At 45.8% G+C, this 70,991-nt stretch overlaps 2 protein-coding genes across 2 annotated transcripts; one reads left to right on the top strand and one right to left on the bottom strand.

Annotated features, from left to right (window-relative positions):
• Positions 1-2,608: 2,608 nt before the first annotated feature.
• ARHGAP40 (Rho GTPase activating protein 40) lies at positions 2,609-17,453 on the bottom strand. Its single transcript, XM_021535479.2, has 14 exons — positions 17,267-17,453; positions 11,592-11,812; positions 10,515-10,590; positions 9,593-9,744; positions 8,854-9,019; positions 8,440-8,531; positions 8,247-8,324; positions 7,830-7,989; positions 7,017-7,099; positions 6,083-6,289; positions 5,677-5,817; positions 4,642-4,802; positions 3,786-3,841; positions 2,609-3,419 (listed from the first exon to the last, which is right to left on the bottom strand). The coding sequence occupies exons 1-14, from the start codon at positions 17,445-17,447 to the stop codon at positions 3,313-3,315; spliced, it is 1,881 nt and encodes a 626-aa protein (XP_021391154.2). The 5' UTR covers positions 17,448-17,453; the 3' UTR covers positions 2,609-3,312.
• A 29,891-nt stretch (positions 17,454-47,344) lies between these two features.
• ACTR5 (actin related protein 5) lies at positions 47,345-57,139 on the top strand. Its single transcript, XM_021535481.2, has 9 exons — positions 47,345-47,728; positions 48,459-48,688; positions 49,555-49,724; positions 51,006-51,223; positions 51,557-51,739; positions 53,671-53,793; positions 54,321-54,460; positions 55,289-55,421; positions 56,252-57,139. The coding sequence occupies exons 1-9, from the start codon at positions 47,345-47,347 to the stop codon at positions 56,495-56,497; spliced, it is 1,827 nt and encodes a 608-aa protein (XP_021391156.1). The 3' UTR covers positions 56,498-57,139.
• Positions 57,140-70,991: the final 13,852 nt, after the last annotated feature.

Raw genomic sequence — 70,991 nt, 5'->3', positions numbered from 1 at the left:
GCTGAAGCTTCGCCTGTTCCTGTGAAGACTCTATATTTTTTGCAAATACTTTTTCCTAAGGCAAGCTACTTTTTAAAAAAATCATTATTATTATTTTGATATTTAAGTTCCACTTCATCCACAACTACATTTAACCAGCATTTGCAAGATTCTTTTATGCTCTGTCCCTTATCTCAGCACAACATACAGTTGCATTCAGAATAAATCCTGTTCTGAGCAGGGGAGAACTGTGTAATGATCAATCACAAAAGCCCTCGGGGATGGGAGAGATTAGCACTTTGATACTGCTGAAGATGAATGGGTGGAATGAGTTTGATAAACTGGTGTTTTCCTCAGATAATTGCTCAGGAAGATTTTTGAAGCTGCTTGGATCCTCGTCCTCCTTTCTTTCTGTGTCTGGGTAGGAGAGCAAGCCCTGCTTCTCCAGCAGCACTGCTGGACAGGCTGCTGCACTGCTTTTAAACACTTCACAGTGATTCATGCTACATCTCATCACCACTGAACACTATTAGTTGTGATGGAACCAAAGATCCAGGCTGGATTCCTGCTATTCTTGGCTGGGCCAGGGACATGGACACATTTCCTCAAGCTGAAATCTTGAACAACTGCTCCTCTTCCTTTGGAAGTCACTAATCCTTGGTGCTCACCTTCTGCTCCCATCCACCTTTCTCTGGGCTTTTTATACCCAACACAACCTCCTCTTCCTCCTCCTGGAGCATCCTTCTGCAGCAACCCCACAGGATCAGCCAAAGGGGAACTGCTCCAGGAACACAAAACTCATCCTCTTCATCCCTCGTCAGGCACCAGGCAAATCCTGCTGCATTCACAGATGGGGTGCCATTTAACTTGTTCTCAAACACTAATGAAAATGGAGCCAAGGGATTTTACTGTATTTTTATTGTTTCACTGAATAAAAGGAATTTAAATACAGAATTAAAAACTCGTAAAAAAAAGGTATTAAAAGCCATCCTTCAGGAATGACTGAAATCACTGACTGAAAAATTTACACTTACTTTTTGATACAAAGATAGGAAAAAGAATTTTAAAAGCATATCCATACTCTGGAAAGAGCTGTTTTGTTTTATTTATTTATTTATTTATTACATTTCCTTTCATATTTAAACCTGATAGTTGTCTCATGAGAGTCTCCCATTAACCTTATTTTTCACAGCACTGATTCACATTGTTTGGTGTTCAAAAAACCCCACTCATTTGTAGTTCACAGCAGCAGTGATGCAGTCATGACCCCTCAATACACATGGACAGAATATTTAATATACCAGCATATGAGGGGCAGAAAAAATGCAGCATTGTGTGATTTGCAGAGTGCAATTCAGCTTGCAAAGGAACTTTGAGCTCACAGTGATACCTTTATGATTTGGGTTCTTCTCAGGGTATCACATCTCTGGCATTTCCTCTTTGCCATCTTTGCTCCATCACTGCCACAAGGAATTCCTGAAGTGATGCTGAATAGGTACCTTTGGTTTTTGAAGCCACAGTTTGAAGCAGCTTGATCTTTCCACAGACATAAATCACCCATTCTCAAGGAAAAGAATCAGGCTCTTTCAGGCACTCTTTAAGCCCTATGAAAGAGGCATCTCAAGAATTGTTGACACCTGAGTGAGGGTTGGGAGGTTCTATTACAGGTTCTTAAGAAGACATCTATGAAGGTGATCCAGCCAGTCAATGCATCTGCATCATCTCAATCAAAAAGAATAGACAGACTCTCTAATATATGAATAATTTCAAGGTATCTGCACCACTCACACAGAAGTCACAAGAAGCTGGAAAGAATATGGACTGTGGCTCACCTGTTCCTCAAGGATCTTAACCAAGAGGATTGAACCACACAGACAACAATCACAGAGTGAAGCACATTTACAACAGAATCTAGGAGCTTGAGATAATGAATAAGGAATGCTACACTTCATCCTGGGGAAAAAAATGAGAAGAGGAAAAATTCAGATTGCATTGGAAACAAACACCTCTAACACAAGAAGTAATACTGGAGATTGTCACTAGTGCAGCTGGGATTTGGCAAATGAAATACTTTGAGTATACACTTGCAGCGCAGCCCTGCTTCTGCCACATGAATAAATATCCAAATGTATTTAAAAACAGTATTTAGAGAAAAGAGTCCATATTTCCTGCCAGGCTGAGTGTTTCACCCCTCACACTGCGCTGTGGGGTTCTTCACATGAGGAATTTCAGCATCACCACAAAGGGAAGCAACACTTCTGCACTCCTCCTCACAGGCACGGTGCTCTTGGAGCCAAGGTTGGATGATGATGAGGATGAGGATGCAGCAGCAAGGTGTGTGCTCTGCTCCACCCTCACCTGTCCAGCCCACAGCTGTGCTGAGTGCAATGGAAATGTGCAGCCAGAGCAGTGAGGGCTCAGCTCAGCCCAGCCCCCTCTCATCTCAGGGGAGGTTTGTTGATTTTGGACAAACACATTCACACAGAATCTTCCACAAAGAAGTTCAGTTCCTGTGGCCAGGTCAGATTACCAGCCTCACATTAGCTTCAGGATATTTCCTGTGTTGTCTGTTGATATATAGGTTGTTCATCAAAATAAATGCAAGTTTGACTCTCATCAGTGGCAATTTGGGTGTGCATTACCAGCATGGGACAGGCACCTTTCTGTCACACTGGACATCTGAAAGGCTGCTGTATTTTCCATAGCTTTTTCCAAGGAAAGTTATTTTCTTGCGTTGCATATATGTATTTAACTGCAGTCATGAAACTCACAATGTGCTGATGTCACATCCCATCTGGCCTTTTTGGAAACATCCTTTCTTGTTCTTCAAAGAACAGAACAGGAGCTTAATAGTGAAGCCCAGGATCATAAACTCTCCTGGTGACATGCCACAGGCAACCATGGACCCTACCCAAGGGATGTCCTTAGTACCACTGCAGCATTTGACTGTCTCTCCTCCAAAAGAAAAAAGCAAATCCAGGATACACAAATGCCTTCCACCATATTCAAAATAATCTTTCTCTTCTTCTGTCCCATCTTTGCTGTACAACCACTGCAGCTGTGCCTTCAGGGTTTGTTTTGGGGGATATTTTGTTTAGGAACAGCCATTCCCCCTGCAAACTCTGCTACACAATAATTGCTGTTGGTTTCCAGCACCCCTGTTAGCACAGAGGCTGTGCTGCTCTCACTGCCAGCTGCCATGGAAGCAGATAATAAAGGTGCTTTTCCTTCCAAGAAACAAGCAGTGTCTGCTCTGACACTACAACAGGAAAGTCTCTATTTCCACACCTTCCAAAAGCTGCAACCAAGTGCTTTGTTTTGCTTGTGTTTTCCTTAGAACATCCGAGGATAAGATGGGTTTTGCTTAATTATCCACTCAGCATGAGGGTTGATGTGGTACAAGTCCAAGAGGTAAGTGTCTGGGTCCAGGCAATGTTCACCTGTTAAAACAAGACATTCAGAAAAAAACCACATTTTTAAATATCCTTAGTCCTTTAGCTGCTAGATTTGTTTTTTGTTTGCTTTTGCCCCCACCTAAAAACTAGGATTTGTTCATTCACATTCGTTTCCATATTGCAACTTTCAGAAGCATTTTCACAAATCTAAAGCAATGGCTTTGGGAAGAAAGAGGGAAGATGTACATTGGATATTAGGAAGAAATTCTTGAGTGTTGGGGTGGTGAAGCAATGTCACAACTGTCCAGAGAAGTTTTTTAAATACCTCCTAAAAGAAGCTAAGCATAAAAACTGGATACCAGAGTCCTTATTTACCATTACTTACAAATGGTAAGTACCATTTGTACTTACCAATATTGCCTCCCACTTCATACAGGAGCAAATTTGTGCACTCTGTGGAGTTGTTACTGCAGAAAGAAAATCACACTGAAGGTTAAATCTCTGCAAAAACAGGTTGGGTAATTTAGTAATATTCCTTCAACAGGAAGATGGTTCAGCAATGATCAGAAGCCATGGGACAGAGACCTTGCTGATCCTCTTGCACAGAGCAGGACACCCAAAACTGGCAGAAAAGAAAACAAGGCAAGCTGATGGTGAGGCAGCAGCTGACCCATATCCAGCCAGCTTCCCCTCACCCTCCTTGTCTGGACACCTCCTGGGACACAGAGAGGCACTGCCACCTTACCTGCCAAATTCAGCCTGCAGGAGCTGGGACAGAGGGGGCAGGAGCTCCTCTGCTCCTTTTTTGGGTTAGTTCAGCAATTCACCACAGGAGCACAGGAGGGAATTGCAGAGTTTATTTTAGGAAATCCTGACATTAACATAAGCACGCTGGAATTACTACTCCAGGCAATGCCACAGGTGATGTTTTCTGCAAGAGGGATGGAGGGAGTTTGCTTGTCAGGGTCAATGTTGCTGCCTTTTCCCTTCCCTTCAGCAAAGATTCTTGAGTTCACTTGGTGTCCAGCAGCACAGAGGGCACCACTGACCTCCTGACAGCCTGAGCCCTGGGTGGAATCACTCAGAATAAAATTTGCCTTCCCCACCCAGCACCATTTCCTAACTTTAGAACAGAGGAGCAGAGAAAAATCTCTCTTCATGACTTGCTGTGCTTCCACCTCACCTCTACCCCAAGACAGAAAACAGCAGCTAGACCACTTAGTGTTTTTTTTATTTAGTTTTTTTAAGCAGAGAAAAAGCCATTTACCACTTGAGGAGGTTGACAGTGTTAACAATATTCCAGCCATTCTGGCACAGGTTCTTCTGAAACTGCCTCAAGACATCAGCAACCCTGGTTGCATTGTTCAAGTGCACCTCCAGAGAGTCCTTCAGGAGGAGTGATGCGTGGACCTTCACAACCTTGGAAGGCTGAACAAAGCAGGCAAAAAGAAAAAAGTGCTTAAAGAAAGACTCTTACAAGTCAAAACATTAATTTTCAAAATAAAATGGAGAATGTGATGAATTAAACCTGTCCAGCCAGGTGTTCAGAGAGTTTAGGCTTGTTCCTTACAGTACAGGTTGAAAGCTTATGGAAGCACCAAGGTGAGCATTATAAATATCATCAGTAAATCATCAATGGTTCAGTGCTGAGGCCACGAGAGGAGCCCTGTGCTCTCCATCAGCGTGTGCTGCTGCTCTCTGCTGTTCAAACACAGCACTGACACAAGCTGGGATCAAAACAGCATTTGTCAGAAGAAATTCTGACAAACTGTTTTGCGCAAATGTGAAAGACTCCTCTGAAATTAATTTAAATTTCCAGGAAAGGAATTTAGAGGTTAGGTTGCAGGCTACTGAATTCCAGAAAGGTCCTTTCCAAAGAAAGGAAGCCCCAAGGGATGTGCCATCTTAACAGACATTATGGAACAAAAACAAAATTAGGCAATTTTCTGAATTTATGCTCTAAAAAATGAAAATAAGTCTGCCTTTATCCCAGCACCAACACATGAGACACTCAGAGCCCTAAGAACTCTGCTCTTCATGTGGGGAAAACCAAAATTTCTGCTCCAGATCTCATCCTTGCTCTTAACCAAGTGTTTTGCAGCCTGAAATGTATTTAGTGCTTTTGCTGTTGAGATCAGTTTTTGCCACAATCTGGCCAAAAGTATCTGGGAAACTGTTCCTCATTATTCTGCTTTTTTTGTCCCTCTGGCTCTTTTCAAAGGTACCACCCCTTTCATCTTTCTGAGTTCTCAGGAAAACATTTGACTCTGGCACAAAGGGGTTTGGGTTTTTTCTAACTCACCTCTCCCTGGTTCTTTTCCACCTTGTCTTTATCAGCGTGAATCTTCCGCAGCAGATTTTTAATCCTCTTGTCACAGAACTGGTACCTTTTGCTGTTGCTCTCGTTCAGCTTTCTCACCTGAGCCACCAGAAAAGAGGAGACCTGGGCAGGGGAAAAGGGTGAAAACAGGGATTAAATCAAGCAGAGATAAGGATGTCATTTAGGAACCCAATCATCACTTTAGCTCCTTAAATAGACAAAAAAAACCCTGTGTACCTTGAGGACAGGTAACCTTGGAATTCAGCCAGACATTTTGCTCACAGCTGTATAATTCCTCTGAAATTTCCAAGGCTATCCTTTCCCTATTCCAGTTCTAAGAAGACCAAGACACTGCTACACCATACCACATAATTCCTGTGGAACTCACTGTCCAGAGCAGATCCTGGTAATGGATCATCATCCGCACCACGTCAGCCGCCCCCTCCGCCAGCTGCTTCTCCTTCCCCTCAGGGATCTTGTTTGGCAGCCCCTTGTGCATGAAGAGGTTTGGGGCCATGACTGTGGAAACGTTCCAGAGGTTCATTTTGTTGTTTTTTTCCCTGGCAACCACCTTGCTGAGAAACTCAAGCAGGGCCTGAGAAGAGGGAAAGAGATGTAAGCCATCCATTACTAGTAATGCTCAAAAAATACCATGGAAATTGCTGGAGAGATCATTAATTAGCACTTTTTCTTGATATAGATCGGCAAATCCCACCTCTCCAGCCATGAAGTGGAGTGAACAATTTCTAATACTAGGATAGCAGCAAATAACCACACCAAGAGAAGTTTATCCAATCAGGAAAAGCAGTCTGTGTGGGAAACAGATGAATTTTTACTCCTTGGCAGGTGGTAATTTACAAAGTCTAGCAGTAAATTTTCTGAATACAAAGATAAATCCTCCCTTTCCTTCAGTGTCCCCTCGAAGCCATTCCCAGATGTGGAAAAACAAACCCTTTTGGATTATCTCTTTCAACCTCACACCTCCACCAGAGCCATGACAGATCACGTTTGACTGAATTATATATTCCAGTGCTCCAAATGAAGTGTGCAGGGTGCTAAGCGAGCCTTACCTTTAATATCTGGGAGAAGAACTACTGAGGAGGAAAAGAAAAAAGGCAGCAACAACCACCACAGCTCTTATAAAGCACAGAAAGGCAGAGGTGGTGTCTATTTAAAAGCCACGTCGCTGGGGATATGGCTTAGTCGTTGCCTTGGAGGTGCTGGGGGAATGGCTGGACTCTGATTTTAAGAAGATTTTTTTTTCAGTCTAAACAATTCTGTGATTCTATGTTTTACCAGCTAAATCAAAAGCAAGCAAATACCTTCAGAGTGTTTCTGTTGGACTCTGGCAGAATCAGGATCAGGAGGTTCAGAGCTTGCAATCTTTGCTTCAGGTCTGGAATATCTAGAAGGAGAGTAACAACAGGACAGAGGATTCAGGTTTCTGACCCTTCTTATTGAGCACAGGAATCCTCCAAGGAATGAGACAATTACTTATTGAATGGCTGGCCATCTAGAATTTGAGACCTTGTTTCACAGAAGTAATTCAAACTCATACTGTCTTTAAGAAGGGAACTACCCATGTTTTTGAAGACTGACTCATTTCCTTTAGAGTACACAATCAACCAGAAACCCTTATGCCCTAGAAGGGCAGCAAAAGAACCCATATTTCCCCATTTTTTGAACAAAGAACTTGTGCACTCAAGCAGTCAGATTAACACATCCAAACTCCTAGTCTGCCCTTCAGGATCTTAATCTCTAAGGGAAACACACAGAGGTTCAGCAAGTTATCTCTATTACCCCACTAGTGAGCAAAGAAACATGCTTGCAGAGCAGCACGTTACCTGCAGGCTGTGTGCCCTGGCCAGCTCCCACAGCTCAGTCTGTGTGTCATTATTGATCAGTTTGTCCTGACAAATGGCAGCAGCCTTGCAGGCTCAAGTGACACATAACTGAAGACACCAGGACAGTGCTGCTGCAGAAATGCACATTCAGCCAAGCACAGTGACTGCAGCCCTCAGCTGTGCTGCATTCCCATCGCATCCACGGGCTCCCAACACACCTGACAGGACAGCCCAGGGCCAGGGGAGCTTTGCACAGACCAGACTGGTGCTAGGCAGGAGAGCAGCACTCACTCTGGACAGCAGCAAAGGCAGGCAGGTACTCTGCTGTCAGCAGCGGGGCCGGCAGCTCGCGGATGAATCTCTTCAGCAGCCCCGACACGTCGTTCTGGTGGACATCATCCCAGCGGAACAGGCCGCTGTAGAAGTCCCTTTCCAGCTTCTGCTCCAGGCTCTGTCAGAAAGATGGAATTTATCACGTGCTTTAATAAGCAAATATAAGAGAAATTGTATAGCTGAGCACTGGGAGGGTGAGACATCGAGGCAAAACGGTGCAGAGAGCCTCAGCACACACCCCAGTATTTCCCAGCAATGGCTGTCTCTGGTTCTGCTGGGAAGGGGACAAGATAATAAAGGTCATTCAAACACTTCCTTTAGCAAATGCTTCCTGATCACCCCTGACACTTCCAAACAATGCTAAAGGGCTCATACCTTAATTCTGGTCTGGGACCCAGAAACTCTCAGGATGCCCTCTGTCTCAAGTCCCCTCTTCTCCAGGCAGGACAGCAGCTGTTAAAGGGGGAAACAGAAATCTCTCAGGCACAGAGGAGGAGTCAGCCTGTCCTTATCACAGACTCCTGACTCTGAGAAACAGAGGTGGGAATGAAACCAGCCGAGAACTTACTGCCTGGAGTAGCAGAGGGACCTTGGTGTTGGGCAGCAGCTTTTGGTCATTTTCCAACAGGGTGTTGAGTGGAACTCCAAAGAGTCTTTTCTCTACAACAAAAACATTTCCAAGTCTGTATCATTTCTAATAGAGGTGTAAGGGATAAATCCCCCATTGCAGACTAAGATGGTATTTTTGTAAACACAGATACTGGAGAAAGAGAGTTAAACAGGACAATTGCAGCCAGACATAAATGTGCTAGTAGGTCTTGAAGTCATGATCCACTGACTTCCAGAAGAAATCCAAAGAGAACACACCTGTCACAAGGTTTCTTATCAAAGACCACCTATTCTAACATTTGAAACACACGTGATGAGTGTATTATGAGAAGATGAGTGGGGGAAAAAAGGCATAAAAAAGATTACAACTAACCTGTTGTTTTCAGTTTTGCTGCTTTGTTTCTCTTCAGCTCAAAGCCCAGGATATCACAGAGAGCTGTAAGTTCAATGAGGGCCAGTGTGGGGATCTTCTTCATGTCCTGAGCTGACAGATCTCCAATCCTGGTCACTCCTAGTCTGCCCTTCGGGATCTTAAATCTCTAAGGGAAACACACACAAAAGGTTCAGCTCAAGTTATCTTTATTAATCCCACTAGTGAACAACTTTTGCTGTAGTCTTATTTTTTTTTATCATAACCAGGCATCTGTTCTTCCTGCCGTGTTCAAGACCAGACATATGCCCAAAACTACTCCCACTCAACCATAGCTGAATAAATATTTTCCCTTTTCAATATTGCTCTTTAATCATACTAGAGATGCCAGTTTTTTTAAGTTAAAGGCAGCCTGATACCCACCCCAATGTATTTGAACTTTGGAAGAAGCCCAGCTCATTTGCAGAGAGGAGAAAACTTTAGAATTATGAGTAAGAAAGTACAGTTAGTTACTCTCCTCTTTTCAGAGGAAACAACAAGATGTGTGTCAAAAGAGGGAGTTTCAGATAAAAGTCTTATTCCTTTTGATCCTCCTCTACATAATGTCTATCCTTGCCCAATATTGCAAAGATAACAGCACAACACAGCCCAAAATACCACCAGACACAGACCCATTGCCTTGTACCACCTTGACAAGCCAAGACTGATAAATTCTAACAAGAAAAATTCCTCCAGTGCTTACTGTTAGGGCATTTCCATCCTTTAACTTCCTGGATTCAGACAGGAAGGATCCCTTGAGCAGGACAGCTGCTTGCTCTGAGTAGGCAACATCCATGTTGAACACCTCCTCTTTCCCAGGGTTTCGAACTGTGCAGGAATAATCCTGGGCTTCTGCTGCAGAGGAGAAATTGTCTTGAATTTCTGCAAGCCAGGAGAGTGAAGCTTAGAAAGTAAATGTGCTAAAAATGCAGTTTGAGATAGGTTTGGAGCCATTGCTTTTAAAAACCTTGCAGTAACACATGAGAAGAATGTCCCCATAGCACAGAGTGATCAGTAGGGTAAGAGTCTTTCCTGAAAGTGTGCTCAGGCATTGGAACATGGGAACAGGCTGCCAAGGGAAGTGGTGGAGTTACCATCCCTGGAAGGGTTCAAAAATTGTGCAGATGTGGCACCTTGGATCATGGTTTAGTGGTGAACACACTGATGCTGAGTTAGTGGTTGGACTTGTGATTTTAGAGATATTTTCCAAGTTTAATGAGTCTGTGACCAGTGTGAAATCACATTATGGCTAAAATTACCAAGACACTGGGAAGACAAGACCACAGCCTTAAATTAAAGGACACACCTATGGCTAACATCTCTTTACACAACTGCTGGTGGCATTTATAATGTTGCACTGTGTGATCTTTACTAGACTGATTTTATTTTTATCATTCAGTTGCTTTATCAAGAACTTCCAATGATCAGCTTAAGTGACAATTCTAACACTGGAGCCTGGAAAAGTTTATTAATCCACAGGCATGAATAATCACATAAAGAAATCCACACCCCAACACAAAGAAGGTCAATGTTTCAGAACCTGTATATATTTAAATATGTGTGGCTTTCCTTCAGTTCCAGCCCTACTTCAGATGCTACTCTGCATTTAAAAACTTCCCCCTTACTTCTCTGAGTGTTTGAAGTCCGTAGATTGTGCCACAGTGGGTCTGGGCTGGACTCCTCTTTCTCTGGTGCTGTGTCCTGAAGAATAAGAAAGAAATTGTTTTGGCCACAACCGAAAGAGCAGTACCACAGGAAAACAGCTGAAAAGATGGTGGTTATGAATTCTTTATCAAGGAAAAAAAAATCCAAATAAACCAGCCAACTTCCCTGCTAAAAAAAGCAGCATTAGTTGTTCTCCAGGATTTCCACATCTACAAGGTCAGCTTATCTGAACTGAATTTGGGAAGTGCTCTTGTTTTGTTTAACAGTGATTTAACACTTCACTGGAACAAAGGCAACACAAGAGGGCTCCAAACGATGCCAGTGCTCCACGAGGCACTATATAGCAGGATGTTCCTCCAGCCTGGGAAGGCTGTGCATCTATCTGTAGGCTTTCAGTAACTCCTCGTCCTGGGTTATAATATTGGGGTGTATTCCATTACCACCTCGAGCTGCAATCCCTTTCCTTCCTTATCTCGTGACTCAGAGATCAGTCCCTCCAGGAGGACCTGTTCTTTTAGCCACAGGACTGATAAGATCACAGCGTTCTATTGTGAGATGCTCCACCCAGAGGGAGGAGCCAAACGATGCCATCAAGGATGTAAGCAGGGTTGTGCAGACAGCAAGGAGATCCCCTCTTCCAAGAGGAACAGCTGAGACCTTCTCTACACTGGACCTCCAGAGGGAAACTACATCAGTCTACAGGAGCACTGCTGGGACAGAACCATATCTGCTACCACCACCACAGCCAGCAAATGTCAGGCTGTATCTCTAACTCTGTCAGTGGTTTTTCTTTTGTGCTATTGTATGTATTTGGTTCTTTGTTCCCTTTTTCCTAATTGTATTTCTGACTTAGAGCCTCTCACTGGTTTTGCTTTTCAAACCAGGACACTCCTCAACACTGCAACCAGCATTTCTCCAGTCTCAATCTCTTGAACTGAAAGGAAGCCAGGACACACCAGGAGCCCTAGACCCAGAGAGCCAAGTCTTACCCCACGAGGCAAGAAGCTCTTTTAGGAGATGCCAACAAACCAACCAACCTGGGAGCTGCCCACGGCGAAGACGTCGCGCACGTCGCGCACGGGGTGCTTGTTCCTCCTGCGGCGCGAGCGGGAGTAGGTGTCCAGCCGGCGCTGCACGGCCGCCGCCTGCGTCCTGGTCAGCGTGGACAGCAGCACCAGGTTGTCCTTGTCCACCTCCGGGTCCCCGAGGAGCTCGGCCAGCCCCGCGTCCTGCAGCCACTCGGCCTCGGCCTCTCCCTCTGCCAAGCGGGGGAAGGCAGAGTGAGCAGAGAGCAGCAGGATGGGCCATTCCCTGGCTGGGGTGGCAGTGGGACATGGCTGTGTTCTGAAGGAGGGAGCCACAGCCGTGTTCTGAAGGCTGTTCTCAAAATCTCAGCCCTAATCCCAAGTGCCCAGCTGGGCATGGGGTGACACCGGAGGACACACGGCCCTTTGGGCGGGTGTAGCTGCTCACACAGTTCTTATTGCTCATTCCAGGTGAGGAATTCCACCGGGCAGCAACTGGCAGAACAAGAGGACACAGTCTCAAGCTACGTCAGGGAAGGCTTAGGTTGGATATTAGGAAAAAATTTTTCACTGAAAGAATAATAAAATACTGGAATTGTCTTCCTAGGGAGGTGGTGGAATCACTATCTCTGGATATGTTTAAAAAAAGACTGGACTTGGCACTTGGCGCTATGGTCTAGTTGTGGTGTTAGGGCATAGGTTGGACTTGATGATCTTAGAGGTCTCTTCCAACCTCATTATTCTGTGGTTCTGTGAAAAAGGAGAAGAAAGAACTGTGGGGGTAGAGATACTCCCAGGAGCACAGCTCGCAGAGGAGCTGGGCAGGAGAGGGCACAAGTGTGACTCTGGGTGGTATTTAGACAAGGACTGTGACAGGATATGGGAGTGAGGTCAGGTGGACCTGACAAATCTGCCTTTCCATGGACTGCCTGTGCAAAGGAGAGCTCTGTCAGCAGCACACAGCCACCCCAGAAGGAATAGCAGGCCTTCCCTGAATTCCACCTGATCTTTGAACAGCTTTGAGAATGGACAAAAGGTCTGTGAGAAGCCACAGCACACAACACCACATATTTGACTTATTATTTTTCCAAATGACTTGGTTGCTTCTTTTACTTTTTTTTTTTTTTTTAATCTATATGCATACCTAGGTATCAACAATTTTTTTTAAAACTATATCCAGATCTTGATCTGGTAGGTTCAAATGTGTTTTACTTAATATACTTGCTGAACTATTTGTGTGCATCATCCCTACTCTCTAATTTTTTAAGTGGATTGGTATCCATATACCCAGCTAAAGCAAAAATGTTATTTTTACTCTGTGCATTCATTTTATGCCTGGGCCTATTCAAAATATCACTAAAATTAAAGATCATTCAGGAAAAGTCAGAAGCCCGGAGACCGTACAGCAGCATTACTCAAACAAGCTTAATTCCACTTCATTCTTCAATACATATAAAGTCGCACTTCAAACACAGAAGGCTTTTCTTTTTTTCTTATGGGACACACTCATAAGGAAGTGCAAGTGAGAAGTGCCCTGAGCAAGGCAGCTACTTGAAATTCAAAGATGAAAGAAACAATTTAGCAGGTGACTTCAACTTTAACACAGCAAACACCACAAAGCCTTTATCTTTCCAATTCCATCTACCACATTCATTCACTGCAGGCAGCTCCAGCACAGCCCTACCAAAGGTTATACTGGGAAAAAGAGAAATCACAACTGAACTGACTGGCACAGAGCAGCTCATTCCCACTCTCCCTGTCCTATGCAAACTTCCACCTCCTCAGTTACCACAGCAGCTCGGGCCAAGTTTTTTTTATTGCTGCATAAATAAATAAAAAGCCGCCATGCAGCTCCTTGAGAGATGAAATAATTTTATTTTTCTGGAGAAACCTCATGTTGATGCAGCTTGCAAACACATGTTGTGACACAAATAAAACTCAGCCTTCAGAGCATGGTCTTTGTGATTTTTTGTGTCATAATGAAACAGAACTTTTTTCATCATCACAACACAATAAATAGAGCTGAACTTGAAATCAAGTATTTCACGAAGTGAATCTTCTAGCAAATTGTCTGGTTTTCCTCCATGGGCCTAAATTTTGGTATTTTCCCTGTCTGGTTTACAGAAGTTCAGTGGTAACAACATCCCTTGGGCACAGCCAGTTTTGGTCCCACTCACAGCTCCTCACCAAACATCTTCCTGTTCTACATCCATGGTTTCACAGCAGAACAACACACAAAAAGCCTCTGGTTTATTTTGCCTTTGGGAACTAGAGGAAGTGAAGTGTATTGCTTGCAAATATTGAAAATAGCCAATTCCAGTCATAACAGGAAACTGATCCTGCACACAATCCCACACAGCAGCCCCTCCATCGGACATCCGTGTGAGCCTGCTGCCCCATCTGCTGCCAAAGCACCAGATTGTAATTCCTCTATTTACTATTTTGGCCCAGTTATATTTGCCAGTAACACAAAAGGAAACCAGCAAAATGGGCTATTTCTGGGGAAAAGGGAAAAATTGGAGAGAAACAGGTCAGAGCAGAGAGATCCACAGAATATGAGCTGCATGTTTAAGCCTGGAGAGCTGCTAAGATTTGCTTTGTGAGTTCCAGGCAAGCAGCATTTCAGGAAGGCACAATTAGGAATGATTTTGCAAAAGTAAAGAACACCAGTTCCACAAATTTACTTGAAACATAGCCTAGTCAAAAAATAGCATTCATAATAAAGTATTCACTCTCCAAATATTTAAAGGACAGCTAGAACATCCTACATTTTCAGACTAAACATTAAGCACAACTTCCTATCTAATTTTTGAAGATGAAGAATCCCCCTTTGCAGACAGTTCTCAGCCATGGTTACATGCTGTAAGGTCACAAACAGGTATTTTAGTGGCAGAGTGCCTGTGTCCTCAGCTGACTCTGCTGTCAGGCCCTGGACAGAGCTGGGCAAACGGTGACAGCAAGGACAGCACCACGCTGCATGTCAGGAAAAGCTGCTTCCTGCTCCCACCAACTGTTAGCAGGGCCACAAGTTCCCTCAGCACCTTTCAGCTGCCCCAGACCTGCAGTTACACCCTGGCCCCTCACTGCCACCAGGTACAGCAGCTCCCCAGGACACCCCTCCTCAGCCAGGGCTTGCACAGGAGTGTTCCCAGCAGGGGTGTGGGAATCCAGGGCTTCCCTCTGGCTGCCCTGGGACCCTGGCAGGGGTCAGGAACCCCCCTGGACAGAGCCCCCAGAGACACTGTCTGTGATCTCTGCCCACGGAAAAGAGTTTGCAATCTTACAGGATGAATTACCAGCTCTGAGTGTTTGATATCAGTAATAATTAAGTGTGAAACGGGTGCAAAAGTAAAATTTTAGGATTCTAGATTAGGGGTCCAAAGGGGACAAGATGGAGGAAATTGGGTGTGCCTTGTCCTTTTTCTCCTTCTTCATGCCCTCCATGTTTCACTGTGGTGTTGGCATTTTTCTGTTGGTTCAGGCTGGGGACACACTGTCCAACGTAGGTGACAGATATTGGCACGTTATTGTAAATGCAGCCCAGGGAGTTTCTGGTATTTAATGTTTGTAACATCCCACTGAGGGCAGAGCCCCACACGCTGCCCTGCAGGACAGAGCTGGGCAGGGCAGCAGAACATGTGAGAGATCAACAGAATAAACAACCTTGAAACCAGCACAGACCAATTATGGCTTCTGCTTTGGCAGGGGGGCTGAAAGACAGAGACTTTCTCCAGTCTCGGAATCATCAATAGCTCAGATTCCAACACTGGGCCAGCATGTTTGCAGTGCCTTATCTGCACAGCCTCCCACTGTCCCTGTGCCGTGGTTATCACCAGCCATCTCCCAGGCTGAGCTGTGCTGTCTCCAGAAAGAGCTGCCCAAACCTCAGCTCCCCAGATTTATGCAAAAAGTGACCGTGCCTCTGGCTCCGAGGAGCCCCACAGCCTCCATGCCCTAAGCAGGAGCTGAGAGATGTCAAAGCCAAGCCCTGCACCCTGCACACCATCTGAAGTTTCCCCGCTCCCAGCACAGTGTTTATTTGCCTAAGCTCCTTCAGAGAAGGCATCAGGAACCTGAACCTGCCCCACCTCCTTCCCCAGGCTGCTGGGAAGGCTTTGCTACTTGGAGCATCATTTCAAGCCTGTCTGGTTTCAATGGCCAATTAAGCACTCAGCTCTTGCCTGCTAGATTAATCTACAGCATTAAAAGACTTTTCCTCATATCCCTGCTTATACACAGTAATCAAAGTGCCTTCAGCATATCAGTCTTTAGGATATCCCAGACAGTCTTTCATCTCATGGGATGGTCTCTTTTCCAGTCTCCTTCCTGGTGCACTCATTTTCTGAACCACTTTGCATCTCTTCCAGTTCTAAAAACCAAACTTGTGTCCTTTATAAAGGGACATGAACAGGAGAGCTTCACATGTGCTATGTCCTGCCAATGATGGCAGACAGGGACAATGATATTCCCCCCTGCTCTCCAGAGCCTCTCTATGTCCCCATGAGAGCAGCTAGCCCTTCCCAAGCAGAGCAGCACACTGGGACTGTCACACAAACATTTCCCCAGGACACAGATCATTCTCAGTATCAGGCAGCACAACAGCTGTGCAGGCAGCAAACCTGTGCTCAGGGGATGTACAGACAACTACCTCAATTTCTTCAAAATGGACCCAGAAAGGTGTGATCCCCACCTGTGGGATCTCTGGGTGTTTATCTCCACTTATCACCCCTCCAGCACCCCAGGGTGTTGTACTTCCCATGGGACTGCTCATCAGGAACTGTAGTGACTAGACAAGGAGTAATGGGTTCACACTGAAAGAGGGGAATTTGTGTTGGGTATTTGGAGGAAATTCTTCCCTGTGAGAGTGGAGAGGCCCTGGCACAGGTGCCCAGAGCAGATGTGGCTGCCCCTGGATCCCTGGCAGTGCCCAAGGCCAGGCTGGACAGGGATTGGAGCAACCTGGGATAGTGGAAGGTGTCCATGGCAGGGGTGGCACTGGAGGAAGTTTACAGTCCCTTCCAACCCATATGATTCTATGATTCTGTAGAAGGAAAACATATCATAAAAGTTTTGGAATAACTGGCCCAGGTTCCAATTATTCCAAAGCACTGGATAGCATCAGTGCTCCAGAAAGAGCATTAGAAACAACCCATATGCATTTCTTCCAAAGAAAGAAAAAAAAGGATATGCACACAAACCTTGTGTGGACAGACTCAAGGCTTTCTGGGTGTTTATTGTGGTTTCTTGAACAGGGAATTAGAGAGGGAACAGTCTGCCTTCCACAGAAGCAGCTCCCATAAAAGCCACTATGATGAATCTCAGAACCATGCACACAAACAAGGCTTCCAAAACAGCCCCAGCTCTCACAGAGTGTTTACTATACACCACCTGAACTGGAACTGAGAGCCCCCACCCTTGGTGGGGCTGCTTGAAAAACCTGGTACATGTTCCTGGGACTGACCTTTGGAGTTAGCTTTGCTCCAGAAGCCGAAACCAGGCCAGGCCAACCCTCCCCTTCTGCAGGGCATCATCCACCACCCAATTAAAATAATATCTCCATCCCTGATTGACTGATAATATTCTAACCATACTCCAACATGCTTCTGAGTCGTTCAGGTGCATAGGCAAATCTTCAGTTTCAGATGTTCACATTCCTCTCCTCACCCCCAACATTTTTGGCAACCTACCCTCCTGTGTTTTGACATCTGCAAGGCTGCATTCCTCCTGCTCGGCTTCGGCGCTCTGTTTAATGTTCTCCACTTCCAGCCAAAAACTGTCCATTGACAAGTTGTCCAAAGCCTCTACCCTGGAATTCGTGCTCTCTGACACCGGGGATGCCACAGCACTCTTCAGGGGAAGCTGGTTCATTTTCCAAGGGCAATGGCTGGTGCTGAGAGAGGAAGAGATAAGGGGAGAGAGATTAAGCTCCACGTATCACACACGGTATTCAGCCTCCACTGACTAATGACTGCAGCAGAGCCAAACAGAGGTAAGTGCTGAACTTCCTTTGCTTGGTGTTTAGCAATACAGACAAGGCTGGGACTAAATCCCCCGGAGAATGGGGAAAACTGCTGTCCAAACATGTGAGAGGACACAGGATCAACAGAGTCTTTTCAGTGCTGTCCCTCCTGTGACCTCCAACACACCACCTACAGCCCCACACTCGTTCCAAGACCTCCCTGCAAGTTTGCACAGGCACCCTCAGCATCCACAGCCACCCAGGATGTCCCAAACTGAGTTCATGTGTGCTCCAGGAGCTGGCACTGAGAGGAGCCTGGCAGCTCCCACTGCAGCAGCCCAAACCCAGCAGGTTTGTGCTCCCTACGCAAAAACCAGCACAGCTCCATCCCCTGCACTTCAGCTCACACAACAAACAGCTCACAGGGCTGAGGCCCCCTTTTCCTGCCTAGACCAGATTTTTCAGCTGTGAAACAACACGAGGTGTCCTGGGAAGCCCAACATATGGAATTTTCTTACCACCCTGCTGATTCATTCATGTGCAGCTGAAGTCCCAGACTGGCCTCATTCAGCTTTCAGCCCCTGTGCTCTGAGCTTCTCATCACTTCATAAAACAGTGCCTCTCCTGAAATGAGCTATAATTGTCTTCAAAGAGTTCCAAGCCATTTAAACCCTGCTATTTTTCAAAGACTTACAAAAAAATGGGGTAAGTGGAACATACTTATGAGAACACCTCAATGGTTCCACTGATGAATACAAAAATTAAAGAGATGGAACACTAACTGTGGGTGGTTCAAGAAACACCCATGAGCAGCCACCACTACCAATCACAGGCCAAAATTCCTTTATAGTTTCATTAAAAAAAAAAGAAAAAAATTCAAGTCTAAGTCTTACACCTTGAAAACCATGACAACAAAACACCCACAAAATGATATTTAGCCTCCTAGCTCTAGAAGCCAAAAGTTATAGATGGCAAAATATCTGGAAAGTTTTAGCCCCTTTCATTCCAGAAAGCAATTATTAGCAGTTCTGGCACTAACTTGCTTCAGCTGAGGAGCATTTCAAATTTTAAACAGCTAATTTGAAGATCTAATAACTAAGAGAGAAATGTTGTAGGCCATTCTGCACTTGTATTTACACACCTGTGTGCACATCACACTCACACCTCAGTCTAACACACACAGGCAGCTCTGCTCTTCTGGAGGTCAGAGCCACAGCAAAAGCATCATTCCAGGAACATCTGGAGACAGCCATAGTGTTTAGAACAAGAGTTAAAGGGGTTTGCTTGATTGTTTTACAGGAAGACAAAAGTGAAATACTGACTTGAGCTATTCTGCCACCCAGCAGGCAGGAACAGAGGCAATCTGCTTTCCTATTTCTGGATACCCAAGTAACGCTCAAGACACCAATTTATAGCCTGGTGGAGCACTTAAATAGTCAATCTAAGATTTATTTTTTACCTGCACAGCTCATGTCCAACTCTCTCAGTTCCATTGTAGCTACTAACACAATTTCTTTTTTCTCTTTTTAACTTTTACTTCTATCTTTACCCATTAAGAGTTAAAAAGTTAGATTGCATCCCTCACCTTGCCTCTTTATCTTTACTACTCCTCTCAATTTTCTCACATTTGCTAACAATCATCTCATAATATTAGATTCAAACAAAGACACCTTGCTAGCATCAAAAAAGACTGTTCAAGACTTTGCTAGGATTCTATTATGAATCAGTCAACAGAACTCATCACTTACAACATGCAACTTAGTGGAAGGATGAATTCAGATTATTTTGAGGGAGTTGGCTTTGGCCATATGAGGAACACTAGAAGACAAACTTGCACTGAAGAAGTCTCCCAGCACAACACTCAGGAACCATCTTACAGGTTCTTCTAATTGCTCTGCTGCAGGCTCTCAACAGGCCCAAAACAACTCTTTTTGCCTTAAGTTACTGCCCTATACTCCTGTGGGATCTAGATTATACAGATTAAAGTAGCTCCAAAATACACCTTTCAGCTTGGTTTGGAGCTGGCTCATAACACCCCAAAAATCTCCAGGGATCAACACCAAAACAGAATTTGGGTTTGCAGCTCCAGCAGAACCTGCCCCAGACCTGACCAGCAGCTTGCACCCAGCAGATGTGCACTGTGACAAGCCTGTGTCACACATAGCTGTGACAATTCCTTCCCCACACCTGCCTGGAAAAAAACAACACTATTTTAAGCCAACATAAATAAAATCTTCAGCTCTTTCCAAAGGGTGGCTCTTGACTTAGAGCTTCTGCATGACTTACCCTGACACCAGGCTCTGAATGCCAGTTTCAGCCCAGGAGATGTTACTCCAAGGGGAGCATTATTTATGTGAGGCATTAGGGCATATTCCTGGAGCACACCTGAGAAGGGTCACAAATTCCACAGAGCCCAGGCTATGCCCTTGCCAGCAGCTGGTTTTGGTCTACCTTCAGTCCATATCACAGAGTTCTGGTGCAAGGACAGAGCTCTGCCAGACAACAGGGAACTGCTGCACCCCATCCCACCCTCTGCTTCCACACCATCCACAGTTACTTTGCTTCCTTCCACAGCTGGAAATACAGATGTTCTGGGACTGCTTGCACCAAAAGCCCATCAGTCCCGTTATAAACCTACTCTAGGAAAGCCACAGCTGAGCTACTTGTGTGTCTAACAAAAGTCATCCTAACATTTTCCCCTCAGCTGGCCTGTTTACTGATGCACTTAAGCTTGGTTTCAGTGAGCTGCAGGATGCTGATCTCACACATCACCTCTACAAAGGGGCAGCAGGACCCAAAGCCCAGCTCTACTATTGTTAAACTAGAGCTCTTGCTCCTGTCTCACAGCACAACATAAAAATCAGGCCTTAATATTTAGAAAACTTTTTATTTTCTGGTCTAAATGCCTTTTTTTTTTTTTTCCTTGAACTCAGTGCACAGTGCTTTGCAAATCCAGCTGCCCAGGTGGAAGGCTAATTTTAGATTAAGTGCACCTAAAAGATTGTTCTTCCTCATTGCATACCCGAGTCAACTGGAGGGCAGCCTGTGCTGTGCAAGCACAGCAACAGCTGAGATTGAAAGCAGAGATTGTTGGCTTAAAATGTTAATGGCTCAGTGCAACTGGGCAAAGAGGAGGTGGAATAATCAAGCTCACTCCATTGCACTGTCAACCTAGCAAAAAGCATCAGATTATGAAGCTTTAAAAATTAACCCAACAAAAAAGAGACTGGCAGCAAGATCTTGTTAAGAACAGCCATTCAGGAAGGGCTCTGTGGAAAGACTGAGCATCTTAATCCAATAATTCTCCTCTTGTTAAGAGCACAGCAAGTTTTAACAAGGCTCGAGATTCACCTGGCACCTTCAGCCTGAGCCTGACTTCACAGCATTAATAACACAGCTGTGAGACATGAGGCTGGCACAGACAGCACAGTTCATTCTCTTGCTGCTCCCTCTCCCTGTCCCCTCCACGAGGATCCCTGGAAGCCCTGCATGCCTGGCTCCGTGCTGGGGGCTCACTGACCCTGGGCTGCAAAACGCAGCCCCAGAGGAGTTTTTGATCTGTTCCTAGATACTGTCAACACACTGCAAATATGTTGCAAACACTCATGTAATTCTTCACCCTCTTGAATACCAAAATACAATAAACACTGTTGCTATGTTCACTCCAGGCTTGAATCACTCCCATGAGAGAGCTTCTCAAAGGACCGGGAGCTGCTTGGGCTTCTTTTCTGCTTGCTCAACATCCCTCCCTCATTGAAATACCTCTCTAGCAGATGAATAAATATAAAGGTTCCTTCTCAACCATTTCAAACAGATCAGGAGGCAACAAGTGCAAGCCAAGAAAACAGAATTCCTTTAAGTTTCTGCTTCCAGAAAACGAAGATGAGAAAAAGGCAAAAAGAACAGAAGAATTCAGGCAGACAAGGCAGTCCTGCCACACAAGCAGCACCCAGTCTTTAAAGACATTTCCAAAGGTCTGGAGCAAGCACAAAGGCACACATGGAACAAAGAAACAGACAGAAAGTCTGAATGAGCCTCAAGAGCAGCTTTGGAGCAGCACACCAAGTCACAGCATCATTCACAACAACCCAGACTGTGAGCATGGAACACAAGCATCTTGCAAGGAAAAAAAAAAAAAAAAAAAGGCAGAGATTAGTCTATCAGTTGGTTACAGTATTTTGACAGATAGAGACCCTTAGAGAACAAAACTGCATTAATGTCACACCACACACGTCTTACCTGCTTTCAATTTACTTCAAGGTCAAAAACAACTCATGAGCACAAAAGCAAAAAAATTGAAAGAATCAACCAAAAAATCCATGCAGGTTCTCCTCACATTGCTTCCAGGTTCTTACCCTAAGCAAGCAGATTCAACCTAAAGAATGAAACGTGTAGTTGATTCTGAAGAGCAAAAAGTCACCTAAAGATCAGCACATCACAGTTCACAATATACTAGGATTTCTTGTTTAAAATAATGTAGGGGGATAAAGGCACCCAGGAATAACAGACAAGAGTATCTGAAAAACTGAGAAAATCCTGAAGTAGTAACTCGCATATATGCCTTTTTTTTAAACATAGATATAGCTGTAGCTATTTTGCTTATTGGAGGTTTAAACCTCAGCCTATCAAAATTATCAATGCAAATATAAAAACAGTTTCCTGTATGGAAGAAGTCAACCTACTCATCAAAACTTTACATGAAATACACACGATCACTAATTCATTCAGACACACAAAACTACACAAAGCTCTATTCCTACCACAGAGAGCAATTTTATGCAGGAGATGCCTCATGAACAAAAATTCCACAACTTTTCTACTAAAGGTCTAAGCCAGAAAAAAAGCCGTACTGCAAATCTTCAATGTCTGGCTTAGTCACTCTCAAAATACCCCAGATTTTGTACATGAACACCACCACCAATTCCTCCCTTCTCCCCAGTTTGAAGAAAAGAACTATTAAGGCTTACTCTTAGGAGAAAATGGAAAGCACATGGCCGGTTCAGATTCCTCAGACTAGGCCATAAAAGCAAAGAGAGGCTAATTATCAAATTACTGCGGTGGCAATGAACAGTGACCTACCCAACAGACTCTCACCATGCTTTCCTTTCCCTGGCTTAACTCAACCAAAGCAGCTAGAGCCAGAATTAAAGCAATTTTAGCAGTAGTCTGCCACTGCTGAGGCACATTTGCACACCTCTGACCAGACATTTGCTCACATATTTAGTATTTTCACGCACAACATCCCCTGTGAGAAGTCACAGTGCCTTTAGCCCAGGCTATTTTATCCAGCACTGCTGCCAACCCCCACTTCTGTCCCCATTAAGGCATTTTATCAAGGACTTTGCACACGTGGGATAGCACTGTTGAAGGTCTGTCTCTACAGCACCAGCAAGAATAACTAAGATGTCAGTGCCACAATTTGCTAATAAGATTACAGCTTGTTTTCAGTAACACAGCAATCAGCTCATCAAGATCTTCCATTATGCAAGCAGCTCAGGGAGCAGCGTCATTTCAGGTTGTTTTGAAGAAGCCTGTTCTGCAAGTGATAAAGAGGACGTGCCAGATCGTGCTCTGTGTGTGCAGCAATTCCCACCAGCTGCAGCTTTGCCCCAGTATAACAACGAGGAGGCACAACCTCACCTCCTGCCCCAGCATTCTCAGAAACGCCAGAAAAAGCAAACAGGACTCCTTTGCCCAGGGCTGTGTGGAGTGAAAGATGTGAATCCTGAGGTTTGTGTGTATCCCACTGTGTCAGCCAAGCACCTCCAGTGTTTTCTATGCTGGACAAACTCCAGAGGGTGGTGGAGCACTGGCACAGAGAAGCTGGGGATGTCCCATCCCTGGAAGTGTTTAAGGCCAGGTTGAATAGGTTTTGGAGCAACCTGACCTGATCTTGGGCATCCCTTCTCATGGATAAATCTGGAACTTTATGATCTTTAAGGTCCCTTCCAACCCAAACCATTTTATGATTCTGTTACCTCCACCAGAGCTTTAGATCTCAACTAAAGCACAGGTTGTAGCTTTCCTGACAATAAATGTTTCTATCAAAGGGCTAAGTAACTCTGTTGCTAGTTCCTTGTCTCAGGCCTTCACCTGGAATTGATTTGTCTCTACTCCATCTAGGAAGGGGCTAAATAAGCCAGCTAAGGAATAGGGAAAGTTGCCTTTAATTACAAAACTGCCTAGAGGCATCTCCGACCGAAACTCAGAGCAGAACAAAAACAGGATTGATAACCCCATGCAGATAAAGCCAAATTAAAAATATTCAAAGCCATAGTTTAGACTATTAGCTGGGTGTCTGTCCCACCACACTAGGGCTTGTTTTGGTTTCAGAAGACACAAGCCATCCTCTCTGTGCATGGTTTTGTGCTTGACTGTAAGGTCCCCGTGGACGAGCCTGTTGTTCACTTTCCCCGCATTAGCAGGGTAAGCCAAACAGGAAAGGGCTTACATCCAAAGGGAAATCCTGCTGGGAGAAAGGGGTACCTGGCCAAAACAAATCTTTAGTAGTACTGGGATCTTTAGTGTGATTGTGAATTGATGAAGCTGATCTACAGGATGGTTAGATGTCAGTCATTAATTAAAAGGTGGCATTCCTAACCTTATCTGCACTGAATCCATGTCCATTTAAACACATCAGCAGCTTTGTCCATCCAGTTCCCACAAGTACCTGCTCTGCCATTCCCGTTCCACCTATCAGTATGGCACCAGGATCCCAAACCCCTCAGCCCAGCTGGCATGGGGCTACAAACCCCACAGCACAGTATCTCCCAAATCTTGTCCTCACCCGCTCCCCTCTCCCACACAGAAGCTGCCCTGGGCTGAGCCAGTGCACAGGAGTGCCACGAGGAAAGCAGCAGGCAGGGAATCACTGCCCTTTGGTGACTGTGCTGTCACAGCCCCGAGCACACACTGCCAGGGATTCTGCTGAGGCCAATGAGTCAATCCCTCCCAGTCACTGCACACATCCTAAATCCCGCTACCATTACACCAGCTGAGGCACCTGCACTCCATTGCCATCACTGCTGGGACTGCAGGCCACATGCTCAGCCTGTGCACACCTCAGACACTCAGCTGAGGGACCAAGGATGAGGTACCACTTGGCTTCCAGAGGAAAGGCTGCCAGCATGATTGAGTCCACCACAAAAAGGCTGTGAACTTATTTCTTGTGTGATCATTCATTAATGCCTTTGCCCAGGTTCACACACACTAAACACTTGTCCTACAGCTTCTCAAATGTTGAACTTGGAGTAAATCAGGGTGATAGCACTCATCCTTATTTCTTCTTCCAGCCAATTCTACCAGCTGTACCTGCATTAGAGCACAGAATGAGTAACTGCAAGTTGTTGCTCAGCTGCATGAGAGCAGCCCAGAGATGTTGGAGAGGTCACAAGAGTGACGTGCTGAGCAGCAGAGGGGAAGGAGGGGTGGAGAGGTGTGCTGGAATCCAGCTATGCTTCACTCACAAGAGCTTTAGGGATGCAGGAAGACAGGGAGGAGTCATCAGCTCCTCGCATGGATTTCTCAGGGCAGTTATTACACATAACACAAGGTGCTGGCCTGTTACCCTGCCATGAAAAGCCCTTGGCTGGGATTTATAACCAATGCTGTTCAACTGGAGGGCCACCAGCCAGCCCAGGGCCACCAGCCCAGTCTGTGAGCCACCCCAGGTGCCATGAGCTTTACAACACTGAGAGGAAGAGGAGGAGGGAGGCAGACCTGGCTCAGCAGTGGCTTTTGCTCCATGACAGCACCACCAGCCCCTTGCAAGCCAGCAGGAATCTTACTGGGAACTCAACGAGCACGTCAGAGTGCTGATCAAAAATAAGCACTGATTACGGTCAACTAATTAGGAGAGCAGGTTGGCATATCCATGCCCTATTGGACAGGTAAGTTTTAGGTCAATCCTAGGCAAGAGGCTTAGCTACACACAAACACACAGACACCTCACCTGTGGTGAGTCCTGAGTGAGCAGGTGGGAAGTGCCACTTGGCTGGGGTTCAATGTTTTGGGCAAAGTTGATGAGCAAGTTTGAGGCTCCTGCTGTAGCACCTCTTCAGAGCTGACCACAGAGGTGTTCTGGCACCAGCACAGACACTGGAACTCAACTAACTCGTTTAGCAAAAGCCTTAAGTCGTTAACAAATATTTTGATTTTTATCAAAGAAAGCCTGCAACACCGAAGGTTTTAATCTCGTTCTCTTACACGTGGGTAATTTTAAAGTAATTTACCATATCATTCCTGTGTCAGTCCCCCTACAATTATTATTAATTTTCTTTTTTCACAACTCAGATTTTGCCTGGGGTCTTTTAAAGAGTTTCTGTCTTGCTTTGAATGCACAGTGTCATCAAATTGGACTGGAAAAAAATGAGAACTCAGACACATGAGAATGTGAGCTATGATTAGAAGTAAAATCTCTGTCAGCACATTCACCCAAAATCAACAGATTCTGACCACTACAGCAAGGAAACATTCTAAAACTCAATGCAAACTTCTCAACTGATGCAAATGCACCTTAGATTAATTCTTAACTCATACAATACCCAGGAAGCACACAAGCAGAACAGTGGTTGTCAAGCAAGGCAGTTCAATTTTCAGTACTACCTGCATGATAAATCAGCAGTTCTTACATCCACAAACCCCCGAAGAGCCTCAGACCCCGAGGCAGGTTAGCACCAGGTCACAAGGAAGAATTTCAGCCCCTCAGGTCCCACTTCCCCAGCCTGCTGCACTCAGCCCAGAGTGAGCACAGCGAAAAGAACGGCGATTTTCGTAGGCTTAGTATGAGGGAAAAGAAAGGCAATTTCCATAGGTTTAATTTCAGGATCAAGGCACTCAAAGCACTATTTTAAGCACATTTTTTTAAAGCACTAGCTCTTGACTCTGTGGTTGTATGTGACGAAGTTGTAGCAGCTGCAGTGATCTGATCTCATGTTGAATTTGGTTTGTTACAGATTGAAATTTATTTTTCAGATGAAATAAAAAAGCTGGCTCAACAATAACGTATATTTAATAAACCCACAACCTATATATAACTACTTTAAAAATCCCATCTCTCCATTTCTTCTTAAATGAAGACTCACAAATGGAGAGCAGTGAGATCTACATTTTCAGCCCCCCAGGTGCCACTTCCCCAGCCTGCTGCACTCAGCCCAGAGTGAGCACAGCGAAAAGAACGGCGATTTTCGTAGGCTTAGTATGAGGGAAAAGAAAGGCAATTTCCATAGGTTTAATTTCAGGCTCAAGGCACTCAAAGCACTGTTTTAAGAGCGCACAATCGCCTGCCCACCTCTAGAATTCACCCTGCTTGCACCTGCCCCATGGCTGGCGCTGCCCGCGCCCCGCTTTGGGTCGCAGCGAGCGGGGCCGGCCCGTGTGCCAGGGGAACGCTCCGTACCTGCTGAGCAGCTGGGCACAGCTGGCTGCCCGGCCGGGTGCCAGCACCCCCCGGGACCCGGCCGTGCCAGCCCTGGCCATCCCGGAGCCACGCGGGCCGCGCTCGTCCATGTCCAGGCGGGGAGGAGGGCGGCGGTCAGTCCATCCGCGCTGCTGGCACCGCAGAGGCGCCGCGCGTCACCCGCGAGGGGACAAGGGAGCATCCCCCGCTCCCGCCCCGCAGCACGGACACGAAACCCGCCGAGCGCTGCCGCCCACGCGTGGGACGCAGGGGACAGCCCACAGGCAGCAGCCAGCGCTCCGAGAGCAGAAACAGCAGCGAGCTCTTCTTCCCAAGGCTGCAGCCCGGGCTCGCTAAACATTAACGTGAAATAGCAACTCCCGAGCGCAGCCTGGGAAGGAGGAGTCAAGCAGCCTATCCGCTCCTTAGCGTTGTACTTGAAGAGAACATCGAGAAAAGAACAGAATATCTGCCCGGGGATGTGGGGAGGGCAGGGAAAAAAAAAAAAAAAAAACGAGTGCCTATTAAAAAAGCCATTCAGCATTTCTTGCCATAGTTGAGCAGTGAGTAAACCCCAGCTGGATGTAAGACACTGGTGTTGAAAGAGCAGTCTAAACTCGTAACACCTACAGAGAATATTTTGCAAGATCCAGATTATTCTTCAAAAATCTCATGAACAAGCAATGTACAAGTGAACAAAGGGTTAAAGCAATCGGATGCCTGTAGCCGTTCCTGACAGGTTTTGCTCTTTCTTTGTTATTCTCTCTACGGTGTTTCAGTGACTCTCCTTTCTTCTAACAATTTTTTTCAGAATCCCGATGTGAAAGGGATGAGTAATTTATTTAAGTTTTTTAATGAAGGCACACAAAGCTCATCCAGCACAAGCAACAATCCCAGTCTGTGCTTCCCATATTCCCAGCAAGGCTGGATCTACAGCTCAGCCTGCTTTGCCTCCAGCAGCTTAAAGGGCAGCAGCAGCTATTTTAGAGACAATTCCTCGTCATAAAAGATCCCATCTTGGCTTTGTTCCTACCAGCACAGGTTTTTTTCCCAACCACTGCTTGAGCTCACCCTGCTGCTGAAGGAACACTTCCTCACTCCCCAGCTTCAGACCCAGGGCTGGCACTGGGAATGTTCTTGGTCTGGGACATTTAAAACTCCCCACACTACCTATGCAAAGGTATTCATGGGGATTTCCTCTCTTCTCCTCCTTACCCACAATTCCTGTAAAACTTATTCCTCCACCCGTAATTCAAAGCTCAGGTTTATCCACATAGCTCCTCCTACACCAGCCCCAAAGATCAACCACAGAGAGTGCCAGCTTGTGAAGTTCAGTTACAACCAAAACCCAGAGACCACAGGTTTTACAGCAGCACAGAATCACACACAGGCAGACAGCACAGAATGGTTTGGAAAGGACCTTCAGGACCACCCAGTGCCACCCTGCCGTGGCAGGGACACCTTCCACCCTCCCAGGCTGCTCCAAGCCCCGTCCAGCCTGGCCTGGGACACTGCCAGGGATCCAGGGGCAGCCACAGCTGCTCTGGGCACCTGTGCCAGGGTCTCCCCACCCTCACAGGGAAGAATTTCTTCCAACTATCTGTCATAAAAATTCACCCACTAATGAAACCTGTAGGAGCACACAGAAAGCAAATTAAAGATTTTTTCATCCTTTTTTTGCAGCTAAACAGACTACAGCTGCTGCAGAAGTGTCACCATCATGTGTGACCACACACACTACTCAGGATGTGAGACATGGAAGGGGAGAGCAAGGAGGGAAGACAACAAAAACATCTGCAAGAGCAAATGTGGCTGCCCTTTGCTTTCTGTTTTACAAAATTTGAAAAGCATTTTGTTCTCTCCAGGGAGCACTCCTCCTTTCCAAACCACTCCCCACCAAGCACACCTTGCCCTGAAACAAGGGGTTGGGTTTCAGGCCATTCCTTCTCCTGGACATAAAATCACCTCTAATCTGCCAAATAGATGGGCACCACAGCCCATAACTTTATTTCTTTTGTCTCTCAGAGGTGTTCCTTGTCATTAAATGTATTTTAATAACTCCAGCAGCCAGCTGATCATCCTTTTTAATGGGTCAATTTACAGACAGAGGCTGCCAGACACTCGTACCAGGCAGTTTCATCCTCAGGTTTCTCATGCAGTAGTAATAACTCAGCCAGGCTTGTTGCACAACTGAGCAAATTTAAAGCATCCAGATGAAGACAGAATTCTTTAAGAGTACATTCAGCTTTGATTACTCACACAAAGAGTACACAAGCACTGCTGAAAGTTTCTGATCTCTGTGGATAATAACAGCTGCACTACAGCCTTTCACATCTCCACTCCTGTCTGGCCTTCAGTTATTCATGGCATTTGAGAGGAGTAATCAGTAAGTTTATCTCCTAGATTGTTCTTGTGAGAAAAAAGGTGGAGGAATAGAGGCCAGCTGAGTCTGCTTTTTCAGAGTGAATCAGGATAAATATTCCAGCTCTGGTTTTGACTTCTCCAGCATGTTTCATGCTCCAGGACAGTCTTCCTGGCATCATTAGAGATGAGACAAGCTCACCAGGATAAGATTATCTGGATCACAGGAGCTGAATCTTACTCAAATATGGAGACAAATAGACATATGATGCTCTCAGCAGCCAATTAGTTCAAATGAATCATGGGAATAGACCCAGCACTGTTACCGTCACCACTTTAGTGCACAAGTTATTTCTGAAGGCATCCACACATCCTGCCAAGCTGACATGACTTGGCCTGACTTTTTCAGGCTCAAAAGGAGGTGGAAAAACATCTGACATGCTTTTTGGATAGTCATGAATTTCAGCAGACCTAAGGGCTGGAGGAACTCTGCAGTTTGGGAGAGCTGCCTCTGCATGGTGCCTGACAGAGCTGGGCATCAGAGCCCTCAGGTCAGCTGGAATAAAACATCCATGGGCTGCATTGCAAGATCTTATGGCAGCATTACATTTTTCAAGCATCCCCAAATTAGTTTGTTACCCTGAAAAAATGAATGCAAGTGACACACTGCAAAGTGGAGTGGGAAAATTTCTTCTTCATTTCTTTTTTTCTCAGGTTTTTTTGAGGGCACATAGCATTAGCAAAACCTGGAAATCAATTATCCCTGCTCAATCCATCACATAAGAAAATCCTCAAGTGGTGCTACTTATCCATCACACAGACTCACTGCGATTAAGAGATTATTCCAGTTTCTGGAGTCACTAAATCAGTGAGATTATCCAAGCCCCAGCTTGCTCCCAGCCTGGCAGGAGCAGCAGCCAGGCTGTGGCCTGGGGCACAGAGTGAGCTGCAGTCAGGTCCCAGCAGCTGGGCCTGCCACACATCTGGTTCTGCTGTGCCTGAGCTGGGAGAGAAAACCAGCACCTCACAGCAAAAGAGCAGCCAACAGACAGCCCCAGCAACACTCAGGCTCTACAAAGCATTTCCACTGATGACTTTACTGCTTGAGACAAGAGTTAATCTGTCATCCTGCTGGGAGGATGCCTGGGGAGCTGAAAGATCAATAATCAATATCAATAAATATCAGTATCTCCAGCTGCCTACCCTGTTTGAAAATATCCTGCCTTGGGAGAATCAAGGAAATGGGGTAGGGGGGAAAAAAGTCATACTCTCTTTGGACACAGATGTATATTCAGATAAGTCAACTGTAAAGTCTCTTAAGCCTAATTACTACTGTAAATGTAATTTAAATCACCCAAAACATTTCCACTGCTGAAGGAAGAGCTGCAACAATAGGAGGAAGCACTAAGACAGGAGCTATTCTTAACACTCAAAAACATTTATTCTGATGAATAACCAAAACTTGCTTATTAATGTAAATTGAATATGGCTCTGCCTCCTGGGCACTGAAGGCTGGGTAAAATTAAAAGCCTTAGCGGGTTTCAGAGGATGACCTCGTTTACCTCCCTGCCCAAACACGTGCCTGATATCTACAGAGGGCAAAAAAATCACAAAAAAAATCTCTCTCTTGCTGGACGCTAAAGGCAGAAAGGAGTCACAGGCACCAGAGTCATGACCAGCAAGCTGCTTGTTCACTTCCTCCAGGCACAGGCACCTGTCATCCCTGCAGCCAGGTGACAGAGTGCCACACATCACTCTGGGGCAGAGGCAGGTGGGACAGCGAGCAGCAGCCTGGCCCCCTCCAGCTGCAGTGGGTGAGCAGCACCTGGTGCCAGTGAGCACACCCAGGAGTTCTGACTCCACTCTGCACAGCTCGTCCCCAGCACCACCTCCACAGAGCACTTCAAACATTCTTCATTTTCCCAGAACAAGAATATACAAAAGCTCCAGTTCCTGAGCTCACAAACTTCATTTTGATTTTTGCAGGTTGGCTTTTCTGTTCCCTTCTGGGAAAGAGATGAGGCAATGAAGCAACAAATAGAAAGAGTGCCAGAAATGGACTTTCTTTCTGGGGTGCCCCAGTTGTCAGCCCAAAGATGTGATAGATTAGGCTGTCAACTTGTTTATTTCTTGCAGCATAATCACAGCAGGGGATGGGCTCGCTGGGCTGAGCTCACCATGAGTCAGTTTGCGGGCATCCTACAGGAGTTGCTGCCCAAGGAATGCCAAACATCCACTCCTGGCAGAAGTCATGCCCGTGGCACGGCCCCACAATCAGCGCAGCTACCAAGGTTATGAGACAGCTCAACAATAGCTATTGATAAGCTGGGGTTTTAGCAAGGATGGTAAGACAAGGGGAGGAGAAAAGTAGGAGTGACCTGATCATAATTCCACAACTAAGCCATCTGCTAAGGTTAAAAGTGAAACACCTGAGCATGGAATAAGTACAAATAGAGTTTTTAAAGCAGTTAGAAGTTTCAGAAGTTTTAAAGTTTCATTTAGGAGGTTTTCTTGTTTGTTTGTTTTGACAGATTTTAGCATATTATGGTTTTTATAATCTCCTCATTAATTTTTATATTGGGTCAGATTAGCTGAAACTACTTCAGAAATTAGGCTGGACACCCTCTTCCCTCCCCCCCTTATTGAAGCTTATCTTGTTTAATAATTACATTAAAACCTAAATCCACTCACATAAATACTCCAAGATTCAGAGAAAAAGAATTGCCAAATAGGTCCGCACACACATTGTTCTAGGGAGTTTACTTGGGAATGAAATGCCACTCTGCCCATTTGTGGGGAGATCCACCAGACTCCAAGCAGGGGAACAGAAGGGCACCCCCCTCTCTAGGGGAGCTGCATTTTCACAGATCCCGATTGCTCAATCAGTTATTTCCAAAATAAGAAGAAGATTTAATACAGTCAAGTAGCAGAAACTCTTATTAAGCAGCCAGGCAATTTTAGGCAATTTTAAGTGCCAATTATTCCACTCATAAGCAACAGTTTTGTTGTACTCCAAAGTGCCATCACTTATCCTAACAGGCTTCTGCTCCACTTTGTCATCTCTTCAGCTGTAACAGGTCTGTCAGGAAGAATCCAAACTTATCTGTGTGGAGAGAGATTACAAGTGGCCTGTAATTTATATTTATGGGCATTCTCCTCATTTGTCCTCAAGAAGAGAGATGGATTGCTGTTTAAAGGCTCAGAAGTGAAAAAAAAAAGCCAGCATCCACTATTTTTGCTCTGCTGGCACCTGGCTCTGAAGTCACCACTCGGAGCTTGTCTGTACTGGGTCCATCTATAAACGATGCAACAGCTGGAACAAAACTGGTTGAGATGCTGGACCTGATTGCACAATTCAGCTCACAGCTCTCACAGAGCTATTTGTAGTCAAGAGCCTGTTAACTCATTAGAAGAGGGCTTGTTTTTCCAAAATTTTAATGACGAAGTTTAATTACGTGAGTCTTTATGAAAACCAGGACTGGAAGATGTCAGACATGATCGAGGTTTGGGCAACGAGGGGATGGAGGGGCTTGCTCCAGACATTCCCAAACAGCTTTGCAGTGCAGGATTGGCAGGAAGAACAGAGGGCAGCTGAGGCTGGTGGTGTAAGATCATCTCAAAGGTCAGTCAGGGATTAGAGCAGTGTCTGTAAATCCCCACGTGCTGTTTGCTGTAGAAAACCCTCTGCTCTAACTGGAGATGGGACACAAAGTCTCAGGCACCAGTGTCAAGTGATGCAAGACAGATTTTTATTGTTCAGTTTACACCTGATGGGCTCAGTGCCAAGGCCAAAAGAAGATTTTGCATAGATCAGCCATTGAAAGACCACAGTCAGAACCAACAAGTGAAAGAATCAGAAATTCAGCCTGGACTCCTAGGTGAATAGAAAACTATGAAGATTTCATAAAAATAAACCTAAAAGCACAGAAGAAAGGAACTAAAGCAATTGTGTTTTACCTCACAGCTCTAGTAAATTTGATGAATAAACAAACTCTTTAACCCAACTAACATTCAGAAACACGTTTTAACCCTGGTGTAAGCAACCAAGCTTTTGTACAATAGCCATTTTTGACACAGACATCACCTGGCTGTGGTTGCTGACCTGACTCCAACTCATGTTTTGGCCCCAGAAATGCTGATACAGCTCAGCCTGATCTGTGCTGGGAGCAGCCACTGGGCTAAAACAAGAGCTACACATATGGCAGAGACAAAGGAGAGGAGGTGATAAGAATTTCTGTTCCTGCAGCTCTTCAAAAGCAACTCTTGGGCAGTTTCTGATATAACAAACTCTTCAGAAATAACTGGAAGTAGCCGCAGGAATGGTAAAAATAATGCTTCTATGGTAGAAGCTGTAAATACATCACCTTATCCTAAAAGCTTTCAAGCTGACCCAAGGGAGCCCACTGTGATACTTGCACCATGCTGGAGGAGGAGGGAGGGGTATTCTCACCATCAGATGGAAAACTGGCTTCCTCATAAGCATGGGAGTTAGGGAATTTGTCAATTAACCAATTAATTAGAGAATTAACAAGCTACCATCCCACTGAGAGGGGACTGAGCTCTTGTTTGAATTTTTTACCTGATGAGCTCACATAATAAGGCTGGATTCACAGTGTACATCCTCTTGGAACTCCGAGAGATCCAAATGAGCTGTGATGCCTGACTTAGAGCCAGTGTCAGAAAAATAAATTTTACAGGGTTAAATGATATTCATAGACCCCCAGACAGCAGCTTCTTGACCTTTAAAAGACTGTTTTTCCTTTGCCATCTGCTTTGTTAACAATGAAGTCATGCTAATCCTTTACAAAACTGCACAGACCACGTTAGCAGAATTCACAGGAATGCCTTAAAGCAGCAATTCCTTGATCTTATTTACCAGTTACACTCCCCAGTTAAATTTCATTCCCTCTAACACATTATTACGGCTAAAATGAGCCTTGCAAAAAGCTGTTCTCCAAAAACCCTTTTTCCAGGGTGAGTGTTGGTATTTCACCGAGCCTTGGATTGTCCCAGTGGATCTGGCAGCTCTGTGCTTGCTCCAAACCCTTCCTGGCCTGCAAACATCCTGCAGCCTCGTGCCTGCGGAGCACTGGCCAAGGCAGCGTAGGAAGCACGGAGTGAATGAACTCCAAAACCCTTGGATGAGGGATATGGCTGCTCCCAGGAGGGATCCTTCCTCTCCTGTTACTCAAAGGAAGCACTGCAGCTAAATACAGCTGTTACCTTTATCTCCTTTTACCCTGCTTGTGCACAGGCTGGAGGGAGGCCAGGCCTGAGGAATGTTTGCCCCACAGAAGGGCTGGGAGATCAGCTGCAGGGATGGATATACTGCCCTGCGTGCCTCACCTTCCGCTGGGGAACACACAGGGATTTCCTTCCACTGTGTCAGCCCCGCTGCTTTCAAACAGGAACATTGTCCCAGCTTTACCTTGACCGAGAAAAACAACTCTCATCAGCAAAGCTGTATTTATTTGTTGCCTAAAGAGGATATCCTTCCAGTTCCATTATATATTGGCCACCTGCTATGGGCTTTGCAAGAGTTCCAGGCTCCTGTTCACTCAAGGGCTTCCAGAGAAGAAATTCCGCCTTTATTTCCAGTGTTCGTCACTTGAAATCTGATTCAGAAATGAGAGCCTTCAAAGAGAAAAGTGCAGAGGCAAGGGAGTGAAGAATACTCCAGATTTATGCCTTTCCAAAGTTTCTGTTACAAGGATACATCTCTCACGCCTCCCTAGGTGACCAAGCAGAGATAACTGAGGAATATAAAATAACTCTTGGCCAGCAGCCTCCTGTCAGTGCTTCATCCATGCCCAGGCTGCCCAGCTTGCTACCCTTGACCCACCAGTGTGCAATGGCCAAGCAGGCTACTGTCACTTCACTACATGATGGGAATGTCTATGTTCATGAGGACACCTCACAGAGCAGAAGCCACAACCTTCAATTGAATTAACATTCAATAATAATTAAAAATTCTTCCAAAATTCCGTGTTATGTAAGAACTAAACTTTCAGAGAACTAGTGAATTCATAATGGGCTTGCCAGATGTCATGCAGGAAGATTCAAGGGTCCTGAAACATTTCCCTCAAAAAATTTTAAAGTATGGGAAAGAAATACCAGAATATTGTTTGTTCTAAAAGGTCCCCAGTGGGGGCTGCCCTATTATTTTCCTGTATGATGGGAGCAAAGCTCCCTTTGCACACAGCTGGCACAGAATATTTATCTCATTCTTACAAGAGACACAGATTTTAATAGCTCAGCAGTCCAGGCGCTGGCAGCCCTGGGGGCTGATGGAATAAGCCTTGCACATGGAAACAATTATTTAGGAAGGGAAGGACTCCTGCATGCACGGAGCAACATCTCACTAAAACTGAAGCCTCCCACCAACACACATTCCAGATTCTTGCAGTAATTTGCTTTGGGGAGTATGCTTTAAGCTGCATCAGCTTTTGTACTTCTTTCTCCAATCTTAATTGCAATCACAAAACATACTCCCCTGCAAACTGACCCAACGGTCTGACCAAGCAGCAACAAATACCAGGAAATATTGCAAACATCTGAAGCTCAAACGAAGTTAGAGACCCAACTCTTCAAGCAACAAGTTCTGATTTCAGACAAGCTTTTCACTACACAACACACCTGGAAGGACTTACCCACCCAATCAATAACTCTGTAGTGGATGACTTACACCTAAAGTCTGTGGAATAAATAATGAATAAATCACACATGCTGTACTTGATATGTAGTTCATCAAACTGAAATGTTTTACATAGATCAAAATCATGAATCTTGGAAAGGAACAGAATTTCCAAAAGCACTAATTGATTAGAAATATCTAATTAAGGGTAGTCCTTTCAAGCCAGCTGCATAAAGAATATTTAATATATTATATGTTGCAGGAGAAAAGTAACTCCAGCAGGTTTCAATTAAGCCTCGTTGCCATATGGATTTTGCATCCACAGCAGGAAGGCTCAAACATCATGTCACAACTAAGATATTTTTATGTCTCCAACTGAAAGTATTTAAACTGCTTGGAATGGAAGCATATGGGCCATAACATCCCCAATTAAGAAAATATTTTGCTGAACTGGGAGCCAAAAAGGCATATGAAGCTAAAATACACAATATTGTTGGTCAGGTATGGTAGTTTCTAACTTTTAAAGGATAGAAAATCTAGGAGTGTATTGCATGTATGCCTTAGTGACCTCCTTACCCAAAAGAGAAGATGCCAGTGCAAGTCCCACAGGGATTTTTAAGGAGGCCCTGAAGGGGTGGGGGCTCCTTTGCTGCTCCTGGAGCACTTCACACCATCACAAACAGTGAAGGGCTCCTCAGGTCACCACCTCAGCCAACCTCCTGCTTAAAGCAGGGTCTAACAGCCAGAGCTGGGTTCTGAAAGCTTTGGCCAGCTGGGTCTTGTAAAGAACTGAGGTGCCAGCACCTCTTTGGGCTCCTATTTTAGCACTTCAGTCAGTGATATTTTCCTTAAGGCAAGCTGGACACTCGCCCATTGCATTTTATAAAGCTTTGACAAGCAACACAACTCTCTATCCAACTCATCAAAGATGCTGTGAAGTGGGAAACAACAGTTACAGTTTTTTCCTTCTCATATTTTAAAAAAAACTACTTCAAAAATGTGTTTTGATAAACCCAAGAGCTCAGCTGCTGTTGCTGCTGCGCCCTCTTGGGATCTTGAGCCAAACATTCAGTGTTATTTTTCTTCATGCAGCTTGGACCCAAGAACCCTAATTCCTCTTTACTGGAAACAGATGTCAACCAAGTTAAATCATCCCATGACTCCTGCAGGAGAAGGATGTAAACAGGCACAGCTCACCCAGCTGTTACTCAGAGAGGTCCTGCTGACAAGTTAGGGATCCTCACACACTGCAAGACCTTAAAAATGCTTTTACTTAGTGATTTGAGATATGTTTATCACTTAAATCCACCAAAACACATTAGGTCACTTCAGTTTACACTAGATTAGATTTTGGGTCTTTTCACCAACATCTTCCAGAGTTTTGAGCCCAGAGGAGAAAGAAATTGTTTTCTATGTTTTTGTACATACAATGCTTCCCAACAGAGTCTTAATGTTTAACAGACCCCACCCCTGCAACATGCCTGCAAAGTAAAGGCTTTACAAACAAGAAGGAGGGACAAAAAGAGAGATTAAATGATGTGTAAAAGGTCACAAAATATGTACAGTACTGTTCACACAGAAATGCATCCTCTACCTCCCAGGAGGCTTAATTTCAGTCAAAAGGAACTACCAAATTACAACTCTCACTAATGCTGTGTTCCAAAGTGTTCAATCCAGGTTTTGCTATCTTTTCAGCTGAGAAAAATACCTGCTTGCTGCAGCATGGAAGAGCTCTGGGACAGAGGCTGCTGGATGCATATGAGAAATGATGGACCAGGTGAACAGGAGACCCTCAGGTGAATTAAATCCAAAACTATTTGTGGTCAGCATAAACAACCACATTGGCAGGAGCTCCACTAGAGCATCCAAGGCTGCAAACTCTCTTGTTGATGCCCAGGAAGCAGCTTTTGAGCAAACAGCAAAAGGAAATTAAAGCACAAACTCACAGATGCTATTGAAGCACTTGCAGACTACAAGGCAGCTTCAAGGTCATGCTACATTCATGCTGAGAGCTCCAAATGCCCAGCAAAGACAGGCACAGGGACAGGCATTACAGCCAGATTCAGGGAAAGGAAATGTTTTAAGAAATGTGGATTACAATAAAAAGTCCACAGGGTTCAGACTGGGACCCCTGATCTGTAGGTCTGTGTTCATTCTCCAGGCCAGGTTCACACACCACCAGTCTCTTGTAAGAGGCCACGGCAAACCAAAATGCTCTTTCTATACTGCTTTTAGCTAAATTCACACATAAAAGTCCTATTCTTAACTGCCAAGTATTTATTTGTGCATTATTTTTCATAGCTCAAAGACAGGAAAACCAGGTTTAAACCACTAGTGCCATCAGCATAGCTGTGGTACTGGGGAACTCTGCAGGAACTAGGAGTCCTCAAAGTAGCTTTCTCAAGCAGGTTTTTGCAAGCTGGCACCAACCTCCCTGCTATTACAGTGACACTGCCAGGGACAGCCAGCCCAGCCAAGCTAAAGCTATTCTGAGTGTATTTACACAGACTAAAAACTACACAAAGCATACACTTTGGTAGCACCAGGCTTTAGAACATCACTGTGTAGTACAAGAAGCAATATTCTCCTAGACCTTTAGACTGTTTATTTACCCACCTCAGTTCATCTACTTCTTTGCAATGATGGTACCAATATAACATTTTTAACTTGAACTGTGGCATTCTGGCAGCTACCTCAGGATAAGAGGGTTTCTTTTTGAGCAGAGATTAGCACAGTTTAAAAGACTCAAGCAGCCTAAATAAGTGAAGAGATAGGAGGTATCATTCCCCAGGGCTTGGATGCAATATTACAGGCATCCCCAACAATGCAGCTGCCAGATGAAGCCTTTCTTGCCAACACGTTTTTAGCCTATATAATGGAAAAGGTAAAGAGAAAAACCTTGACACTACCAGCAAACATCCTTCTTGCTGGCTCGGGGAGGACAGATTTAAAATATCAGTACAGCCGAGACAAAACCCCATTCCCCAAAGAGGCAGAAGCCAAATCCTGCGGGAACAGCGACAATTCATCCCTGCACAACCACGGCACCCAGACCCCCGGAGCTGCGGGGCACGGCTGGAGCCCCGCAGCAGCGCCGAGCATCAACCTACCTGGGGCGGTCAGTGCCCACCTGGGGCGGTCAGTGTCCACCTGGGGCGGTCAGCGCCCACCTGGGGCGGTCAGCGCCCACCTGGGGCGGTCAGTGCCCACCTGGGGTGGTCAGCGCCCACCCGGAGGGGTCAGTGCCCACCTGGGCGGTCAGTGCCCACCTGGGGTGGTCAGCGCCCACCCGGAGGGGTCAGTGCCCACCTGGGGCGGTCAGTGCCCACCCGGAGGGGTCAGTGCCCACCTGGGCGGTCAGTGCCCACCTGGGGCGGTCAGCGCCCACCCGGAGGGGTCAGTGCCCACCTGGGGCGGTCAGTGCCCACCTGGAGCGGTCAGTGCGCACCCGGAGCGGTCAGTGCCCACCTGGGGCGGTCAGCGCCCACCCGGAGGGGTCAGTGCCCACCCGGAGGGGTCAGTGCCCACCTGGGGCGGTCAGTGCCCACCTGGGGCGGTCAGTGCCCACCCGGAGGGGTCAGTGCCCACCTGGGGTGGTCAGTGCCCACCTGGGGTGGTCAGCGCCCACCCGGAGGGGTCAGTGCCCACCTGGGGCGGTCAGCGCCCACCCGGAGGGGTCAGTGCCCACCTGGAGCGGTCAGTGCGCACCCGGAGGGGTCAGTGCCCACCTGGGGTGGTCAGTGCCCACCTGCAGCGGTCAGTGCCCACCTGCGGCAGTCAGTGCCCACCTGCGGCGGTCAGTGCGCACCCAGAGCGGTCAGTGCGCACCCGGAGCGGTCAGCGCTGCAGAGCACGGCCGGAGAAGGGGAAGAGCAGAGAGCGGGGGGTTCTCCCGAGCCTCATCTCAGCCGGCCGGAGCCGCCCAGGGCCGGGCACGGAGCTCGGCGGAGGCGAGAGGAGAGGAGACCCTTCTTCCCCCCGCCCCCGTCCCGCCCCTCCAGAGCTCGCCCGCTCCCTCCGCATCTCCCCGGAGCATCCAACCCCTCCCGTTCGCCGCTGCCAGGCGGGGAAAGAAACGGGGGATCCCCGCTGGAGAACCCCGAAGCTCTCTCCCGGGATGTCCTGGGCAAACAGCTTTTCTTTTTCTTTTGTGTTTTCCTTTCTAAAGAAAGGCGCCGCGAAAATAAAGATGCTGGCGAGCAAGTTTTATTTAAGAGCATGGACAAATATTTGGCCACGCGGGGCTCAGGGGATGGGGTGGGAAAAGCAAACACAACCAGGGCAGGTTTCATCATTTTTGCGGGCTGGTGTTGCACAGTGCGCCCGTGTAAGGCTCTGGAGAGACAGGCACCGCACACGGGCAGCAGAAACAATGATTCCCACGAGCGGCAGCGCGCTCATTGGATTACTTTGTAATTCAGGTCTTCTTGAAAACAAAAGAGTGTGTTGGACGTGTGCATCGACACAAGAGCACACAGCTGTTCTGTTCAAACCCAGCACCTCCATAAACCCTTAGGCTATAAAACGATGGCTCATCTCGGGCTCCTCACCCTCCTTGTGGTTGCAATAACTGGTTAAATCAAGCTGTTGTGAGTGCCTCTCTAGGCTGTAATCTACCTTCCATCAGCCTGCCAGCTGTGCTGAAAAACAAAGCCTGAACGGAAATCGGGGACATGCATGCTCAGGATCTGCTGAGGGCATAATTATTTCTTGTTAATTGGAGGTAGGCCTGCTTCATTTCTTAGATCTGAGTGTTGAAAAGCCAGTTCTTAACTTTGAGAACTGACAAGTTGCAGATGGGAAAAGTGCTAATTGGACTATAAGTATAATAATCCTATGGCTGTATTGTATTTAAAATCCAGTAAGAACTGCTACAGAGAGACATTGCCTTGATCTTATTTATTTGAAATCAAGGATTAGTGTTGATGAGCAGAAACTATCACTGTTGGTGGAGTGCTTGGTCCTTGTGAAAAAGGAGCTCATCCCTCTGAGGCGAGAGGGGAGCAGAGTGGGCAAGGTCATCATTTCACATTTAGACAGTCAACACTCTGAAAGCAGCTGTGGTGAGCAGAGTAGGTGCTGACTTAGTCTGGAGTGGGTTTTTTTTTTTTTCAGAGAATTCCCCTTCCTCTGCCATGCTGCAGAAGCTGTCACCAATGCTGACCTGGATTGCCATGTCACTCCCTGCTTTATTTTCACCCTGAGGTGGTTGTCCGAGCTTGGCTCAGCTGCAGTTTCCTCCCCAGCACTGAAAGCAGCAGTCCTCTGCTCTCCAGACTCAGGGAGCCCAGAATTTTCCCAGCTCTCTCACCCAGCAAAGCAAACAGCTGAGCCACGTAGGTAACCAGATAGGATGGCAGCAGCAGAGTCCTCAGGATGCTAAAGGTCTGGAGCAACAGGGAGACAAAATTCCAGGTGAGAGAGGAAAGTAAGGAGCACAACAGCTGGGGAAGAAAAGGAAGAACAGAATTGTCACTGCAACAATGCCTTTGGAAGAGGTTCTGTTTTCAGTGGGATATACAGGATTTTGAAACCACCATGTCTTGTTCCCTTCCATCACCCACCCAACAAATGTTATGTCCTACAAAAGACAAGTTCAAGCAGCTGTTCAAGTCAATAGTTGTACATATGAGGAATTCTAGGAGAACTAAATGGTACCCTAGACAGGACCAAGCTCACTGTTGGCACTGTTAGCTTTTGAAAAAAACTAGGAAATGAATGACTGTTAAATAAATTGTTACTACTCTGATTTGGTACCACCTTGGTGGTCTTAATGCTTTAAAAATGCTTTCAACTGAGGTATTGCTGATACCATGCCAAAGCTCAGCTGCAGGGTGTGTTAGTCAAATAACTGCAGCAGGTTAAGATGATTCCAGTCCTTGGCTAGTCCAGCCTAAGCAAGGTTTGCACTCCAGCAGAACTGGTGGAAGGAAACGTGAGAGAGTACCTCAGATGCTGCAATTCAAAACTCCCAGCAATGTAACTGAGCAGACAGGACTGGGAATTGTGACAGTGGAGGCACAGAGCAGCTTTCCCTTGTGAGCCCCTTCTGCAAAGGAACAGACAGTTAAGGCACAGGGAAAGAGTAGACACACAAGACATGAAGCTCTTCCACTGCTTGAAATTTATCTTTTGGGATTTGTGTAAAGCCTGAAAGGATTAGGGTTGCTGTGTTTGCAAAGAGACTTCTGGCCTCAGTTCTTATTGAGCAAGTGAAATACATCTTATTTTCAGTCACATGCTCCACTGTAAGAAATCTGAAGCAACTTCTTAGAGCACGTAGTACCAGCCATAAATACCAGGAGAGTTTTTACACACAGTTGAGTTAAACTTCTTATCTTAGAGGAATAAGTAGCAATTTTTGCCATTTTAAATGTAGTTCTCAAGGCCTTTTAAAATATGCATATGTACCTTTAAAAATGTATACACACACATATTCATGATAGTCATTCTGCACAATTGTGTGCTACTTTTACCTCATCTACAACAGGAGTCATCACAAATAGGGAAGGCAGAAAGTAAAACCTCCTGTTAGTTATTAACCAGGCAGAAACCAATCTTGGAGTGGAGCTTTGTCTTTCCCAAGAGGCCTCTGAGTCAGGCAGAGGTGAAAAAAGTCAGAACTGAGGCACAAAAGCAGTAGATATGCAGGGAGGCAGCCTGGTCCCACTACTCACCATCAGGATGTTATAGAAAATGCTCTTTTCAGCACGGGAATATCTTATCTTCTGCCTCTGGGAGCAGCTGTTTGAGGTCACAGCAAGACGACTTTGGCTTTTAGGATTTGAGCTCAGATAAGCAGGTTTGGGCCTCGGTCTTCCCACAGCTCCACTGGATTGTGACTCCTCTTGCATCTCTGTACTAGATGTATCTCTCTGGTTTTCTTCCTCTGTTAATTCATCTTCAGAGTCAGAATCAGGCTCATCAGGAGATTCTTTCTCAATCTTTTCTGTGCTGGGCATCTGTGCTAGAAGCAGGTTTAAAAAGAACATGTAAAACACCTGCATGTGACTTTTTTTCCCATGGCTGTAAGACTTGCACATTCCATCCAGGAGCTGGACAAGGTTTCTATGAACTTTTTTCCAGCTGAAATAAAGGATATTCAAACCAAAGTAGACAATAAAAGGCCTTTAGAAGTGTTTAATTTTAGCTAATTAGCTCTTAGTCAGCAATTTTATTAAAGGAGGAGCTGAAACATTACCTTTTTACTTGTGCTTGCTGTAAACTAGCATAAAGGAAGCGGATACAACTGAATTAGTTAGGAAGTTATTAAAAAGTCTACTTTTATTTTTATAACTGAGAAAAGCTTTAATGTTCTTATTCTGTAAATATGGTGGTATGTAAAAATTTAGTGATGTGTCTAGTCTTACTGGTTAAAATGTAATTTAGAGCACTTGTGGAAACAGTTGGAGGCCTGGTGCTAAGAGCAGTCACTACAGGCCAGAAACTGTGAATGCAAATGTAGCAAGAATAACCTGAAGAATATCCTTCAAAACATCAAGAGAATTACTCTGTCCAGACAAAAACCTGAGCACTCAACTGCAGTGTAAGGATATGGCACAGCTATGTAAAATAGATATTTTGTCACTGATTTTGAACTTCCTCAGCTGTGATTAGGGGTTTTTTTTCTCCAGCATTAGAGCACAGTAGCAAGGTTTTATCCTCACATGTGCAACAACAAGCTTATTATTAGTCTAAACCAAAGCCTGTTATTGGTTGCTGATATGTTCAAAGAAAGAATTAGGGATAGATTGGAAAAACAAACTGGAAAAATACATAAATAAATGAAAGTGCATGTCTTGCTCCCTTCAAAACTTTCTTTCAATTAATAAAAGAATTCCTCACCTGCTCCCCCAGTAAAACCCTCTATGCCCTTCCAAAAAAGAAGTGCAAGAGAACTGTGAAGCCAGAATTTAAAGTGTACAAAATTAGAGGATTAGGCTTGCTTTCTGGGGGATTTTTGAAATAGAAACCTATAAAAATTACTTAAATGTCCTTCTTAAATCAAATTACCACTGAGAAAAAGGGAGAGTGTGAGAAGGGTAAGTAGCAGCTTGGTTGTCTTAATGACCGTTTTTGACAGAAAAATATAATCATTTGTTTGTTTTTTCTAAATGCTACCACTAGTACTAACAAACCTTTAGCTTCCTCCTGTGACAAGTAGCACTAAGCTAAAAATAGCCAGCAGAGTGCTTTAAAGAGCAAGGTAACTTTATGCAGCAGCATTTTACCTGATCAACTGCCCAACTTACCTTCATTAAGCAGCAGCTGTAGCCAGATAATGGCAATGATCAGCAGCATGACAAAGGGCAAGCAGAACCAGAAGAAAAGCAGAGGGAAGGTCAGCTCGTTCACCAGAGGAACCAGGGGATACCTCATGGCTTGCTTCAGGTTACTCTAAGTTTAGAACAGCCCGACTGCTCCCCTTTCTAACCACCTTTTAATAACTCTCATTGCAGCGCTGGTGGTCACAGAAAGGAGTGATAAATCAGCAAAGGGGCCAGCCCCAGCTGGGGAGGGAGCAGCAGGGATTAACAGGGGATAAGAACAACTGAGAAGGGCCAATCAAATCAGATGTTTTCTTCAGCTGCTATTTAGAGGATAAACACAGGTTAGGAAGCTTTCCAGGCTTATGCTAAAAATGTAGTTATAGTTCTTGTCTTTGGATATAGAGGAGGTAACCAAATGCTTTGGCCACTTTGAGACTGAGCAGCCAAGGTTGCTCTTGAGAATAAAACAGATTCAACCCTCTAGAGAGGTGTAGAGGATGAGCAGCTACAAGATTCTTCTCCTGGGCTCTTATTCAATGTAGAGCACAAATATGTCCCCATATAGACTCTATTATTAGCCTACTCTGTATATCCTCATTTATTAGCCAATTCTTTAGGGAAATAAACCTTCATAATTTAATTGCCCTTCTGTCTCCCTTCCCTGTAAGAAAGGCAACTAGTACATTTCATAGGATTGCTTAGGAGTAAAGGAATTCAGCAGTGATCAAAGAAGGAACCAGATATGTGCCTTGATAACTTGATATTCATCACACTGTGAGTTTCTCCTTCAATGAAATAAAACCATAATCTGTTGCTTACCTCACAGAGGGTTGTTTGATTAGATTGTTTGTGTAGCTCTCAGGAGGAGAGAGAAGTGATGTAAATGCACATTACAAATGATTGCATTTAATGTTCTTGCTCATGAGCATGTGTTTGTTTTTATGTAGTAACAGCCCCTTGAAATGTGCCTTTTAATCCTAAGGTCTAAATGAACCCTGCAAATTCTTATTAATTCACATTAATAACACCTTTATATGATAAAACAAAGCTATTAGCCCTGCTTTGTGCATTGGGTAAACAAGTGAGAAAAGCCATTAAAGCCCTGAGCTTCAAGGATGCTCAATATTTGAGTCCCCATTTCACACAGTGGGGGTGGCAGGTTGGGGGCACCTATGGAAATCAGGCTGTTGATAGTTTGTCTGCAGTGCTGAGAGGGATGGAAAGGAGCTGAAGCTGTGATCTGTTTAATTTTAATGATGAATTGTGTCTCTTAGTCACTTCACTGGAAGCCCTTGGAGTCCACTGACTCTCCCTGAGCTGAGCCAGCCTGGGACATCCTTGTTGCCAAGGCAGGCTGGATCCCACCCTGGAACCCCACCTCCCCAGGGAATGGGGGTTGAAATAAGGGGGAAAGGCCCTCCCCATTCCCTGGCTGGTGGCACAGGAGTGGCAGATGCCTGGGCTGTGTCAGTGACCTCCTGGGCAAGTGTCATAGCCCAGGGCTCTGGGGTTTCACCTCCACACAAGCCACAGCCACTGGGGAGGATTCCCAGCCCAAGTTTAAAGGGGCCTGTGTGAAGGGGAGCAGGGCTACAGCTCAGCCCCAGGCAAATGGTGGTACCCACAAAATTGGATTTGTTACCTGGTGTGCAACAAGGCAATAATGACACACTCGAGAGGGACATTGTTTATTTCTGCTGCCTCAGCCTGGGTGCTCTGTGGTACTCCAGAAATCCAGCACACCCCCATAGACTTTCCCTGCCATTATTTATACACAGAAATTCAGAATTAGTGACTTCCCAAGCACAGCCCCTCTGTTAGGACTGCCTAGTAAGTTCCATGCAAGTTACATCAGCCCAGCAATTTCTGTTCATTCTCAGGGGAAGGGTCTTTTTTAGCATTATAATGAACATGTTCAGCTCTAGGACACATGGATTTTGAGTATTTTGCCAAGCTAGCAATACAAAGATAGGCATACATCAACATCTGTATTTGCTACATCCTTAAAGCTTGTTAGCTTCAGGATGCCCTTGACTAAGTGATGATCCTGCTGCCTGTTCCACTGACCAGGTCTCCTTTTCTGCTCATTAGGCTTGAAAGCACACAAAGATCTTATATCATAGAACATCCCAATTTAAAACAATCTTGATAGGCTCCACCCTGGGGGTGCTGGTGGACATGAGCCAGGTGTGCCCAGGGGCCAACAAGCACCATGGCACCCTGGCCTGTCTCAGGGCTACTGTGGCCAGCAGGAGCAGGAAATGATTCCTGCCCTGTGCTGGGCACTGGAGAGGGTCACCTCGGCTCCTGTGCCCAGTTCTGTGCCCCTCAGCTCAGCAAGGACAACCTCCAGGGCTGGATGGGGCTCTGGTCTAGCTGACACGGTTGCCTTAGGTTGAAAGTTGGACTCGACGATCTCAGAAGCATTTCCCAACCCAAATGATCCTGTAAGGGATGCCAGCAGCTCGGAGCAGGCGATTGTCCCCTCTGCTGCGCTCTGGTGAGACCCCACCTCAAACGCTGGGCACAGCCGTGGTGCCTCCAGCACCACACGGACATGGAAGTGCTGGAGCAGGTCCTGGGGAGGCCACGAAGCTGCTGAGGGCACCTGGAGCCAGGCTGGCAGAGCTGGGGCTGCTCAGCCTGCACCGGAGGAGGTTCTGTGCAGACCTCAGGGCACATTTCCAGCCCTGAAGGAGCTGCAGGGAGGCTGGGCTCTTCCTCAGGAGCTGCAGTGACAGGACAAGGGGGAATGGTACAAATTGGAAGAGGGGAAATTTAGGTTCAATATTAGGAAGATTTGTTTTGTTTTGTTTTTTGGGTTTTTTTTGTTTTTACTGCGAGGCCCTGGCACAGGGTGCCCGGAGCAGCTCTGGCTGCCCGTGGATCTGTGGAAGGGCCCAGGGCCAGGGTTTGGAGCAGCCTGGGATGGTGGAAGGTCCAGGGGGATGGAATGAGATCTTTTAAGGTCCATTCCACGACTCTGTGCAGGGCTGGGCGCTCCCTGTCCCGCTGGTTAGGCTGGGAGCACACAAAGCTCTCACATTTGCACCGCACCCGTTTAAGATCAGCTCGGAACTGCGGCCGCCGGAACCGCGCCGCGGGCCCGCGTTGCCGGCCGGACGCAGGGGGGGCGCACCCGGCATGGCGGCGCCCACACGGGTGTTCGCGTTCCGGGACGCGCGCTGGGCCCCGGACCCGGTGCTGGAGCCGGGCGCGGCCGTGCGGAGCCCGCAGCCGGCGCCGCTGGTCATCGACAACGGCTCCTTCCAGACGCGGGCGGGGTGGGCCTGCCCCGACCCCGCCGTGCCCGCCGAGCCGCTGCTGCGGTTCCGCTCGCTGGCGGCGCGGAGCCGCGGGGCCCGCGGCGGGGCCGGCGCGGAGACGCAGGTGGGGAACGACCTGGGCAGCCCCGAGCCCCTGCGCTGGCTGCTGCGCTCGCCCTTCGACCGCAACGTGCCCGTGCAGCTGGAGCTGCAGGAGCTGCTCCTCGACCACGTCTTCCAGCGCCTCGGCGTCTCCTCGCAGGTACGGGCATCCCGCTGTGCCTCCCGGAATGGCTGGGCTAGGAAGGGACCGCGCTCCGGCCCCTGCCGTGGGCACGGACAGCTTGCACTGGGCCGGGCTGCTCAGATTAACGTGCAGCCTGGCCTTGGATGCTGCCAGGGATGAAACAGCCGCAACTTCGCTGGGCAACGCGTGCCAGTGCCTCACCACTCTCACAGGGAGGAGTCTTTTCTTAATAGATTCTAAATCTATTCTTAATAGATTCTATAATCTAAACGTACTCCCTAAATTTACTCTTGGGGAATGCTCTTATTAGTAGTGTTTACTGACCGCCTGTGTACCCAGCTGTGTTGAGAATTGCTTCTCAGACCATGGAGCCCTGTACCTGCATGACAACACCAGTTTGAAAGCTTTACCCAGAGTGGAACTAAACTTCCACTGGTTTTCACTCATCTCCTCGTTGCATGGATTGTGGTTACTTAGATTTTTAATAATTTATATATGTGTTTAATTAAAAGTCCATTCTCTACCATTATGCGTTTATTATTTGATTGAATTAACATTAACATCTTTTTTACCCTCTTAAACACTAGATACAATTTAACTTTAATGATTAATACCTACACATAATGTGCTTTCTCCTGTCCATTCTAAGTTTTTTTGCTGATGCTTAAAAGAAGAAGCAGAGATAACTAACCCTGGCTTTTCCCTTCATACCTTTATTGCTGTTCTTTCCCCTTGCCTCTCCCAGGGCTGTGTGGATCACCCAATTGTTCTGACAGAAGCAGTTTGCAACCCTCTGTACTCAAGGCAAATGATGTCTGAGCTCCTCTTTGAATGCTACCAAGTGCCAAAGGTGTCCTATGGCGTGGACAGCCTGTACAGTTTCTATCACAACAGGAGGCAGAACTGGCCCTGCAGTGGTTTGGTGATATCCTCAGGGTACCAGTGCACACACATTTTGCCAGTCTTAGAAGGCAGGTGAGTTCTGAGTCTTAAGTTCTAAGTCTTAAGTCTGAGTTCTTAAGTCTTAAGCCACTGGCTTTTCAAGTGATGCCAATACCTGTTGCTCCAGCCCTGCACTATTAACTCTTGTAGTAATCAATAGATAAGTTAAAACCAGGTCTGCAGATTTTGCTAAGTCGTGTTGAGTTTTGGATTGAAGGAGCAGTGCAGCTCTTATAAGTGTTGTGTTTTAGTTGTTAATTGTGCCTTGATGTGTACTTTCAAAGGGAGAAGGGGATATGTGCCCTAAGTGAAAACTTAAACATAATTTAGGTTTTAAAGCAGCCTTGGGACAATGTGATGTGCTCTGTGTGTGAGACTTCTGCAGTGCTTGAGGCTTTTATCATTCTGGTTATTCTGCTACATTGCTCTACTTCCTCTTTTTTGCTTTTTTTCTCTTTTTTAATCCTTACTTACTGCAGGAGATGGCTTTATTATATCTGGTAGTAAATTTTCAAAGTTTACACTTGTCCAACCAGAAAGTGTTACAAACCTTAAAAAACTACTTTTAGCACCACTACCCATCACTTCTCTTGTTAGAACAGAACACTGCCTTGCTGTAGCCAGAATTATTTAATACTTGGTTTTTTTAAAAAAGCAGAACAGAGCCTTTCAGAATAAAATAGTGAGCACAGCAGTGATTTTTGTTACCTGAGAAAAGTCGGTGTGTTTGATTCGCCAGTAACCAAACCTTGAAATGTTTATCTGTGAATATTCATCTACAGAAATCAAACTTTGGGGGTGGGGTCTACAGAAATCAGACTCTTGTGGGGGGAAGCAGGAGCCGTGTTTGATTTGCTGTGAATCTCCCCAGTGTGAGCTGTGTCTGTTTGCATTTTGAGGCTGGACGCCAAGAACTGCAAGCGCATTAACCTGGGGGGGTGCCAGGCTGCCGTGTACCTGCAGCGGCTGCTGCAGCTCAAGTACCCCGGGCATTTCGCAGCCATCACGCTGAGCCGCATGGAGGAGATCCTGCACGAGCACAGCTACGTCGCCCAGGACTACATAGAAGGTAAAACCAGCTCTAATTCACCACCAGCTAGTGCTCAGCCGCTTCGTTATTATTGTTCACCTGCCCATATTGTTGTTCTTTCACATAATTCCCAACTAGTTCTCAGTGGTTTTAGTTTGTTCTCTCTACCTCCTTAGTTTGAGTTCCTCCAGAAATGTTCTACTTCTGTTTTGCTTTCTTTGTGGTAACTTGCCTTACATTTAACAGCAGTTTCATATTTAAAATTATGGAACTGAAATAAACTAGAAATAAATTTAACTACTACTAGAAACTAGAAATGAAGTTTCTAATAGTTTCTACTACTAGAAATTATTTAATATTTGGGGTTTGATGTCACCCTGATTCTTAAGATTTTCTAAAGCCTTCCAAGTTTACATTCTGTTAGAAAACTTTCTTACGCAATTTTCTATAAACAACATATTGTTTTGCATACTTTCATGGGGTGGTGAAACTTGATGTACTAGTAGTTTGTCCAATGTCTTTGGAGAGGTGGCCCATTCACTCTCCAATCCACTGTTACCTTTGGAAAAGTATAAAAGTTGGAGTCAGAAAATAAACCTTCTTTACCTTGCAAAGAGTAGTGGCTCACGTTGTGCTTTCATGTGTCCTATAGTGACAGTTCTACTACTAGGAGTTACTACTAATGAAACTAGAGATAAAATTTAACTACTACTACAAAGAAAAAAAATTTGTATTGGTTCAAATTTCTCTGTGAATAAAAATTGTGATGGTTTGAGTGGAAAAGAATTTAAAATGAGCTTTCTGTTTCCTTTATACATCAACAAAACCTCTAAGGGGCTAGGATTCCTGTGTTTTGTATCTGTTTTAAGGTTTCCAAAGTTGCACAGGAGATTTCTCATGTCTTTGTGTGAATTAAGTAAGTTTTAAAATTCCCGTGGCAAATGTCATCTGAGGTGGTGCCTGAAGAAAGGTGTTTTTTTTTAATTTGTCGCTTGTAAATGAGTCTTCCTTAGAAATGTGTGAGCGCTCTCCCTCCCCTTGGGCAGAGAGACTTCAGTGTGCACTTGCACGTGCAGTACTTGGTGTTTCCTGGAGGTCAGAGCACTCAGAGCTGCCTGCACTGGGTGTGTGACCTGGAGGCAGCACTCCGAGGGGGCAGCCAAGCTTGGGAACAGCTGCCAAGAGGTGACAAAATTCTGTGCTTGCCCTTTTTTTGCCTTCTTTCCTCACCTGTCATCCTTCACACGAGGTGCACACAGCACGTGAATCGTTGTTTTGGGCTGCCAAAACAAAAAGTTACTTTGCTTTCCAAATGCCCAGAGCTGCAGAAGTGGCGGTGCCCAGACTACTACGAGAACAATGTGCACAAGATGCAGCTGCCTTTCTCCAACAAGCTGCTGGGCAGCACTGTGGCATCTGAGGAGAAGCAGGAGAAGAGGCAGCAGCAGCTGCGGCGGCTTCAGGAGCTCAACGCGCGGCGTCGGGAGGAAAAGCTGCAGCTGGACCAGGAGAGGCTGGACAGGTTGCTGTATGTGCAGGTAATGGAGGCAGAGTTTCAGAGTGGGATCTTGGGAGGAGGGCAGGCTGCCCTCAGAGCTTTATCAGAAGGTCACACATCATGGTAAAGAAGCTGTGACTGTTGTGGGTGTTCTCTGATAGGAGCTTGGCAAGGTTACTTGTGAGTGAATAGAGAGAGATTATTGATGCAGGGGATGTTTTCAGTTTCTGAACAGCACTTCTGGGAAATACTTCAAATGCTGTCAAAGTGTGCACATCACAGTCTCTAGTCATGCAAGCAGAGTGTCTGTACATCACTGCTGACTGCTGTTGCCCTGTCTTGTTCATCACAGCTAACTCTGATCTCTCCACAGGAACTTTTAGAAGATGGTCAGATGGATCAGTTCCACAAAGCTTTGGTGGAGCTGAACATGGACTCTGCAGAAGAACTTCAGTCTTACATCAACAAATTGAGTCTGTCTGTTGAACAAACGAAGCAGAAAATCCTACAGTCAGAAGTCAATATTGAAGTAGATGTTGTGGACAGCAAGCCAGAGGTAGGATGTTTTCACCAAGTTAATCCTCATTTTATCTCTGAAAGAATTAAACATTTGTGCTTGAAAATGTGTCCTTTCAGACTTCCATCGATGAACTATGCTTTTTCTTTAACACACTGCAAGTTATTATTAAGTTGGCAACTGGTTCTCTCTTTTCAGAGAGAATGTCCTTAGACAAGCATCCTTAATCTTCAGTAGCTTTCTATTAAAGATACAGGGGAACAAATCAACCTTTTTGTTAAAAACAGTATTTGTTTTCCTTTCTGTTCTTCCCCTTCAGGTGCAGAGAACTTAATGGTAAACAACCTCCCTGCCTTCATTATAGCTGTCTATTTTTGGTGCATTTAAGCAGCATGTTCTGTTATGGTTCCTTAATGAAAGATTAATTACTACACTTAGTTGTTGGAGTTGCAGATGAGAAGCTCCTTGTCTGCTTTGCCAGACTAACACAGGCCCAGCTGCTGCCAAGAGGTGCTCTGAGACTGCCTGTGCATGTGCTTTTAATTGCCTTTCAGGTCACATAAGACAAAGATTTTTTAGCTTTATCAGCCTCTGTTCAGGGAAAAAGTAGAGAGAAAAATTGAATCATAGAGGGGAGATGCTTATTTAGGTTGCCTAGAGAATCTGTGGCTAGCCCAAGCCTGGAAGCGTTCAAGGCCAGCTCAGAGCAACCTGGTCTAGTGGAAGGTGTCCCTGCCCATGGCAGGGGATGGAACTGGATGAGCTTTTGAGGTCCCTTCCAACCCAAATTATTCCATGATTCTATGTTTATCAGTGTAAGAATCAGAATGATTGTGCTTCAGCAAAATTCAGGGAGATGATGGGCTTACCATTGTAGTGAAGAATCTTTCTGCCTTCTGTCAAAAGAAGATATTCTAGAAAAAAGAGAATTGAAAGATTAGCAGTTACCTGTGATTTTTCTTGGTGATTGTGCCTAAATTCCAACATCTCCCGCACCCCTGCTCTTTGCTGGGTGCAATCTCAGACCTCAGAATGAATCCACAAGCTTTGCTACTTGGTTTGTGCCTTGAGAGAGCACAGAATCCCTTTGTAAAACCAGATGTTCAGCTGAGTTCTGTGTATCTTTTTGGTTTTGCCTTTCTCCTTTTTTTATAAGATAAAAAAAAAAGCATTTAACACAACTTCATGAGACTACATTTTTTGCTGTAACAATGAACACTTTTAAACTTCATTTTGATTGATTGAAGTGGCTAAGTATATGTATGTAGATACTTAAGAATGTTTGACAGACTTAATTGTACCTCATCCTGGCATTTAAATGTTTCAAATTTAAAATAACCAAAACAAATATTTAGCAACAAAATCCCAGTAGTAACATTGTAACACAAAAAACTAAAAGATAATTAAAAACATGTTCCTACCTCACAACAGGAGTCTTGTTGGATTTTGAGTGATGCTTTTCATTAGGACAGAGCTTAATGTCTGTGTAAAATAAAAAGGGATTTGGTGCATCCTGTGAGCAAATAGGAGATAGTTGAAACTCTCAAAAATTGTGTGGTAGCTTTGTAGCTAGCAAATATTTGTTTTCCAGTCCCACACAAGCAAAATAGGGAATTTAATGTAATTATAAAGCAGTTAGAAGTGTTGGAAGGATACCAGGTTTAAGCCAATATAAAAAGCTATTTTACTAAGTTTTAATATGCTGTTATGCTTAGGACATGGCTGCCTGGGATCCTGGCAGTCAGCCTGGTGACTGAGGTCTGCATTTCTGAGCTGGCATTGGGATAAATTTATTGGAAGTGTTTGATTTTTGTGCTTTGTGTGAATATCTGTATTTTTGTTTTCTGGGCATATTTGCTTTCAGGCATGTTAAAGAGTTGAGATTTTTTGAGAAGACTGAGTTTTCCAGCCATGTCACCAGAATTGAAATCACACCTGAGCTAAGCTACTATAACTTGCTCTGTTTCCAGACTCCTGACTTGGATGCACTGGGCAGTGAACAGTCCCTGGAGGATGTGGAAAGTATTAATGAGTTTGAACCTTTATTTGCTGAGGAGCAGCCTGAAGTTGAGAAGCCAGTTGCTGCAGTGCAGGTTTGCTTTCTGTATTTACACCTTGTGCCAGGGGTTTGTGTCCCAGCTGTCCAGCCAGTCTGCTGACATTTCTCCTCATGCAAACATTGTTTGCCTGCTCTTGGAAGAGATGCCTAAATTATCTGAACAAGACACTAAGAGAGAAATCCTGGCAATCTTAGCTGGTGGTTTAGGATGAGAATTCCCTCTTGGCTCACTCTGCAGGCAGTGCCTGGTGTAGCCATGCTGTGTTATTAAGGGGAAAAAATTCTGCTCAAGTGTTTTTATCTGTGATCCGTAGCCTGATATTCCAGTGGGCACAGCTTTCAACTTGTGAGGTTGAGCCTTAGAATTAAGTGGCTCCAAGCAGAATAAATTACAGGAAAAGTCCAGCTTCCCTGGCCTTTTGGAACTTTCAGCATAATGCTGTTCCTCTGTGGGAGCATTACCATTTAGATTTTTGTACAGAGTGGTTTGGAAACGTTGCTTATTGTAGAATATTATTGTTCTTTAACATAATTCCCCACTATTTCTCAATGTTTTTAAAGCCCGTGTTTAACCTGGCAGAGTATCACCAGCTTTTCCTTGGCACTGAAAGAATCAGGGCTCCAGAGATTGTCTTCCAACCTTCCCTGATAGGAGAGGACCAGGCTGGGATAGCAGAAACCATGCAATACGTCCTTGAGAGGTGAGTTTACAGAACTATTTACTTCAGACAAGCTGTTCTTCATGTGATACCAGCTTTTGTAATGCTGGGGGTTTAGCAGTAATTTGAGAAAATATGTTGAATAGTTCTTATTGGTGGGGTCAGGTATTGCAGGTTAGACATCAGTCTTTAGTCAGTGAGTCTACAAAGTATTTTGATCCATAACCCTATCAATGAAAAATTTTTGAGCACACACCTCCAATGTATGTATCTTTGTAAATTGCAGCTACTGCTAAACTAATGCATTATGAACATTTTAAAACATACACAAAAATAGAAATTAAAAAAGAATGAGATAAAGGTGAAATAAGCACTATTTAAATGTATTTATCAATTTGTCTTCCTGCACCCCACTGGATTGTTTGGCACAGACCCTACTTCAGCAATCCCTGGTCCTACTTGTTATTGAGGGGAACAACAAACACTTACAAAGTGAGCTGGTTTTGGAAGACCAAAATTAGGGGTAACATTTTAAAGTTAAGATACAGGCACATCTGCTGGACATTTCCAGAGAAATTAGCATTGATGAAATGTCAGCCCTTAGCTGTATGAACACAGGAAATCACATTTTCTGAAAGGTGAGAATTCCAGCCCTAGAAAAAAATCCAGTTGTTGGTTTATGGGGTACTGAGTGCTTTCAGGATTTTTTCGGCCACCCCTTTAATTTCCAGAAAACAAAGTTTTTGGTGCTAGGAGAATGAAGTTTCTCAAAGTGAGTCCTGGGACAAGGTATCAGTATTCCACACAGCTGTTCCAGTTCATAGGGCAGAGGTCCTAGAGAAGGGCTGAAGCTGTTGTTGTTCTTCACAGGTATTCAAAGGAACAACAGGCTATCCTTGTCCAGAATGTTTTCCTCACTGGTGGAAATACGATGTACCCTGGACTGAAGGCCAGAATCCAGAAGGAACTCCTGGAAATGAGGCCATTCCAGTCATCCTTTCAGGTGTGTGTATTGCCTTGGTGTTTATGTGAACAGCCTGTTCTTCTGTGTTCAGATGGAATTGGGTGAGGTGCAGAACAGGGGTGTGGAGAGGGTTTTAAGGCAAGCCTCTGCAAACAGCTTTTTGACCTGAGAAGGTGCAGGTTAAGCAAAGATTCAGTTGCTCTTTGTGAAGACAGCATCTTGAGTAGGGAAAAGGAAAGTCTGCTTCTGCTAAAGGACCATGCACACAAAAACATGTTTGGCTGGAAATTTGCAAATTGTTTGCTTAGGAATTGATAACAAGGTGAAAACACACTTGAACCCATTACTTGTTCTGCGAGACACTGAATAATCAGCTCAAATTTCTGAAATTCAGTTCTTTGTGTCATATACTGTTGTAACCAGGGTAAAAAGGGCTTTCCTTTATATAGTGAAATGTGTCCAACCGGCGGGAAGAATGATGCTCTGACTCCAATGATTTCAGAAGGCTAATTAATTACTTTATTGTACTATAACTATATTACACTAATAAGAACTATCACTAACTAACTAGAAAACTTGTGACTCTCCTGAGTCATACATGTGGATTCAATTGGTCAGTGAAACAACCATCACTAGAATCCAATCAAGCAATCACCTTGGGTAAACAATCTCCATACCACATTCCACATGGGCACAACACAGGAGCAGTGAATGAGATAAGAATTATTTTGATTCTCTTTTCTCTGCTTCTCTCACAGTTCTCTCAGGAGTAATCCTGAGAAAGCCAAGTCTCTCTTTGTTCAGAGGGCATGTGAATACCACACCTTTCCTGTGCTGAATTAACATTGTTCTGTTTTTCTTCCATCCAGGTCAGCCTTGCTTCCAGCCCTGTCCTGGATGCCTGGTATGGGGCTAGGGACTGGGCAGTGGAATACATGAACCGTGAGGAAGGCTGGATCAGCAGGAAGGACTATGATGAGAAAGGGGGGGAATACCTCAAGGAACACTGTGCCTCCAACGTCTATGTTCCCATCCGCCTTCCCAAGCAGGCCCCGCGGGCAGCAGAGGCTCCCAGCAGAGCCTCGGGCACAGGGAACCCCAGTGAGCAGACATAGCCCTGTCCTGGGCAGCCTCAGCGCTGCAGGGAAGAGTTCCTGCTGTGCAGCAGGGCAGAGCCTCGCTGCCTGCTGGGGGCACTCAGGTCCCATCCAGGTCCTTGGCCGAGGAGCACGGGACATGCTGAATGTGTGCCCGTCACACGCTGCAGCTCGTGGAGAGGAAGAATCCCTCTTAGAGACTGTCATAGTAAGGCTCAGGGGTTTTGGAGAGTGTGTGTTTTACAGCTTATTAAGATGTAATGAAATGTGCTGGTTTTGGGTGGTTTTATTGCGGCTGGGCTGTAGCAAGGCAGGCAGCCCAGCAGGTGTCCCCCTTGCCTGTCTCACATGTCGGGCAGGGGGGCTGAGCTCAGCCCTGCCTCCCCAGGCCCGTGTTCCATCTCCTTCCTGCTAAACCAGCACCAAACAACCAGTGGGTGCTTCTTGTCTGCATCGACGTCAGAGATAGCGATGTTGTGGCTGAAACTGGAGAGCTGGGCACACAAAGACACAAGCCTCCATACAGCACAGTCCAGAGGCACTGCCAGACCTTCTGCTGCCCTGGAGTGGTTCTGCAGGCTGAGCAGGGCAGCTCTTTGATGGGACTTTTTGATCATAGGTGTTGTAGCAATAAAGCAAAGCTTTTTTCTTTACCACTAACTTATGTGTTCCAGTGATTTCACCTCTTCAGAGCTATGAGAATGGGTTTGGTTGGTTGTACTTTACTTAAAAACACAGGTTTGCAGCCAGGCCCCTGTCCTGCTATACAATTTGCCTGTGGATTCAGCTGTCACACTGAACAACATGTTGCTTTCCCAAAAGAATAATCCATACTGAATACTGAACACAAATCTAAGGAGACTGTCACTTTGGCAAAAGCTGGAAAAGGCAAAGTAATGGGGAAAATATCCAGACTGTAACTGATAAAAAGAAGGTGTAGAGGTGGTGTTTGGTGTCCCCAAGGGCTGCAGAGCATCAGGATAAGTTGTCATCTGGCAGATTCAAAGCAAGGAATGTGATGAACTTGCTTGTGCTGAAGTTGGTTGCCAAAATATGAGATTTTTTTAATTCAAAAGTATTACTGAGATTTACCATTTTTTAAAAAAATATAAAATTGTGGGCAAACACTGAGGTTTCACCTGTGCATTGAGTGTTCTTCAGAGAGCCTGTGAGGGAAGGGTTGTTGCAGACCTGCTCTCACACAGTTCCTGTGGCACCCAGCACTGGCCAGTCCCAGGTGGATCTGGTCTTGGTGGCCTCTGCCTGCTCCTCACAGGCTGTTGGGCAGGGCAGGAGAAGGGAGCTGGCTGCCTCCAGGTGACCTCAAGTTTGGATTATTGATCCTATCCCTGGCTGCCTGGAGGCAGTTTTTAGGATAATTAAGGGAATTCTGTGGGTCATAAAGAATGTGGAAAAACATGCTGTGCTGAAACCAGCCGAGTTACACCCAAACATGTCTTTTGTGATCTCGGTGACCTAGAGTCAATGATGTCCCATTGCTATGTGACCCCTCTCTGACCCATCTTTAGCTTTACTTTAGGCAGAGGGACTACCCGAGGAATGGAAATAGTTCTGCTATGTGGTGTTGCCTGCTAAACAGATAAGTGTGTTGTGCATAAATCTGTTCCAGAATGAGGGCCTGAAAGGGCATCTATAATGCATGATTATGTGACTTTTAATCTATGGCCAAATTGTGCCAGCCACTTCTCTTGCATTAATTCAAAGCAGAGTTGGCTAATTCTGCAAAGAGGTGCCAGAGCAGCTGCTTAAACAGCTTTAAGGAAGCAGAATTTTATAATCTCCTGAATATTAGTTGTTAATTTGATACTTTGCGCCGCAGTAGCCAGAGTAACTGATGAACTTGGCCTAGGTGATCACTGTCACAGGCTGCTCTTGAGTGTGCTGATGGCCATTCAGGTGCTTGGAGCAGCACCATGAAAAGCCTAAATTGCTGAATGGGATGAATTTTACTAATTTCAGTTCAGTTCCCTGGTTATGATTTGCTGTGGTGGTACCTGAGCATTGCTGTTGGCAGGACAGAACTGGAAGGAGTGTGTGGTGCTGAGGGCAGGCAGACACAACAGTGTCATTTCAGAGAGTATTGTTGGAATCCTTGTGGAGCTTCACCATTGTGACACTTGTGACAAGGTTTTCTCACCCCCTTGTGCAGAAGAATTTGGTTGTTTTCCATGTGAGTGGCACAGGGATCTCCAAACCCAGAAGGGGCTTGGGGTATCTCCTGTCATTGGTTTATGCCCCCTGAGAGGGGAAAAGGTCAAAATACACATGCTAGGCCTCTTTTTAATGGGAGTTTTGGTTGTGTTAGGGGAACTAGGAGGAAAAATAATCCTAGTGTGGACAGGAATCTCAAAGTGCTGCTGTGAGAGCCTTTGGCAAGTGATGTCAGAGCTGTTGTGTGAGCTGCTGTGCTTATCCTGCAGTGTCCTCCAAGCTGACCTAGGTCACTTGCCAGGTCTGAGATGGTCAAGTGGTTCCCATTTGGTCCTTGGTAAATTAAGTTCAAAGCAACCTGTAACCTGGTTATACAATTCAGTTATGCCCTAATTCAGGTCAAATACGAAAGTACAATTTCACAGCAGTGCTGAGTTTGGTCTATTTAAAAGAGAGCTCAAACTGGGTCCCCACCTTTCACAGGGTCTGCTCTGGGTGGAAACACCACGTCAGTGAACAGCCCTGGAGACTGAACGTCCATCACGTGTCCCATGTCCCAGATTTCCTTTGGAGCTGCTGTCGAGCCTCTCTTTGGGGCTTCAAGGCTTCTTATGCTTCCTGTGCCACAGCAACTTCAAACATGTTCTTTGCTAAATCTCTGCTAGGACACCAAGATTAGAACTCTCTGCTCCAGTTATTAATCTCTGGAATACTTAATGTGCTGTAAGACAGCATCTCAGAAGAAAGAGAAGATGCCCGTGAACTGTCACTTAAAATTTAGGATTATCCCTCCAGAGACAGCCCACAGTGATCCTCTGGCAGTCAGTCATAAACCACAAGTTTTGAAGCTTGTGTGGGATGAGCAGGGGAGAGGAGAATGCTGTAATGGATTTAACATTATCCCCAAAGTCATATGGTGGGATTTCCAGCCCATGGTTGGGAAGGCCAGGCAGAAGCAGCTGTGCTGATCCCCACTGCTCACTCCCACTGCTGTGTGCTGCTCCCTGAGCATCAGCTGCAGCACAGCTCGGGTTTAAATGGCTCAGACCCTGAGCATGGTTTGCCAAGAGTTTTTCAAGCTCCTTTCATCCCTCTTCAGACTCTCAGCTTCCTGTGTGTAGTTGACAGACACCTTTTCCCCCCTCCTTGTTCACACGATCTCAGCTCTCATGTTAGCAAGGTGTCACAGTTTCAAGGGATCTTTTTTTAAGTTATATTGCTATTTTTACACCCTATGGGGTCTTTTATTTCTCTTTTTGAGCAGTGAGCTTGGTTCCCATTTCCTAATGCAGCAGAGGCCATGATGAAAGAACCATTTTCATGGATCCAGCTCATAGCAATGTTTGCAATCGTGGTTCTGCCCTCAGTTCTGTCTCAGCAGAGCCAGCCTGAGAGTGGTGCTGGCTGAGGCTTTCACAGAGTGCACAACTCCTCTGGGGAAGGAGGGAGGTCAACTAAAATCATGGAGACTTGGTCCATCTGTGCTCATTGCACAGTATGCCAAGTGAAAAAATCTTCAAACCTCAATTCCTGAAGCCAGCACAAGTCTCAAGTACGGAGAGAATCACTATGCAGGTATGCTTTTATTTGTAAGCAATTGCTGTTCCCCACTATCAGAGTATGAATAGCAAGCTGGATTTATGGTCTAACTGAGGAACTTTTGTGCTCTTAAAATTCCTGGGTTTAGTCAGAACAGCAGTTTTTTAGCTTTTCAATTATTTCAGAACTGAGGAGAAGTATGAAACAGCTTCTCCCTTCATCTGACAGGAGGTGAATATGCAGTGCTGATGGGGAAAGCATTTTTATATTGTCAGTGATGTTCTGTGAAGATCCTGCACTTCCAGTAGTCAGGCTGTTACATCAGGAGGAAGCTCATCCCCAGGGAAGCTTGTGGCAGGTCTGGCTGGACAAATGAGCATCGTAACATACAAGAGAAAAGTGAGGCTTTGTTCAAACCTATGTCAAGTGAATTCCAGGGGAGAGAGACCTTTGGAAAGCCCCCTTGTTTGAGCTTTTTAGGAATATAGTGGGTGATAGAGTATTGGATAGCAAGGAGACCATGGGGCATTGGCTGCTTTCCTTATTTAGATGAAAGGCAAGGATGCATGATGGACTTCTGGGTGGGAGAAGGTCTGAGGGATGATGTCAACCAAAGGACTCTGGTGGCACTTTCCTGAGTGGCCTGATGCTCAGGAGGGTTGGGAGGCTGTTGCCTGTAGGAGAGGCTGATTTTTCCACTTCTCCAAACCATCACCCTGTTTCTGCAGCTCTCCCTGGAGCGTGTTCCCTGCTCCTAAATGGCTCCTGTGCCAAGTGCAAAAATTGTCCTGTCCCAGCTTGGGAGGCTGGGCACTCACTGTTTTGTCTGAGCTTGCTTGGTAGCAAGTTCCAGTCTGTGCAAACAATTTTTGGGTAGTCTTAGCTTTCCACTAAACATTTTGATGTGGAGGGTTTGTTCTTCAGGGTGTTTTCATTCCCTTCAAAGGAGAATACTAATGAGTAAAACTGTCCTGCCTCACTGACACTTGTTTCTGCACCTGAACAGCAGCCCCAGATGAGGAACAGTCCTGTTGGTCTGATCTGCCTGCTCTGCTTTGGAGGCTTCACAGGGCTTCCCCAAAACAATTTAGAAATAACTCAGTCCCTGCTAGAATGCCCAGAAGTGTGCTGTGGTACACAGAAGTCTCACCTTGAGCACCAGCTGCCTTTCAGTGTTTTGTCTGCTACACTTAGATAAATCCACCCAATCTAGAAGCCATCAACTGATAAAATCTCTGTGCTCCAGAGGCAAAATGCTTTGAGAGGGTCCCAAAGTGCTTTCTTGAGCACATCTACAGTGACATGTAACCTTTAAACACAGTTTTGTGTTCCTTGTGCATTAGCACATTTCTCCTGGCTGACATTGCTTCTCAGTTCTGGGAAATATATTACATATCCTCATCCTTAGATCAGTTTATTTTTCCCATTCTACCACTTGGTTAAAATATACCCCACTCCTCCTCTCACCCCAGATTCCTGCCACATACCTGGCATTCTTTCATCCTTAATGAGATGAAGGAGTGGGGGATTTCACCCTCCTGGAATTTTAGAGGAATAGTAAGTGGATTTCTCATGAAAAGCCCCATTTAGGATACAAGTCTCCCTGAAAAATAGTCCATGACAGCAAACCTTGCTTTTGCTGCTAATGGTGAACAGAGTTTTTACCTCCCTATTCAATAGCTACTTTCTGCTTGGTTTTTACAAGCATTGTCATTGATGGAGACCCTGTTGGAGCAAGTTCCCAGTGGAGGAAGCAGAAATTTGCAACCTTGCAAAAGTAGCTGGGGAAACCAGCAGAACTCAGGCTGCAATGTGGCCAAACTCTCCATATAGACACCATAAAGGTGGTTAAGTCAGAATATTTTCATCCAGACTCAGTCATTAACTTCCCTTAATAAACATACAGGTTTGTTGCATCAAAGGTTCCTCCAGCATCGTCCTGGAAGTGACCTCCAGGAGATGTTTAGGGGGAAGTACAGGAATAGGAGCAGTGTGATGTGTGTGTAAAACAAGGAGAGGATGGGAAATCATCCCAGCTGGTCACTGCTACACAGCCAGGGACACGGGAGCACAGTGCTCCTGGAGTCCTGATGTGGGATCTTGAAACCAGGGTCCTCGTAAGACAGGAAACCTGGACAGGACAGAACACACATCGAGCCAATATGGTTAATGCCATGTTCTCTGATTATTAGTGAGAAGATGGCAGTTTATATACACTTCAGTATAGTTTACAGTTTACAAAGGCACTCTCCTTGGCAAGCTAACGTTGTTTGTCTTAAGGTGGGCTAAACCTCACACTATAAACCTGTACTACTTCACACCCAGACAGCCCAGTTCTTCCCATCACACCTTAATGTAATTTCTAACTGCGCCACAAACTCTTAATTTCTAAGAGTTCGTGAAGCTTAGAGGGTCTCACAAGCCCCAAATCTGAGGCCTAGACTGGAGTAGCTCAAATCCCATTCCAGACAAAAATCATGCCCTCTCTTTCTCTCAGAAATTCTGCAACAGGATCCATCCCACAGCCCTCTCCTCTGGCACCTGTTGACAGGCCAGGTGAAAGCATCGGGGTTACAGAGCTCAGCGTGGACGATGAGTTTGGAGCAGCAGCACCACGCTGCACTGAGCATCTGCTGAGAGCTGGGGCTGCTGCCAGCCTCAGCCAAGCCGCTGTGCCAGCCCCAGCTGGCAGTGCCAGCCCCAGGCTGTGCCCAGCAGCCCAGCGAGGGGACACAGCTCTGCTCCTGCCCTGCCACAGGGGCTTTGCTGCAGCTCCCGGGGCTCAGACAGCAGCAGCAGGAGCTCCGGGCTCCTTTCATCCAGCTCTGCTGTGGCAGACGGCCACGGGCTGTCCGAGGAAACAATGGAGAGGAAGGCTTTGATTGCAGCAGCCATGGACACCCTCCTGCTCAGGGTGGTGCCCGTGGAAGGAACTGGGGGCTCGGTTTTTTGCTTTTATCCTTTGTTAACCGCTGGTAACTTCTTGTTGTAGGAACTGCTGTGACTCCTCTGGAGGTTTTATTTATGCTTTTTGGCCTTTGATATTCAGCCCGGGAGTGTCCCCCGGCCTGGGAACGGGAAGAGTTGAGCCGGGCTCATCCAGCTGCTGTGCCCTGCCCTGGCACCGAACATTGCCCGGGAGCACAGGGCACTCACCCACTGTGGGCTGTCCCCAGCCTGCTGTGTTGGATTATTCTTAGTTTTTCAGACAAACTAGAATAAAATACTTATTCTATTATCAGTCAAAATAAAATATTTTATTCTATTATCAGTCTCCATGAAAGGCAAGACATAAGAGAAGTAAAACTTAACGCTATTCTATCAGAAACGGATCAATTTCTTGGTCATAATACCTTAGGAATGATTTTCAGCCTATTAGCTTTTGCTACACAACGTAGCAAAAATCGCCACACAGTGTAGCAAAATTGTGTAAAGCTTCTCTCAGGTTTTAGGACTTCTTTACAAATCTATTCCCCACAGGGTGATTTGTGGCCAGCCTTGCCCTCCCGTGCCACAGCACTGTCCCCTGCCAGCAGCAAAGGCGGCTCAGAGCGGCTGGTGGTGCTGCAGCGCCGGCAGGGGGAGAAGATGCCATTGGGCTCTTCTGGGAAATTGGAGGGTTTTTCTAGGAGAGAAGAACTGGGAGGATACAGAGCTTTTTGCACTGGGTTCATGCTTCAGGTCCATGCCTGGGAGAGGTGGGGATACCCAACGTGTGATCCAGGAGAGCTTTGCTCAGTCTCCTTCCGCAGGGGCTGCACGGAATCGGGCTGCCAGGGATGCTTGCCCAGCTCCTGAGGGCTTGGCTTGCCCCTGTGCTGTAAAACTGCCACTTCCATGCCTTTTACCACCGCTCCTGCTCACAGGAGGCTCTTTCTGCCCCTTGCTGCCCAGATCCATTTGTCTAGGTACCGGGTGAAAACAGCTTTTATAATGATGCAAAAATGGAGGGAATAACTCATATTTATAACCCCCCTGAGCCCAGTCTCTTGGATACATGCTAGGAATCTTAGTTAATACTGTTTGTCACCACACAACAGATTCCCCAGACAGCAGAGATGACAATTCCCAGGAACCATAAACCCCTTGAGTGTGTTTACCCAACTCAAAATGCACTTTATAACATTATATCACCTTCAACCCACTCTGCAATTTTACATGCTGGGATTTGAAATAGGTACAAGCACTGGTTGTACTCTTTGTTTTACAGAGAGCTTGGAAATGTGTACTTAATTATGAATTTAGGAGCTATGGATGGGAGTTTTACAAGCAGTGTCTCTTCAGTCACAGGAGTCAGCAGCCACCAACAATTGATTTTATCAGGTATCAAAATGCACCCTTATGCTCTGGGAAGCAGGGCTCAGAGAGGGATTTTATCTCAAGCTCTGGGCTTTATGGGGAGGGGTTAAGTAGTTGGTCACGTTTAAGAAGAACTTTAATTTTCAAGTGCTCTCCAACACCCCTCTGCAGGGGCTGGCAGCAGGGACTGAGCTGCAGAGCCACATGGGAAGTGGAGCTGGTTCACATGGGAATGTCCCTGCTCTGGAAGAAGTAGATATTAAGAAAACAAACAAAAAAAAATCACCCCTCCAATTACCCTATTTTGGGTAATTTTGGACCCAAAATAGCAAGTTGGTGTTTCCCATAGAAGGAACCCTCTGTGACTCGCTCTGAGCAGCCCCACTGACCATTTCCTATTTTTCTTCCTTGGAGGCGGCTCACCAGCTCCTGAATTGAAGGAAGTGTTTTCCTGAAATGCAGACAGAAATGCTCTGGGTTTTCTGGCTCAGGAAATCAGTCCTCAAATCGGAGGCTGACTTTGGAGCCACAGACACCAGCAGTCCCCACCAGGCTGGTAGGAACTCAGTGAGTCCAGCCCTGCCAGAAGTGACAAATTCCAGTTCTCCTGCTTTGCAGACTTCATGTCCTTGACATATTTTTGTTGCATGGGCTTTGGCAGAAGATGCCCATCCAGGCTGCCCCTTCCTTTCAAAGGAAGGCACCGTGGCCTAAATCTAAGCAAAAAAAAACCCCTGGTATTTTATATTATTATAAATATATATATATTATTTCACATCTTTCTGGAAATTAAAGCAAATTTTGTTTTTCAAAGTGTTTTGCACCTTCATCTTCCTGCTTGAAAATTAAAAGGTTGTACCTCTCTCAGTGTGGCACAATTTCTTCTGAGATGTATAATTCAAATATTTTGAAGTACAATGCAAGCCTTTAATGGCACAATTTTTTAGTACCACTGCCACAACTGTTTAGACACAAAAGCCATTTGATTACAGCTTTATGTTAAATGAGAAACCATAATTAATATCATCATGTTTAATTTCTCCCTTACTGAACAGTATGATGGAATAATTTCTCCAGAGAAAAGAGAGTTTCCTCAAATGAGTAAACAATGAGATTTTAAAAATAATTTAGCTATTGGAAAGAGAAGTTTAAGGCATTTAGATAGGATGGATGCAGGATATAAAATACAGAATGGCGTGCTTGAGATGTGGAGAGAGAATCCCAAGGAACATCATTTCATGCCCACAGCATCCTCCCTCCCTGGTGCTGGGGTTTGATTCCAGCCAACATCTCAGCCCCATGGAGCCACTTGCTCACTGCCCCAGTGTGAGGGGTGAGAGAAAAGTGAGAAAACTCATGGATTGAGATAAAGGCAGTTTAATATGGGATGCTAAAGTCATGCTTGCAAGCAAAAAACCCAAGGAATTAATTCCTCTTTCCCCAGGGCAGCAGGTGTTCAGCCCTCCTAAGCAGAGCAGAGCTCCATCATGAGTGGCTGGGGAAGACAAACACTCCAAATGCTCTCCTTTCCCTCTTCTCCTCCCAGTTCTGTGTGCTGAGCATGAGGCCACACGGGCTGTGTGTCCCTGGAGGTGGCTGGGATCAGCTGTCCCACCTGTGTCCCCACCCACATCTGCAGCTCCCCCAGGCTGTGGAATTATTCACTGTGGAATAGAAAAGTCCTTGGCATGGTGCAAGCCCTGTTCATCAGGGACTGAAACATCCCTGTGTTATCAGCACTGTGTTCAGCACAACCCAAAACTGGCCCTAGCAGCTACTGGGGAGAAAATTAATCTATCCCAGCCCAGACAAGTACACCCAGGTGCAGGTGGAGCAGCGGGATTTTCCAGAGTTGTCCCTTTTTCTCTCAGCACTTTTCCATGGAAAACAGAATGAAAAGCCTTTGGTTGTCAGAGCTCCACAAGACATGCTCTGTTTTCCACCCCTCTCTCCAATTTTTGTTAAAACTACATTCCCTGGCCATTTTGGGAAGCAGAACACGTGTAGAGAAGCAGCGACCCCGCTGTCATGCCCAGCCCTCCCGTGACTCATAAAGTCCAGAGGCTCATGAAGGTGTGTGAACCTGTGAGCCTGTGCACACAGAGACATTTTCTACTGAAAGAGGGTAAATTTGGATTAAATATAAGGAATAAAGTGAATATGAGGGTGATGAGGCCCTGGCACAGGGTGCCCAGAGAAGCTGTGGCTGCCCTTCAATCCCTGGCCAGGTTGGACAGGGCTTGGAGCAACCTGGGCTAGTGGAAGGTGTCTCTGCCCATGGCAGGGGTGGGACTGGATGGGCTTTAAGGTCCCTTCCAACCCAACCCATTCCATGCCTGGATGATTTTCACTCAGCTCTAATTCCCTGCACATCAGTGTTGAGCACACTGGTGTGGGGGGTGCTCTGGAAAGGTGCCCTGGTGCACTTTTATACTTTGCTCTGGTACTCCAGGCTGTGATGGCTGCATGCCTGCCCTGCTGTGAGTGAAGCAGCACCTGGCACTGCTGGCTGTCCCTGGTGCATCCCACAGGGATCACAATGCCAGCACTGACACCTCATCCCTTTATCTTCAGTACAGCACATTCTGCCATCAACTCCTTGAGCCTGGGAGCATTTATCTTCTCCTGGTGGAAATGCAGCACTAATGACTTCAGCAGGAGCAGAATGATGCAGCTGGAATAGGCTTTGTGCACACCCTGGTACAACGTGCCACAGCTTTGCTCACACATCACTGCTCACCTCTGAGCCACCAGCCCACATTTTTTGTGTGATGTAAATACATTTGTGCTTTTTTCCTTCCACATGGCTGCATGCTGACACCCACATGTCCAAGGCCACTATTACCCTTGTGTTTCAGGAATACAACTGGGTGTTACTCAGAGGGTGTTGGAACATCCTTGTTCTCGAGAATACGACCTTCAAATTATTTGCTTAAACTTCTGAATGCAGAGGGAGGAGAGTGTACGTCAAGCTCTCTGTTGCTGCAGGGCTGAAAGAAGAAATAAGTGCTTATTTCTGCCTGCAGTTCCTCCCTGAGCCGTTTCCCAGGAGAACTTTGATATCAAGTATCTCTCCCAGATTCCCGGTGACATTAGTAGTGATAATGGTCAGTTAGGTGCCCAGAGAAGGGAGGAAGAGTGATCAACAGAGATGCCAATTTTAACACTAGCAGGACAGAAGAATTAATATTTGCTGAGCAGAAAGATTAAGATCCTAACAGGGAAGGGAGGAGAAGGAAAACCTGGAAGCCTTCAAAGAAAGAACTACAGAAAATATTTAATGCTGCTTTTTCAGGCTGGCAGAAGAAGACAAATACATTTTCACCTGCTGGCTCAGGTTTGACTCTTGATTCACAATTATATAATGCGCTTTGAAGCACACATTTTAAGCAGAGTCTGAAAGTAAAAAGATCCAGGGGCCATTGTATTGTCAGGGAGAGGAATGTGGTTTTGTGATAGAGGTGGGAATTTGCAGCAGGTCATGTCCGGGCTGCTCAGGGATTAGGTCAGTATCAGCTCTCAACACTGCCTTAAGGTAAATTGAATTTTTCACAGAAGAGTGAAAGATTAAGGAAAAAAAGAAAAAAATCCCCAATGCTGTAACTTAACTAATCACCTGCCACTAAATAAGGCACCATGAACTACTCACCACCTCCACTCTGCTTTATACATTACTGCAACAATTACATGGCACATTTGGTTGGAGCATTTCTAATCCCTGCAGAATAAAAGGGATCCTGCCCAGCTGTGCCTGTGCTGTGTTGGTGGGTGCATTTGAGTGCCTGGTGGTGGGCTCAGCCAGTGGAGGAGGTGTGGGTAAGCAGGAGATGAGCTCAGAGGGATGGGATAATGAGTGTGGAGGTTCTCCAGCTGGGAATCAGCTTTGTCTCACAGGGGTTTGATTCTCAGCTGTGTGAGTTCAGAAATTTTGGATCTGTTGGTTTGCTTTGATGGCTGCTGTTAGAGGAAAGGCAAACAGGTCTCTGATTTGTTGTTTTTCCTTCTGTAGTGGAGTAACCCCAGTGATATCCCACCTCAGGTATTCCCCAGGCGTCCTGTAACTCCTGTTAGACCCCTGGCTCAACTCCCTGCTTGGCTTAAGCACTGTGGGATGGGTGGGTGCTAAGGGAGGGATTGGAATGGTGTTTCTGCAGGACAGTTGTCTCTGGCCCCTGGCTCCTGGTGAGCAGAGCTCCTTGCAGAAACCCCGCAGTGGTCACAGGCTCCCTTTTTCTTTGCTTAAAGGAGGCTCACTCAAGGGAGAAAAGACCACGTTCCCCACAGGAGACAGGGAAGAAAGCTGTAGATATATCTAAGATAATGTTCTCCTTACTCTTGAATTAAGAGAAGGCTTAATGATGGCTCTGAGAGTGTTTCCTATTGCAGCTGCTCAGAGAAGCATCTCTCCAGGGATCACCAGCATCAGAAGTGTTTCCCCATCTCTCTGCTAGCTGAAAATAATCTGTAGATGGATTAGGCTTTGCTTCTCCTGCTCCTGGGGTCGTGGGCTCTCTCCCAGACCCCCTCCTCATTTCTGCCATGCCTGGGCACTGAGGATGGTTAGAGCAGGAAGAAGGAAGGGAAAAAGCCAATTGTCACAGTGTGGGCAACAGCCTGCTGGACTGCAGAGAAGCAAGACCTATGGCTACACCCTTGGCAGCAGTGCTGCAGGCAGTGCCTGTGTCCCACAGGCTGTGCCAGGAGCCAGGGGCCTGTCTCCAGCCATGCTGGGATATGCTCAGGGCTGGAGTGAAGGATTCAGGCTGAGCAAGTTCAGCCAGGTGTGCCAGCAGCACTTGGAACTCCTGCCAGGTCCACTGGGGACTCGCTGAGCTGCAGCCTGGCAGGGTTGTGCCACTGCTGAAGGGCTGGCACTGTCACCTGGCTGCTGAAAGGAGGATGCTGTAGAGGACACAGATTAACTATTTGAGTTATTCTTCTGCTTGTGATCTCTGTTGATGTGTCTGATCCCGGGTGGTTTTGGTGACACTCCTGTTTGGTGGCTGCCTTGGCACACTGCAGAAGGCGTCAGCTGGTGGCACTTTGAGGGGAAGTGGGTGATTCCCTCAGGGCAGAACAGTGGAGGGGTGTTGGCTGGCTTCCTGAGAGGTTCAGGCTGCTGGGGGCTCACTCTGTTGTGTGCAGTGCTGGAGCCCTGCCAACCTGAACAGGAGTGCTTTGGGTTCTTGTTAAATTCCCAGCAAAAGGAGGTGTCCAGCAGCACCGGGTGAGGTGGTCAGAGGACAAATGAGGCTGTGACCCAGGGAAGCCTGGGGCCAGCCAGATACACATCTCCAGCATGGCTCCTCCTGGGATTTCTGGCTGTTCCTGCAGCCCCTCTGGGCAGGGGAAGGGCTCATGCCTGTCCAGAGGTCATCTGAGAGTTCTTGGTGATCTCTTGGTTTAAGAAATCCTGGTGATCTCTAAATTGGGTGTCCCCCAGGCCACGTGAGAGCCCAAGGAAACCACATGGACTTTTCCCTTCCAATACTGCTGTGTGCCTCTATTGGGCAGAGGCAGTGAAAGCATCAGCTTTCCAGAAATAAGGAATTTATAGCAACCCACTAACTTTGTTAATTCTTGTCTGGAGAAATGAAAGTAGCTGCCTGCATGAATCAGTAAAAGGAAGCAGGAGAGGATTTTGCTCTATCCCTCCCACAGGTGTGAATTGGGAGTGGGGCAGCTCAAGCCTGCAGTCCCAGGGGAGCACTGCAACATCTCCCAGCTCCAGCTCTGCTCTGCCAGGCAGCTCCCAGGGTTTTTCCATGGACTGGGGGGTGATGCTGCCAGACCAGGTGTGCCAAGGCCTGGCTCCAAAATGAGCCCCAGTATCTCTGTGTCCATGAGGGCTGCAAACTGACTTTTCTTAAAATAAGTCAGACCTGAAACTTCAGTTACCCTCTGTGTGTGTATATTTTAATTTAGGTATACACTCCTGAGTGAGGACTTACAGCCCACCACCCAGAGGAAAAGGCAAGATTTTGTCCCTTGCTCAGCAGAATTTCATTTCAGGCATTATAAATTATTTATAAGTGTCCAGCCTGATAACAAGACAAAGTTTCTGTTGATATCTTGGGTGCAGACTTAAACCAATATTCATTGCTTTTGGAAACCTTTCTTTTTCCTACTTTATTTCAGATTTAGATTATTTTCTCCCCCACTGTTTCATGGTCAGGGATAAGAATATCTCCTTGGTAGGAGATAGTGATATTTTAACACCAGGCTGCTGTAGTCCAGGTATTAAAATTATTTGATAAGAATGTGATTTAGGGCACAGCCAAGAAAATAATTTTACTGTGAATACTCACAGCAGCTTTAATAGATTTAATAAATATAAATCTGTGTTTCTGGTGACTTCACTGATGCCTCACCCCCCCCATATATCTCTAAAACATTATTACCAAGAAAATTTAAGACCTTACCAAAGTAGCTTAGCCACAGAATTCTGTGTTCTGTTATTTAGTGTTCCAAAGTGCTGAGCAGGGGTTTCTGAGGAAGGGAG

Source organism: Lonchura striata, chromosome 17 (assembly GCF_046129695.1).
Source record: "Lonchura striata isolate bLonStr1 chromosome 17, bLonStr1.mat, whole genome shotgun sequence".
Taxonomy (NCBI): Eukaryota; Metazoa; Chordata; class Aves; order Passeriformes; family Estrildidae; genus Lonchura; species Lonchura striata.
The sequence above is the reverse complement of the archived record's forward strand: the minus strand, read 5'-3'. Positions and strand labels throughout refer to the sequence as shown.

Coding starts and splice junctions, on each gene's coding strand:
- ACTR5 (XM_021535481.2), top strand. CDS start 47,345: ATGGCGGCGCCCACACGGGTGTTCGCGTTCCGGGACGCGCGCTGGGCC. Junction 53,794..54,320: donor AGCCAGTTGCTGCAGTGCAG/GTTTGCTTTCTG, acceptor ATGTTTTTAAAG/CCCGTGTTTAACCTGGCAGA. Junction 54,461..55,288: donor ATGCAATACGTCCTTGAGAG/GTGAGTTTACAG, acceptor TGTTCTTCACAG/GTATTCAAAGGAACAACAGG.
- ARHGAP40 (XM_021535479.2), bottom strand. CDS start 17,447: ATGAACCAGCTTCCCCTGAAGAGTGCTGTGGCATCCCCGGTGTCAGAG. Junction 11,813..17,266: donor AGATGTCAAAACACAGGAGG/GTAGGTTGCCAA, acceptor CCCGCTTGGCAG/AGGGAGAGGCCGAGGCCGAG. Junction 7,100..7,829: donor TGCCTTTGCTGCTGTCCAGA/GTGAGTGCTGCT, acceptor CTCTCCTTCTAG/ATATTCCAGACCTGAAGCAA.